Source organism: Neoarius graeffei, chromosome 8 (assembly GCF_027579695.1).
Source record: "Neoarius graeffei isolate fNeoGra1 chromosome 8, fNeoGra1.pri, whole genome shotgun sequence".
In the NCBI taxonomy this organism is placed as follows: Eukaryota; Metazoa; Chordata; class Actinopteri; order Siluriformes; family Ariidae; genus Neoarius; species Neoarius graeffei.
The window spans coordinates 31,482,122-31,554,210 of record NC_083576.1 but is presented as its reverse complement, the minus strand read 5'-3'; the positions used below and the strand labels follow the sequence as shown (position 1 = coordinate 31,554,210).

At 42.9% G+C, this 72,089-nt stretch overlaps 2 protein-coding genes across 3 annotated transcripts in view; both read left to right on the top strand.

Moving 5' to 3' along the window:
• Positions 1-8,298, top strand: part of p2ry10 (P2Y receptor family member 10) — a 20,009-nt gene extending 11,711 nt beyond the window's left edge. Inside the window, exons 2-3 of the mRNA XM_060927576.1 lie at positions 5,341-5,540; positions 5,777-8,298. Coding sequence (XP_060783559.1) covers positions 5,371-5,540; positions 5,777-6,620 — 1,014 coding nt within the window. The 5' untranslated portion in view covers positions 5,341-5,370 and the 3' untranslated portion in view covers positions 6,621-8,298. The remainder of the gene's footprint in view (positions 1-5,340; positions 5,541-5,776) is intronic.
• A 40,179-nt stretch (positions 8,299-48,477) lies between these two features.
• gpr174 (G protein-coupled receptor 174) lies at positions 48,478-71,453 on the top strand. 2 transcript variants are annotated; one of them, XM_060927575.1, is made up of 3 exons: positions 48,478-48,810; positions 55,367-55,536; positions 70,060-71,453. In XM_060927575.1, exon 3 carries the CDS (start codon positions 70,292-70,294, stop codon positions 71,306-71,308), a length of 1,017 nt encoding a protein of 338 aa, XP_060783558.1. In that variant the 5' UTR covers positions 48,478-48,810; positions 55,367-55,536; positions 70,060-70,291; the 3' UTR covers positions 71,309-71,453. The 2 variants fall into 2 exon arrangements, with proteins under 2 accessions (XP_060783558.1, XP_060783557.1); XM_060927574.1 differs by lacking the exon at positions 55,367-55,536.
• The last annotated feature ends 636 nt before the right edge of the window (positions 71,454-72,089 follow it).

Below are 72,089 nucleotides of genomic sequence, written 5' to 3'. Positions count from 1 at the left end.
GCAATTCTGCCTTCTTCCATAAGGTGTATTTGCTAAGGTTTGGCTTGTTTGGCGCCATGTTTTCATCTCCGATGAGGCCTCGACCTTTGACCCCTGCGCATGCGCGGCGATATGTGTGAACTGGTTTATATGAGGCTTCCAAGAAAGCCTGTCATCGATTATTAAACGCAAATATTTGACATACTTTTTACGTTCAAGTGAAACAAGTTTGTTTAGAGACACTGTTTTGAGAGTAATTGACAGGTTTGTCAACCTCAATTACAATTTCCTATCTCTGTTTTTTTGGCCTAATTTAATGTTTTAAAGTAATTATTTTTTCGACTAAAATGAATGACTAAAACTGGACTAAAACCCTTTTAGTTTTCGTTGACTAAAACTAGACCAAAACTATCAAGGATGGAATTGACTAAAATGTGACTAAAACTAATAAGCATTTCGTCCAAAAGACTAAGACTAAAACTAAATCAAAAATGGCTGCCAAAAGCAACACTGTTCCCGATTCAAAGACTGCACAGGTAAGCATTTGTGGTTTTTTTTTTTTTTTTTAGTTTTTACTGTTTGCATGTAGGAAAGCTTCCTCCATTATCATGATAATTTAGGGAGGCGATACTGGGAGTCGTTGTTTATACAACGACAACTGTAGTTACTCAGCGATTTCTGGTTTCGCTTCTCTAAACATTTTAATTGCTGATAGACATTATATGTAGACACAGATGAGCAACACCCATTACTACCATCAGTTGTCAGTAAACTGGAAAAGTATTGAATGAAGAGTAATGGTGGTAATGACCGTTGGTAACCTGTCTCTAAAATGTGTAGTAGGGGATGGAAGCAATTTAACACCATCTACATGTTTGCCGTGCTCTGATTTTCTTTTATTGACCAGGAAAATAATAGATGTATATTGGGGAAAGGTCTTCGATGTAAAAACTGCTCTGGGTATTGCCAGGTTTCCAATGCTGAAACAACTTTTTACTGCTTTGCTGTGCCTCCCACATAGCAATGCAGATAGTGAGAGGGCTTTTTCATTGGTTACGAAAATTCATACTGAGTACAGAAAAAATATGGCTGCAGACACATTAACTGCATATTTGCAAATTAAAATGAACTGTGATGAGGAGTGCTACAACTGCTACCCAAGCAGTGATATTATAGTGCCAAATCTGCAACATCTTTGTACAGCAAAGAACACTCCAAAAAGGAATAAGATTTAAATTCTTGTTATAAATTACTGGGAAGATTTTCAATTTAACTTCATAATTTATTAATATTTTCACTTATCTTTGTTTACATAATATACTTGATGTGGTTCAGTCATCTTTAGTTGGATCTAACACTGCTTGTGGTGTCAACCCTTTTTTTCTCAAATGGATCTTTTACTAACCTTCATTTACTGTTTGATATGATTATATATAATTTATTATATGTAACCTACTATTTTAATTAACATACCTACTTAGTACTGCTGTTATATTTCAAGTAATTTTCTTTGGTGGAATGTAATATTGCAGGTGATGTCAACACTTGTCAAATAGAACTTTGTGTAATTTTTATGAACTATTTAATATTAATACATTTTATTTTCAAAATTGACATCAATAATTCTGGTATTACTGATACAATGTATATTAAATAATTAAGTTTATAGTTCAGTCATTCTCTTTAGTAGATAATTGTTTACTTGACTGTACATATAGTCCTTTTTAATTCAGTTGTTTTCTCTGGGATCTAAAATTTCTTTTTATTCAGTACATGCTTATTTGATCCCTTTAACTTGATGCAGTGTGATAAATATGCCTATTACAATAGGAGTGTATAATGTGGAATAAAACAATCAGTGCTTTGGATTATATATTCGAATTTTTTCTCGTGTATAAGGGCTCATGGGTGTATGTAAGGGAAAAGTACAGATTTTGTAAGGGCATGGGTAACTAAAGGTCGATGTATGTTTTGAAGCCACACTGTTGTAGCCCGAGCAGAATGAGGTCTGGTATTGTACTGCTGAAATGAGCATGGACTTTCCAGGAAGAGATGTTTCTTTGATGCATATGTCTCTCGAAAATCCCAATATATCAATACTACCTTCACACACATGCATCTCACCCATGCCATGGGCACTGATGCACCCCCATACCATCACAGGTGCTGGTTTTTGTACCTTTCTCTGATAACAAACTGGATGGTTGTGTTCACCTTTGGCATGGAGAACTTGACATCCAGTTCAAACAACCTGCCAAGTGGACTCATCTGACCACAGCACATGTTTCTGCTGTCTTTTGGTCCATCTGAGATGAGTTCTGGCCCAGAGAAATTGGCAGCATTTTTGAATAGAATTGATGAATGGCTTCCTCCTTGCATATTACAGTTAAAGGTTGCATTTCTGGATGCAGTGGTGGACTGTGTTAAGTGACAACAGTTTAAATGACTCCCAAGCCCATGTGGCTATCTTCGTCATGTTAACAGGACAATTTCTCAAGCAGTGCTGCCTGAGGGCTCGAAGGTCACAAACATTCAACAGTGGTTTTTGACCTTGCCCTTTACACACTGAGATGTCTCAGAATTCCCTGAATCTTTTTACAATATTATGTACTGTAGATTTTGAAAGACCTAATTTCTTGCATTGAGAAATATTCTTTATGAATTTACTATCAATTCTCAGGTGAATTTTGGCACAATGGAGTGAGCCATAACCCATCCTTGCTTCCAAAGACTGAGCCTTTGGTGCTGCTCCTTTTAAATCCAATCGTGTTACCAATTAACCTGCTTATTCTAGAATCTTCCAAAATCGTGTTACTTGAATATCCTATAAAATTTTCAGTCTTATTTTGCCTCTGTCTCAACTTTGTGTGTGTGTGTGTGTGTGTGTGTTTTGCAGACCCTACATTCTAACTTTGTTTATATTTGCAAAATACAATTAAGTTGGCCAGTAAAACTATTGAAAATCTTTTCTTTGTATTTTTATCAGTTAAATAAAGGTTCATGTGAATTAACACATCATACATTATAGTTTTTATTACATTTTGGAAAATATCCAAACTTTTCTGGAAATGGGGTTTGTAATTTTTAATAATTCAAAAATGACTTTGTTTTTGCAATGCACTTTGCATTGCTCACCAAACTGCAGTTCTGTTCTTTCGGAATGGATGGTTCCAGGCTTATATGGGACTATAAGTCATGAATTGTCATAAAAGTTCCCATAATACTGAAATTTGTCATCATTAAATTTTCATCTCATCCCCTACCCCCCACCAAAGTCTCCTGTGCAGTAAAAGGGTTAAACTAATACTTTTATGACATACAGTAAATACACCTGTTCCTGGAAAGTCCCATAGTTAGAGAACATACACAGTAAAAAATGGAGTGTCAATATTGCAGTGTAAACCTATTTTCCTCTGGATAGAGTAGTTATAACACTATGCAGAGTAAAATCGTCTAAATGGTAGTGTCAAAAGTGAGAGTTAATTCCCACTTGCACACAACGACAAAATCTACTCTGCAGGGTGATGATTCCCCGCGAAAATACAATATAGAGTCAGATTAACTCTGAAAATCTTACACTATCTATAGTGTTAAATATTTTTACACACCTCATTGTTAATTTTGACACAAAATAGAGTAAAATTAACTCTAAAAATCTTACACTGGCTATAGAGTAAATTTTACACTGATTTTGAGTGGGACCAAATGTTATATGACAGAGAGTTAAATTCAACTCTTAAAGAGTAAAATTGACACTATGATTTTTACTGTGTACCTAAACAAACAGACTCATGAGGACCAAGACCAAGACCAATTTTGTGCTTGATGCTGAGCCAGGACAAATATTTATCTTCCATCTTCATTCTACATTTTTTTTTAGTTCATGTTAATTTTTTTATTAATTAATAATTTTTTTAATATCAGTTATTATTAACCAATTTATTATTAAATACCTCTATTTCACTGTAGGTAAGATCAATTCTGAAAATGTCACAAGAGCACTGGTAAAAGTGGTTTTACTGGTTTTACTGAGTAAAAGTAATAAAGCAAAACACCAGCAGCAGGTAATTGGTGTTGTGTCCTAAATATAAATGTTTCAAACCTATACGTTTTTAATAAACCTGAAATTGGCTGTATATTGATGCATGTACCATCTTTTTATACAAGCAACATATCCACACCAAACATTTAAGCTATAGAGAAGAAAGCCATTAAACATCAACAACAGTTCCTGCATGCTGATGAAAGCCAGCACACCCACGTCTTCTCCGCTGCATGCAGAAACCACACTTAAAGACGTTGTGTCTTATAATCAATTTGTATTAACTGTAGAACAAATATAACATTATATTAAAAAAGTTTCAATTTTTGTCTTTTTGAACTGGCAAAGAAATATTTGTTTTCAAAATGTGACTCTTTGACTTTTCTCATAGGTTTTCTCATCTCATATTTAGCACATAATTTAAGAGATATGAACTCTCGGGTGTAATAGTAAATAAGCTGATAGTATTATATTTTAGATGCTTCTGTAGAATTTCTTTTACTTAATACAATCCATTTAAGTTGAATGCTGTTATACCAATATTATACACTATATTATAAGTCATCATTTTTTTTCATAATCACTTCGGGAGATTATGTCTTCCTGTTATCATAAAACCTTGATACTACCTTGACCTTGATACTACAGCCTTGAGAGCTTTTGCAGCCCTTTTGTGCTTGATGCTGATGAGATTTTAACCCTTAAAAGTGGTCTAAATCATCATAAAATTAAAAAAAAAAATATATATATATATATAATCTCATTATCTCTAGTCACTTTATCCTGGGGCAGCACGGTGGTGTAGTGGTTAGCGCTGTCGCCTCACAGCAAGAAGGTCCTGGGTTCGAGCCCCGGGGCCGGCAAGGGCCTTTCTGTGTGGAGTTTGCATGTTCTCCCCGTGTCCGCGTGGGTTTCCTCCGGGTGCTCCGGTTTCCCCCACAGTCCAAAGACATGCAGGTTAGGTTAACTGGTGACTCTAAATTGACCGTAGGTGTGAATGTGAGTGTGAATGGTTGTCTGTGTCTATGTGTCAGCCCTGTGATGACCTGGCGACTTGTCCAGGGTGTACCCCGCCTTTCGCCCGTAGTCAGCTGGGATAGGCTCCAGCTTGCCTGCGACCCTGTAGAAGGATAAAGCGGCTAGAGATAATGAGATGAGATGAGACTTTATCCTGTTCTACAGGGTCGCAGGCAAGCTGGAGCCTATCCCAGCTGACTATGGGCAAAAGGCGGGGTACACCCTGGACAAATATATATATATATATATAAAAAGGTGTAAATTGTGTCTATTTATTTATAAATAATTTCCTTTTCTTACAGAAGAGCTCTGATAAATGACTCTACAGCTTCATGATGTCTTTTATGAATGGCTCATGTGGTGGGGTCAGCAACAGCACATCAAATCATTCTCAGTGGGAAAAAAGCATGGATAAGCTCTACACCTACTTCTACCTGTTCATCTTCATCCCAGGCTTGCTCGGGAACAGCCTTGCTCTCTGGGTGCTGTGTCGCTTTATAAGGTTAGTTTTAATTAAATTGGTTCAGAAATCTTCTCCAACATATTAAAGATCTGCCGTGTCAACTACTTCATGCACCCACAATTTACTTAATGACTGTAAGCCTGAGTAAGTCTCCTAAGAACATTTTGACTCATGATGTTTAATACACTGCAGTCACTTTATGCTGGTTTGCAAGTGAGGACAGTGTTACACTATCATATATGAGAAGGTCACTTGGTTGTTTCTATGATTTACAGCAAGAAGACCAAAGCCATTATCTTCATGATGAACCTGGCCATTGCTGACCTGGCCCATGTCCTGTCCCTGCCATTGCGTATCTACTATTACATCAATCACACCTGGCCTTTTGGAAAGGGAATGTGCTTGCTCTGCTTCTACCTGAAATATCTTAACATGTACGCAGGCATTGCCTTCCTGGTCTGCATCAGTATCCAACGTTGTGCCTTCCTCATGCGCCCCTTTTGTGCCAGAGAGTGGAAGCGGCGCTATGATGTTCGCATTAGCATAGCTGTGTGGTTGGTAGTTGGTTTATGCTGCTCTCCTTTCATCTTGATGAGAAGCACCACATCAAACACACAGTCCAATCAAACCTGCTTTAAGGACTTGCCCATGCGAAAGCTGAACCTGGGAACAGCAGTGCTCATAATGTCCTTTGGTGAGCTCCTGGGCTTTGTGGCCCCACTGACCATCATCATCTTTTGCTCTTATTTCATCATTTATTCTTTGAAACAGAGCTTAAGGCCTGGTGTCTCAGTCAATGACAAGAGAAGGGCCTTGCGCCTGGTATTAGTGTGTACCGGTGTGTTCCTCTTCTGTTTTGCTCCGTACCACATCAACTTCCTTCTGTATATGATGGTTTCACAGTGCATCATTACGCAGGATTCTTTGCAGCAGGTGATTAGACAGTTCCATCCAATCTCACTGTGCATAGCCAGCCTCAACTGCTGCCTGAATCCACTCATATACTACTTCCTTACCACAGAGTTCAGGCAGCAGCTCAGTCGCCAGGGAAGCTCTATATTAAGAGGGAGGCTAATGAGTATGGAGAGCACCTCCTCATACAGAGAACCACTTTCCTGATGGCCATGGACAGCACTTCCTCCTACAGAAAAGCACTTCTGTGATGAACATGGCGAGCACCTCTTTATATCGAGAAGAACTTCCTGATTTGGAGGGGGAAACACCTCCTCCTATAGAAAATAAGCACGCTTAGATATTAAGATTAGATTAAGATATTTAATGATATCTTCAAGTTTGCATTAATATCCTGAGCTGTGAATTACTGAAGCTCTATTTCTGCTCCAGTTAGTGAAAGCTGCATCATGACCATGGATATGTAGAATGTAGCTTAGTTTTAACTGTGATAATCAGGTTTTGGGCCACTGTTTAACAGTCTTTCAATCATGTGGTATACTTTTTACATTAATAGTCTTTGAGGACCACTAAATGTAATCCCTGTTTCTTCCTTTCAATATTAATGGCAATTAGACCTGCAACTACAGTAATTAGCCAAAGAAATATCACCTGCCAGGTGTAATTTACGATTTAGATGTTGAGGTCACAAAATGTAACTTATATGCCTAAAACAATCATTGTGATTAAAGTACAACACAAAAGGAATTAAGAGAAAACATTTTTTGCAATAGGCAATAAAACCCATCACTTCAGTGGCAGCAAAAACCTTTCAGAAGAAAATCTGAAGAAATACTGTGTTCAGATTAAGCTCAGATATTGACTAGTTAGTTGCTGAAAAACGGGCACACAAATCTGCCTCAAAGCATAAAAAAAAAAGCTTGTGCAAGTACTTTGCAATGTACCTTACAATATGCCTCACCATATGATAGTGGTAGCTGAAGACATAGGAAACCATGAGACCAAAGCCAGGCATAGTCAGATTAATTTGATTTATCATTTTGCACTGAATTCAGTTCTGTACTAAAATGCATGGCTTTAAAGAAATGTTTCATATTTCAATACATGGCCTCCTTTAAAAGGATTGAAAGACACGTGACATTGTTTGCAACTCTGATAAAATGGGCTCTGAATATTGCACTAATACAATGATGATGTAAATAAGGGTGTGTAGAAAGAAAGAATGCTTCAAATAATACAAACAATGCAAGCTGAGTATAGTAATATGTTGTGTCATAGAATCACTGACAGTAGTATACTGGAACAGATATATTTCACCTGGAGTCATTATGTTACATTTCGGGTTTTTCTTGTGTTCAAATAAAATTTCAAATGTACAGATATTTTTTCTTTATTCAAAATTATGAACCAAAACAGAAACATCTTCGAAATATAAGTGTTATGAGAAGCCATAAATAAACTCAAGCAGTGCATGGCTATCCATTTCCTGTTTAGGATTGTTTGTCATGTAATATGCGATTTATCATCAAATGTAATGTACATTTTGTTAAATACACTATTTGTCTGTGTTCTATATTTAGACTCAAGCATAAGTTTCGAATGTTGTTCAGATTTCCTGAGTGTATTTTCCACCAGCCTATTTCAGGCAATTACCCCGAAGTTCAACAGAAAGTGAGATATTACTAATCTTTGTGACTCATTTATCTTCTTATTTTCGCTTCATGTACATGTGCAGTGTAACAGGTACAAGTGGAGGAAATGTGTGGGCAAACTGTGCGCATTGCTGAAATGTGCCATATTTTACTTTGAACTGTATAGAGGCCTCAGGCACAAGGTCTGTCTACATAAAATAAATGCTGTAGCAGTCTGTGACAGCTGAACATGAGCCAAGGCTTGAGGTTTACAGTTAAACTGTCATTTCTTAAGCACACACACACACACACACACACACACACACACACACACACACACACACACCAGTGTTGGGCAAGTTACTTCAAAACTGTTTTGCATTATTTATTACTTGTTACTGTCATTTTAAAGTAATTAGTTACATTACAATATTACTGTATTTAAAATGTAAGGCATTACACTACTATTGCATTACTTTTAAGTTACTCTCACCAAAATAACTGGAAGTATGGATTTGGCAATCTAAATGTAGCTCAAGACGCTCAATTAGTTCATCACACATCCAGTGGAAGGTGATGTGGTATCTGACTGAGCTAGGCTTATGGTTAAAAACACTAGAATATAATAGCCACAGTGATGGCTCATGGCACAATACAAGGAACAATCATCGCAAGAACAGACAAAAGGTGAAAGTCTGGCAAATTGTGATAGAAATACTGTAACTTTAGGCCTATTCATATTAACATTAATTGAACTGTATTATATTGTAATGTCTAAAGATATGACAGGATACAAAATTAGCATTTTTATGCCTTTATTGTTTTCAAGTTTACAGCATTAAGCATAGTTTATGCTTCATAAAAAAAAAAAAAAGATTAGCCCTAAGGGATATGACTCCATTTCAGAAATTTAACAAAAATGAACATATTATGGCAAATCGTAGCCTACAATAAAACTGGCCTGAAAAAACCCACAAGCCTTTTAAATCACAGCTAGACAATGACTATTAGCTATATGAGGCTACCCAGTCACATTTCGAAAAACAGAATTAGAAATAACAAAATCAAAGTGCTTTTAATAATATTGAAGTGCTTAGGCATATTAGCCCTCGAAGGAAAGGCAGCTCAATCACTTTAGTCTGACTTCCAACCAGAAAAAAAACTCAGTTATACAGGACAAAAATGTAAACAAACTGTCAGCATATCTTCAACAACATACTCCGCCACAAGTATCCTAACCTCCTGAGGCTGAAGGAGCATCTCAGGGCGGCAGAATGTTAATTTTGGCTGCTTTGTGATTTTATCGCCACTCTCATCCTCCGCTTGCTTCCTTACTAACTTCATGTTACTATGGCACCTCTGTAAATGCTTAGTTAAATTACTGGTGCTATTTCGGGACGTGGACAGTTCTTTAGGTTTAGCACACAAAGTGCATTTGACTACGAGGTTCTTCACATCCTTATTTTTCACAAACTTAAAGTAATGAGCGTGTGCCCATCTGGAGAATGTGCTATCCGCCATTAGATCAGCTGCAGGTTCACTCATCTCTCTCTCCTGTGTGACTAGCCTAAAGGAAAAGGAAGTGAAACATTTTGCGCGGACACAGGGCCGTTGACAGCTTTGGCTGGGCCCAGGACAAAATAATCTGAGTGCCCCCCCCCCCCCAAATAATCTGAGTGCCCCCCCACACACACACACATACATGCGCACGCACATCGCCACACAGCAACCACCCACATCCAACCCCTCTTTTCACAGTCTCCATTCACTCCAACCCTTAAATAACAGGTATTCCAAGCCCATTATAACAGTCAACCATTTTATTTCAACATTTCAACATATTTACAGTTTGAACATTTCCTTAGTCTGCAACTATTCAGGTGCGAAATGCAATGCGCCGGACTTTTGCTGTGGCAAAGTCGTCAATAAGGTCATTGAGGTCCAGCTTCTTTGCAAGTTCGCGCTCTATAGAGAGCATAGCCAGCCCATTGAGCCTCTCCTGTGACATGTTTGAGCGCAGGTAGTTGATAAACCAAAATGATTGTTTACGGGATGGAACTGGGCCTCAATGAGAACGGAGTTATGGCTTTCCCAAAATCTGAACATAGAAGCATCACCACTAGTGATGTGTACAGTGAGTTTTTCAGTGTATTTTTTGGTCTTGTTTTTCATAAACGTCCTTTCCGTACTCGATTTAGAATGTTACAAAAAAAATTGACACCCTCCCAACCACGTAACATTAGCCTATCTGACCTGGGGGCTGACATGTTTATTACGGATAAACCAAAAGGATTACAACGTTCCCTGGATATAGAACTGGACTGAGAAGATTTCAAAATCTTAACGTGTAAGCAGCAACAATAAAACAGAGGTTGTTTTATTCATTTAGGGCTTATTAGGCTACTTTCATTAATTGCGCTTTTCATACAGGCCTATCATTTTTCACTTGAGCAAGGGAATTGTTTGAAGAGTATCCAGTCTAAGCGAAAGTTTAATGTTTTGCAACAGACTAACCTCAAAACACCCCATTTATAGCCCATTCGTTACATTAAACTCTATCTAGCTGGCAATTTCACATGCCGTCGTATCTACACGGGATGATTTCCAACAAAATAAGGTTTAATTAACAAGAGGCAGCGTTCCATGGGCTTTCAGCTAACCGGAGTCCAGCTCAGCGCAGCTCAGCAAGCGTGCCTAAAACATTTGGATATGATTGCGGGCCAATGTGCTATTCTTTGCTTCATTGAGATATATGCAACACAGTGTTATTAAACCGAAATGTTTATGAAATAATTCAATGCCCTGTGCATTTCAGTGTTCACTCAGTGTACCCTGCTATCCCCTACTTTATAATTATGAATGGCACGTCGCGCGTGCTGGGGTTACATTACGGGGCTGGAAAAAAGTTATCTGTGTCTTACCTGGCTCAGCTGCCCCACTGCATCATCTGAATCTTTTCTGAAATATCTATGCAGTGAGCCCCTGAGGCTCTTGGCTTCTTCATCTCTTTTTCTCTTTTCTTTTCTTTGCTCCTGACTTGTGCATGTTGGCAAACAGGCTCGCACGCTTATTGTCAAAGCGTTATGATGGAATAGTGCCGTGTTATTTGGCGCCTTAATCAAGGACCAAACCATTTCTGCATTAGGGGTGGTAGGTGGGTTCTTGAATCTATTTTCGAAGACAATAAAGGCAAAAGAACCAGAAATCATTCATTGAATGCAAATATAGCACATTTTTCTCCCCCAAATCAACACATTTTGAAATGAAACAGAATGATTAATGGCATCTTCATGAGGGACCAGTTCTGGGCCCCCCCTCATGCCTGGGCCCGGGACAAAATACCCGGTTGTCCCCCCCTGTCGACGGCCCTGCGCAGACGTTTCACCTCTGCTGATCTCGCGTGATTTTGGCGAATTTGTATGAAGGAAAAAAACCCCACCACTTCATTCCAGGTTAAAAATGCATTGTAATGCGCGTTACTGACATTTGTACTGAGTAAAATATTAATTTTTTTTCTGTAATGCCTTACATTACCGCGTTACTGCAAAAAGCAATGCATTACAGTAATTCTTTACTTTTGTAACGTGTTACTCCCAACACTGACACACACACACACACACACACACACACACACACACACACACACACACACACACACACACACGTCTCATTTGGCATGTGATCACCATAGCAAATAGTGTTGACACTTATGGTCCCAGTTTATGTAAAAGATCATGCAACAAACAGTAATATGTTGGTTTTTTGTTTGTTTGTTTGTTTGTTTGTTTGTTTGTTTGTTTGTTTGTTTGTTTGTTTGTTTGTTTGTTTGTTTGTATGTTTCCCCCCTCACATCCATGTTTCTATATCGAATCCTTGAAGGTTCCCCTTTTGGAGAGGATTCCAAGTAGGAAACTAAGAACTCTTAATGATCAAAATAAAACTTGAGAAACAACATTCATACAACCCCAAATCAGAAAAAGTTAGGACAGTATGTTGAAATTGAAATTAAACCTGAAAACAATGATTTGTAAATCTTTTACCTAAATCTTTGAACAATATAACAGCACATTATTTGATGTTTTACCCCATAAATTTTATCCCCCCCAGTACATTTCAATTTTACAACAAATTAAAAAAAAAAGTTGGGATGTAAAGCATTTACCACTTTATAATGTTACCATTCCTTTTCACAACACTTAAAAGATATTTAGGGAATGAAGACACCAAGTGATGAAGCATTTCAGGTGTTATTTTGTCCCATTTTTACTGCAATCAGGCCTTAGGGTGTGGAACAGTATGGGGCCATTGTTGTCATATTTTTCATTTTAAATTTCACCACACATTCTCTATTGGGGCCAGAGAGGACAGGCACCCTTTGCTTCTGCAGCCATACCTTTGTAATGTGTGCAAAATGTGGTTTTATGTAATGCAGCTGTGGCAAACCAGACGCTCGCAGATTGTGAATGAACTCAAGGTTTTAATAAGCACAATGAAAAAAAGACAATGTACCTGGCCTGTGCCAGGCCAGGTCAACACCAAGAGATCCAAAACAGTAACGAGGGCTAGACAAATCATGGTCAGGAAACAGGCAGGTGTCCAAGAACCGGGAATCAGTAGACATGGGCAATCTAAACACAAGGGCTAGGCAAATCATAATCGGGAAACAGGTGAGGGCCGAAAAACCGGGAAGCAAGAGAAATGGGCTAGGTGAAACGGGAAAAAAAAAGGAAGGCAAAAAGAGTCATACACTGATAAACAATCAGAATAATAACACTCAGTAGGCTCATGAAATGTAGAAGCAATACTATGCAAGGAACAAAAACAAAAACAAAGGTTTTTTTTTTACAACAAAAAGGTACAGGTGATGGTGATTAGAACTCGGGGGAACCACTCCGAGGAAGTAGTTCCAGGTTGGCTGATGGAGTGCACGTGGTAGTGACTGGTGTGTGAGGGGGATTGTGGGAAGTGGAGTCCTGAGTGTTGGATGAGCCCGGGAGCATGACAGTACCCCCCCAAGGAATCCAAGGAGGCCGAGGACGACCATGACGACCGCCACCCATGCTGCCGGGAACACTCCTGAGCGAGCCATCAGAACTGCCACAGTGCTGGACAGAGGGCCATTGCCGCAGACAACCTCTGGAACCACTGCTGCGCAGACTGTCATGAGGGCTGGACACATGCCTCCTGGGATGGCCCCTAGAAGCCCTAGCACGGGCTTCTCTGGATGATGCTGATGGAACTCCTCCACCAACCCCGGATCCAGGATATCTCATGCGGGAACCCAGCTACGCTCCTCGGACCCATAGCCCTTCCAGTCCACAAGGTACTGCAAAGTCCCTTCTTTCCTTCTGGAGTCCAGCAACTGGCAGACAGTACACACTAGGGTGCCTTCTATGTACACCAGATGTGGGGGTACAAAATTGGGTGTGGCCTCGTCCAATGGACCTGAGGCAACAGGTTTCAAGAGGGATACATGAAATGAGTTAGAAACACAGTAATGCACAGGCAGATCTAATTTGTAAGTAACCTCATTAATTCGCTGGAGAATTTTAAACTGACCAATGTATTTGGGCAATAATTTTCTACCTCCCTTAGGAAACCTGAAGTCCCGGGTCGACAGCCACACTCAGTCCCCAGGGAGGTAGGTAGGTGTGTCACCTCCATGACGATCTGCCAGCCTCTTGTGTCGGCAGAGGACATTCTCAATCCTCTGGTAGGTCTGTTCCCAGACCTGCTCGCTCAGTTGTATCCAACTGTCAATGGCTGGGTTGTCAGAGGGCATGGCAGACCATGGCATTAAGGGGGGTTGGTAACCCAGCATACATTGAAAGGGTGTGAGCCCCGTAGCAGAGCTGATTAATGAATTTTGAGCTATTTCTGCCCAGGGCAAATAGTTTGACCAAGCGGCTTGATTATCGTGACAGTGCATTCTCAAAAACTTTCCCAGTTCTTGGGTTGACCCTTTCACATTGACCATTAGACTGGGGATGGTACCTGGAGCTGAGACTGACATTAATCCCCAGTCTCTCAAAGAATGCTGACCATACATGAGAGGTAAATTGAGGCCGTCAATCAGATACTATATCTTCTGGAATACCAAATATACAGAACACATAGTTGAAAGGGCTTTCAGCTGTCTGAAAGGCGGTAGGTAGGCTGACAAAGGGGATAAATCTAACTCCTCATGAGAACCTATCAACAATGGTCAGAATAACCATGTAGTTCTGTGAGGGGGGCCGGTCAGTAACAAAGTCTACTGCTATATGTGACCATGGACGAGAAGGGACAGGCAAGGACATGAGTTTACCGGCAGGAAGAGTTTTGGATGTTTTGCACTTTGAACAGGTGGTGCACGAGGAGACAAATCTATGGCTATCTGTCAACATTTTCCCACCAATATCTGCCAGACAATAGCTGGTGTGTACGTGTCTCTCCCAGATGGCCAGAAGTCAAAGAGGAGTAGGCCCACATAATTAATTTGCCCCTGCATTGAGTGGGTACATACTTCCTTCCTATGGGGCAAGATTCAGGGGCAGGAGTGACAGATAGTTCTTGGTTAATCTCTTCATCTATTTCCCATCTAATAGGGGCAACCACAACTGACAGGGGTAGTATATTAACCTCAGGGAAGGATTCGGGACTGGGATATATATGAGACAGGGCATCTGCTTTAATATTACAGGAACCGGAAATGAATGAAATGGAAAAATTAAACTGAGAAAAGAATAGGGACCACCGAGCCTGACGGGGGTTGAGCTGTTTAGCTGACCATAAATATTCAAGATTTTTATGATCTGTTAACATGAGGAAGGGATGCATAGCTCCCTCTAGCCAATGGCGCCATTCTTCGAAAGCTAGTTTCATGGTCAGCAATTCTCTATCTCCCATACCGTAATTACATTGGGCAGGGGTCAGTTTATGGGACTAGAAGGCTACCGGATGTAATTTACAGGGATCACCTACACGCTGGGACAGCACAGCTCCAGTGCCTACCTCAGAGGTGTCCACCTCCACCACGAAAGGCTGAGTGGGATCAGGATGCTTCAGAATGGGGGCAGAGGTGAAGGCTACCTTGAGGGATTCGAACACTTCCTGTGCCCAGGGATTCCATGAGAGTTTTTTGGCATTTCCCTTCAATAAGGTGGTAAGAGGAGCTGCTAGACTACTGAAATTGCGAATGAAATGATGGTAGAAATTAACAAACCCAAGAAATCGCTGGAGTTCCTTTATGGAAGTAGGGATGGACCAATTAGTTATGGCTTCTACCTTTTTATCGTCCATAACGACACCCTCTGGACTGATGACGTAGCCTAGGAAAGAAGTAGAAGGGAGATGAAATTCACACTTCTCCCCTTTAACATACAGCTGGTTTTCAAGCAGACATTTAAGGACAGAACGAACATGACGAATATGAGTTTCGAGATTAGGGGAATAAATCAAGATGTCATTGATGTAAACAATAACATATTGGCCAAGCATATCCCTGAGGACATCATTTATAAATGCTTGGAATATGGACGGGGCATTATGCAACCCGCAGGGCATTACTAAGTACTCATAGTGCCCCCAGTGGTAAGAAATGCAGTTTTCCATTCATCACCTTCCTTTATGCAGACTAGATTGTATGCACTTCTGAAGTCAAGCTTTGTGAATATAGTTGCTCCACAAAGTTGTTCTAGCACTACGGGGATTAAAGGCAGTGTGTAAGAATAGGGTTTAGTGATCTGATTTAGCCCATGATAATCAATGCAGGGCCTAAGTCCCCCATCTTTCTTGTTGACGAAAAAGAACCCTGCAGCTGCGGGAGATGTAGAAGGACGGATAAAACCCTGTTCTAAAGCCTCCTGAACATACTCCTCCATCGCTCTCTCCTCCACCTGAGTGAGTGGATAAATCCTAGACTTAGGTGGGATAGCATCAGCTATTAATTCAATGGAACAGTCATATTCTCTGTGAGGGGTAAGTTTGGTAGCACTTTTCTTGCTAAATACTTCTAACAGGTCACTGTATTCGGGGGGAACGGAAACTACGAAATTGGCATTGGGGCTTTCTATAGTCATTGACGATACCATAACTGTGGGAAGTGCTAGACAGTGGTCATAACAGTAACTGGACCACAAGAGTATTTCTTTATCGGACCAAGATATGACGGGGTTACTGTATGTTTTCTAAGCCAGGGCAAACCTAAAATGATAGCATACTCACAAGAATTCAATACAAAAAACAAATCTCTTCTGAATGTAAAGCACTGGCAGTCATATTAATGAGTTTCGTGACCTGGTTAACAAGTCCTTCTCTCATGGGATCCCCATCGACAGCAGTCAATCTCATTGGCGTTTCCAGTGGCTCCACAGGAATCTGGAGTTGCTCCACCAGCTCGGCGTGAATAAAGTCCCCTTCAGCTCTGGAATCAATTAGTGCTGAGAACACAAAGACAGACTGAGGGCAGTTAACTGTCACAGGTAGGAGAAAGGACTTGGAGACCAACCCCTTAGTGGGTGTACTCACCACATTAGCGTGTGGAGTAGGCTCCACGTGCTTTCCTGGGGTTGGCACTGAAGTTCTGTGTCGACAGATCTGACAGTCATGTAGAATGTGACTGGCAGTTCCGCAATAGAGACAGAGCCCATTATGGAGACATCACTGCTTTTCCTCCACAGACAAATGAAATGAGTCACACTGCATAGGTTCTAGGGCAGGGGTGTCCAAACTGATCCAGAAAGGGCCGTGTGGCTGCAGGTTTTCATTCCAGCCATGCAGCAGCACACCTGATTTGGCTTATTCAATCAACTGACACACCCACCCTTTAATCAAGGGTGGGTGTGGCTGCAAGTATTTGACTGTGTGAAGACAGTTCAGTTGATTGAATGAGCCAAGTCAGGTGTGCTGCTGCATGGCTGGAATGAAAACCTGCAGCCACACGGCCCTTTATGGATCAGTTTGGACACCCCTGTTCTAGGGATTCTGGATCCTCACAAGTCTGGGTCGTTGGTGGATATGAGCAGCGAGAAGTCAGTGCAGCAGCAGAAACCATAGGTGATTTATGAAGACCTCTCCCGTGCTTCAGTTGGTCTAGGCAAATGGCCAATGAAATCAGTTTTCTAGTGAAAGACCGTCATCCTTACAAGCCATTTCCGCAAGGATGCCGGAGTTCAGTCCATTGCGGAATGTCACTAGTAATGCAGGCTCATTCCAACCACTCCCAGGCGCAAAAGTGCGAAATTCCAAAGCGTAATCCGAAACTGAGTGATTACCCTGACAGTCGGGTGAGTAATTCCCCTTGAGAGCGGCCCTCATTGGCGTGATCGAAAACTGCTTTAAGTTCTTTTACGAAGTGATCACCGGTAACAGCCGTGGGGGGAGCAGCTTGGTTGGTAACCATAGGCAAGCTGGAGGAGCTGAGTTGTTGGAGTTGAGTGGTGATTTCTCTCATGCTTTCAACAATTTGCACCAACTGTTTTTGCACTCACCTTGCTGCTGTGTAAGAGTCTGGATGGACTGAGTCACGGAGTCGAAACACTGGTGATGTTGTCCAAGCATCTGTCCTTGGCTGCTAAGTGCTACCTGTAGCTCTGTGTAATCTGCCGTCTGCATGATGGCACAGTATTCTGTAACACAGCTGTGACAAACCAGATGCTTGCGGATTGTGAATGAACTCAAGGTTTTAATGAGCACAATGAAAAAAGACAATGTACAAAAGCCAGGCCAGGTCAATACCAAGAGATCCAAAACAGTAATGAGGGCTAGACAAATTGTGGTCAGGAAACAGGCAAGAGTCCAAGAACCGGGAATCAGTAGACATGGGCAATCTAAACACAAGGGCTAGGTAAATCGTAATCGGGAAACAGGTGAGTGTTGAAAAACCGGGAAGCAAGAGAAATGGGCAAACAAACACGGGCTAGGCGAAACGGGAAAAAATGGAAGGCAAAAAGGGTCATACACTGGTAAACAATCAGAATAATAATGCTCAGTAGGCTCACAAAACGTAGAGGCAATACTGTGCAAGGAACAAAATAAACAAAGGGGTATAAATACAGACATAAACAAAAATGTACAGGTGATGGTGATTAGAACTCGGAGGAACCACTCTTAGGAAGTGGTTCCGGGTTGGCTGACGGAGTGCATGTGGTAGTGACTGGTGTGTGAGGGGGATTGTGGGAAGTGGAGTCCTGAGTGTTGGATGAGCCCGGGAGCGTGACATTTTGCATTGTCTTGTTGGAATATCCCTGGAAAAGATGTCATCATGAAGGCAGCATATGTTGCTCCAAAATCTCAGTGAACTTTTCTGCATTAATGCTGCCATCACAGAAGTGTAAGTTACCAAGGGCACTGACACAACCCCATACCATGATAGACCCTGGCTTTTGGACTTGTTGCTGGTAAAAGTCTGAATGGTCCTTTTCATCTTTGGTCTGGAGCACACAGTGTCCATTTCTTAGAAAATAGACCTGGAATATTGATTTGTTTGACCACAATTCATGTTTCCACTGTGTGGTGGTCCATCCCAGATGCCTCCGAGCCCAGAAAAGTCGATGGTGCTTCTGGATACAGTTAACATAATCTTTCCTTTTTGTACAGTCAAGTTTTAACTGCCATTTGTGGATGTAACCCCATATTGTAGTGCTTGACAAAGGTTTGCCAAAGTAATCCTGAGCCCATATGGTTATATCAGCTCTAGATGAATGATGGTTCTTGATGCAGTGCTGTCTGAGGGATTGGAGCTTAGGCTTGTGCCCTTGCACTTTATGCACCAAAATTCTTCCATATTCCTTGAATCATTTAATGATATTATGCACCATAGAGGGTGAAATATTCAAATCCTGTCCTATCTTTCTTTGTTTTGTTTTCTTTGTTTTGTTTTTGAATTGTTTTTAAACATTTCAATAATTTTCCTTATTTGCAGCCACAGCCACCGTCTGTTGCTCTGAAATGGGTGTGATCCTTTAGGAATCCTATAAAACTTTAGTCCGCCGGTGGAATAGCGATTCCTACAATCATATACGCAACAACCAGACATGTTGATGCTGAGAACAGTATATATCCACATTTAAATGATTGATAAGTAGGCTAGTCTGTCCCAGAATCAATTGGGAAGCTTACTGCTTCCGTTGCCAGGCTGCGTGCGCAACTGTTTGATCACGTGACGCTGAAAAAGGGTCTATATGAACTGCTCTGTAGTCAACAGGGAAAATTTACACCTGCCACCATTATCACTTACTTATAAATTGGTAAATTCTTAAAGCTCCTTAAGGCCCCTCCAAACAGAAGACATGAGATTTTATGTTATGAGTTCTACCCTATTATTCAAGTGTCAAACCACAGTCAATATAAACTTAGCTACAGAGCTAACCAGTGAAACAGAAATGTTCCTGACCGAATTCTAAAAGTGTCTTACAGCTTAAAAATCTCTTTCACTTTCACGTTTGCCTACCTCCTGTAAGTAAATAAGCTATGATAGACTGGAAAAGTATAATGAGATATTTGTCACATTGAGAATGGTAATGAATGTAAATTATGAAATCAGTGAATTTTAGTACAGACACATGCTTTAAGTGCTCAGTTATTTGACAGTGGAAACACTCAAAAACTGAACATTTGCCCAATGAGGATAATGAAGATGAAGAAAGAGCTGATTTCTTTGAGTAGGTACCTATGATATATGACCAACCTGACTATCATAGCTATAAGTGGTTCTTCCCTATCCCAGCTGACTATGGGCGAAAGGCAGGGTACACCCTGGACAAGTCGCCAGGTCATCACAGGGCTGACACATAGACACAGACAACCATTCACACCTACGGTCAATTTAGAGCCACCAATTAACCTAACCTGCATGTCTTTGGACTGTGGGGGAAACTGGAGCACCCGGAGGAAACCCACATGGACAGAACATGCAAACTCCGCACAGAAAGGCCCTCGTCGGCCACGGGGCTCGAACCCGGACCTTCTTGCTGTGAGGCGACAGCACTAACCACTACACCACCGTGCCACCGTCTTGAAAGTTATTTATTATAATTTTATAATTATAATTTCCCTTCATTGGAACTCAGAAGCCCAAACCTGTTCTAGCATGACAGTGCCCCTGTGCACAAAGTGAGCTCCATGAAGACATTTGCTAAGGTTGGTATAGAAGAACTCGAGTGTCCTGCATAGAGATCTGACCTCAACCCCACTGAACACCTTTGGGATGAACTGGAACACTGACTGCATGGTGTACAGTACCAGTCAAAACTTTGGACACCCCTACTCATTCGTAGGTTTTTCTGTATTTTGACTATTTTCTACATACTGAAAACATCAACATTATGAAACAACATATTGAACATATATGGAATTATGGGGTAAAGAAAAAGTGTTTAAAAAACAAAATGTGTTTCATATTTTAGATTCTTCAAAGTAGCCACCGTTTACCTTGATGACGCTTTTTGCACACTACTGGCATTATCTTAACCAGCTTCAAAAGGTAGTCACCTGGAATGCTTTTCAATTAACAGGTGTGCCTCGTTAAAAGTTAATTAGTGCAATTTCTTGCCTTCTAATGCATTTGAGATCAAACAGTAAATAGTAAATAATAAATATACAGTAAATAGCCCTATTCCACAACTGTAGTAATCCATATTATATCAAGAACCGCTCAACTAAGTAAAGACAAACGCCATCCATGATGTGTCTTTTAATTAAGAAAAATAAAGAAAAAACATTGAATTAGAAGGTGGGTCCAAACTTTTGACTGGTACTGTATGTAGGGGTGGGTATTGCCAAGGACCTCACGATACGATACGCATCACGATACTTGAGTCACGATACGATACACATCACGATACTTGAGTCACGATACGATACTGCGATATATTGCGATAGTCTACATAGTTCACTGAAAAATGTAAACGCATTATGCATCTTAAAATCCGAGTTGTATGTACATCAGATGATAGTGATAATTCATGGGACAAACTGAGTCAAAACAATGTAATTCTAATTATCCATGCCATTTTATTGTAACTATACAAGCGCAAGTTACAACATATTTGCAGGAACAACACACTGTCTGGAACACACTGAAAAGTGCAGTGTGCATCTTAGTCTCCCTGAGCACAATTATGAAACAAAGTGCAGTGTGGGTCAGTGTCCACACACTGAAACTGAATTGAAACCTCAGTGAATCACGTTTCTTCTGAACTTTGAGTAAATACTCAAAATAAAATGCAGTGTCTCACACACAGTAAAATTGAAAATGCAAAATAAAGTGCAGCTTCTTGCCTTTGGTCTTGAATGACAAAATTAAGTTCACAGTTACAGTAAGTCACACATCACTGAAGTAGACGGGAGGACTTTGGCGCTGTCCAGTGTAGTTTGCTTCGGGTCGGGTTTCAGCGGCTCCGGCTGAGCTAATATGTCGGGGTGGTGTCGTGCTAAGTAAGTTCGCAAGTTTGTTGTGTTACCTGAATATCTAATTGGAACGAAACAGGTTTTGCAAAGTGAGTACTCTTTGTCCAGCTCACTGTTTTTTTCTCTCCTTTCCTTTGGAATCCAAAGTGCCTCCAAACATCTGCCTTAAAGTTCGGCGGCGTCTCTAGGTTTACATTAACAGCCATGCTTGCTTTTTTTTTTTCCTCACTGCAACCACCGGGAAAAAAAGAGAAGACGAAGAGTGCCTTGCAGTGAGGTAGTGGCACAGCGACACCTTGTGGAGCGGAGGTGCGGAAGTCGTACTGGATTTACAACCCGTCTGAAACATGATTTATTATTAGAAAAAATATCGATATTCAAATTTTGAGTATCGATATTGAATCGGAAGACAAAGTATCGCGATATATCGCCATATCGATAATTTTGCCCACCCCTAACTGTATGTATGTAAATATGAAACATCTCCTTTGAAAGATGCTGTTTTTAAATTGTTGCATTCCATTTTTCAGCATTGCATGTGAAATACATAAATGTTATTTACCAGCTGGGAGGTCCATATCATGAAATACCGTGACCGAGGTCTTGAAAGTACTGACTGAGGCCCTCTGGGCCGAGGTCAGTATTCAAGGCCGAGGTAAATAAGCTGGTAAATAATATATTTATTTTTTTCTTTACCAAAAATTCTAACAGAAAACGAGAGCGCCCGAAAGGGAAAACCGAGCCGAGCCGCCATTTTGAATCCTCATTCACGGCTGTAATGCAAATTGCTTCCTCTTCGGTATACAAGTGCACTTCCATGGCAGGAAAAAAAAACTACATTTTGCTGCCTATGTAGTCCCCTATTTATACAAATAGAAGTCATTCAGGATTCAGCCATGTTTTTGCTTGGTTTTAGCAAATTACAGGTTTTAGCTTTCTCCTGAAATCTCATCTCATCTCGTTAGGGCCCGAGCACTGTTCGGTGCGAAGACCCTATTGTTTTTCGAAGGATTATTATTCTTATTATCATTTTTCTGTCGCGCTTGGCTGTTTTTGAGGCATTTCCCATGCACGAAAACTCATGAAATTTGATACGCACATCAGTCATTGTAACCGCTTCTCAGCCACAGACGTTTGGCCCCAGGCATGGCCCAGGGACTTCATAGCGCCCCCTAATTGAAACAAAACTCTTCAGAACATATGGCTAGAACCTTACTCAGAACCCTTAGATCAGTACAAAAATGACATGAATCATGATAGTTGTCCTAGCAACCTCATAAGATCTTACTAGATGAGATGCCTGTCAAGCAAAACCTTCAAAACCAGATGTGGCAGTGGGGGCGTGGTCAAGCGCCAGTCTGTGACAGGAGGGCGGAGTTGGGGAAGGTAAGTGGCAGAATCGATACACCTGAGTGTAATTAACCTGTGTTTTGTGTGTGTTCTCCCCAGTAAACCACGCCCTATTTAAGGAGGGAGAGTGAGAGCGGAGGAGAGCTTGCAGAGAGGAGACTACGGAGTGTGTGTGTGTGTGTGTGTGTGTGTGTGTGTGTGTGTGTGTGTGTGTGTGTGTGTGTGTAAATCTCCGAGTGTTGCTTATTTGAATGCCCGACTGAAAAGTGCAGCAATAAAAACACGATATTCATCCTGATCTCTGTCCTGCCGTCTTCTGTGCTCCACCCACACGTTAAACCCGCTACAGTGGTGCCGAAACCCGGGAAGGTGGAGCACCTGTCCTGCAGCCCCATGGAATCCTCCCCGTTCGCGGACTTGCTCCACGCCCTTGCCACAGCTCATCAGAGCCAGCACCAGGCACTCGTCACGATCCAGAAGGAGCAGGAGCGCTGCTTCGAAGCCCTGGTGCTGGCACAACAGGAAGACCGAGAGGCGTTCCGGCGCCTCCTCGCGTCGGCGGGGTCCACCAGCGCCCCGGCCGCGGGCCCATCTCCCCTCACCTTGACCAAGATGGGCCCGCAGGATGACCCCGAGGCTTTCATCGCGTTGTTCGAGCAGGTCACCGAAGCCTCGTGGTGGCCGATGGAGCAGCGCGTGGCGCGCCTCCTCCCCCTCCTGACGGGAGAGGCACAGTTAGCCGCACTACAGCTCCCCGCTGACCGCCGGCTGGCCTACGCCGACCTTCGCCGGGCTGTCCTCCAGCGTGTGGGGCGCACGCCGGAGCAGCAGCGCCAGCGCTTCCGCGCGCTGCGGATGGAGGAAGTCGGCAGCCCGTTCGCGTTCGGCCAGCAGCTCCGGGACGCCTGCTGGCGGTGGCTGAGGGCTGAAGATCGTGACGCCGAGGGAATCATCAACCAGGTGGCGCTGGAACAGTTCATCGCCCGCCTACCTGCTGGAACCGCGGAGTGGGTCCAGTGCCACCGCCCGGCGTCGCTGGATCAGGCCGTAGGACTGGCGGAGGATCATCTGGCGGCTGTCCCGGCGGCAGGACAACGGATGACGTCGTCTTCTCTCTCTTCTTCTCTCTCCCCCCTCCTCCCGTGTCCCGTCCTCGCCCCATTCCCCCACCATGGAGGCGGGGGCCGGCTCCACCCCAGCCGGCCCGCCGCACCCATGGTGCCCTCCCGTTTCTCCCTTCTGTGTCTGTCTCTCCCCCCCCTCAGGTGAGTGACCCTCAAAACACAGCTGCAGAGGGGAGGCCCGGGCCAGTTTGCTGGCGCTGTGGGGAACCGGGCCACCTGCAGCAACAGTGTGCAGCGATGGAGGTGGGGGCGGTGGTGCGGATCCTCGACGCACCAGAGGCTGCCCTCGATCAGGCCGGAGCGTATCACATACCGGTAAGTGTACAAGGGGCGACATATCAGGCGTTGGTGGATTCGGGTTGCAATCAGACCTCGATCCGCCAAAGCCTGGTGCAAGACGAGGCATTGGGGGGAGCACAAGGGGTGAAGGTGTTGTGTGTGCACGGGGATATTCACAGCTACCCGTTGGTGTCGGTCCACATACATTTCAGAGGGGAAAAATCCATAGTGAAGGCGGCGGTTAATCCTCGCCTTACCCACTCTTTGATCTTGGGGACTGATTGGCCGGGATTTCGGGGGTTGATGGCACGCCTAGTAAAGAGTGGGTCCTGCCGGTTGTCAGGGGAGGGTCCTGGTGTCGCTTTGGCTGGAGCTGCGGTCACAGAGCTGTCTACGTCATCTCCGCGACAGAGTGAGGAGCCCCCGGCCCCTCCTCTTTCTATTGGGGAATCCCTCGCGGATTTCCCACTGGAACAATCGCGAGACGAGACTCTGCGACACGCGTTTGACCAAGTGAGAGTAATCAATGGTCAAACGCTCCAGCTGAACGCCACCCCATCCTTCCCCTATTTTTCCATTTTGAAGGATAGGTTATATCGAGTGACGCAGGACACTCAGACGAAGGAGCGAGTCACCCAGTTGTTAATTCCAAAGAGCCGCCGGGAATTGGTATTCCAGGCGGCTCACTTTAATCCCATGGCGGGACACCTCGGGCAGGATAAGACACTCGCCCGGATAATGGCCCGGTTCTATTGGCCGGGGATTCGCGGCGACGTCCGTAAGTGGTGTACGGCGTGCCGCGAATGCCAATTAGTAAATCCAGTGGCCATTCCAAAAGCGCCCTTGCGCCCCCTACCATTAATCGAGACCCCGTTTGAAAGAATTGGGATGGATCTCATCGGGCCATTAGATCGGTCAACACAAGGGTACCGCTTTATATTGGTTCTGGTGGACTATGCAACGCGATACCCGGAAGCGGTGCCTCTTCGCAATATCTCCGCACATAGTATTGCAGAGGCCCTCTTCCACGTCATCTCCCGGGTTGGAATCCCGAAAGAGATTCTGACTGACCAAGGCACCTCGTTTATGTCACGAACACTGAGCGAACTGTATGGGCTACTGGGTATTAAGCCGATCCGCACCAGCGTGTATCACCCACAGACGGACGGTTTAGTTGAACGGTTCAATCGCACCCTCAAGAATATTATCAAAAAATTCGTAAGTGAGGAGGCATGTAACTGGGATAAGTGGCTCGAACCCTTGTTGTTTGCAGTGCGAGAGGTCCCCCAAGCCTCCACGGGGTTCTCCCCATTTGAATTATTGTATGGGCGTAAGCCGCGCGGCATCTTAGATGTACTGCGGGAAAATTGGGAGGAGGGACCTTCACAGAGCAAAAACGAAATTCAGTACGTTATGGATCTGTGCGCAAAACTCCACACGCTCACCCACCTAACTCAGGAGAATTTGCGGCAGGCCCAGGAACGGCAAACCCACCTGTACAACAAGGGCACGCGCCTTAGAGAGTTCACTCCGGCAGATAAGGTACTTGTCCTGTTGCCCACGTTGAGCTCCAAATTAATCGCCAAGTGGCAAGGGCCCTTTGAGGTCACACGGCGAGTCGGGGACGTCGACTATGAGGTTAGGCGAACGGACAGGGAGGGGGCGCTACAGATCTACCACCTCAATCTACTGAAACTCTGGAACGAGGAGGTCCCCGTGGCGTTGGTGTCAGTAGTTCCGGAGAAGGCGGAGCTGGGGCCGGAGGTCCAAAAAGGGTCATTGGCATCTCGCACCTCTCCGGTCCCCTGTGGAGACCACCTCTCCCCGACCCAACTCACGGAGGTTGCCCAGTTGCAGGCCGAGTTTTCAGATGTGTTCTCGCCCCTGCCCGGTCGCACCAACCTCATAGAACACCACATAGAGATGCCCCCGGGGGTGGTAGTGCGTAGCCGTCCTTATAGATTACCCGAACACAAAAAAAAGGTGGTTTGGGAAGAACTTCAGGCCATGCTCGAAATGGGCATCGTCGAGGAGTCCCACAGTGACTGGAGCAGCCCGGTGGTCTTGGTTCCCAAGGCCGACGGCTCGGTCCGGTTCTGTGTAGACTATAGAAAAGTCAACGCGGTGTCTAAATTCGACGCATACCCAATGCCTCGTATTGATGAGCTGCTCGATCGACTAGGCACGGCTCGCTTTTACTCGACACTGGATTTGACGAAGGGATATTGGCAGATCCCCTTGACTCCATTATCCCGGGAAAAAACGGCCTTTTCCACACCGTTCGGCTTACACCAGTTCGTCACACTTCCGTTTGGGCTGTTTGGGGCACCCGCTACGTTTCAGCGGCTGATGGACCGGGTCCTCCGGCTTCACGCCACCTATGCGGCCGCTTACTTAGACGACATCATCATTTATAGTAATGACTGGCAGCGGCACCTGCAACACCTGAGGGCCGTCCTTAGGTCGCTGAGGCAGGCGCGGCTCACTGCCAACCCGAAGAAGTGTGTGATTGGGCGGGTGGAAGTACGGTATCTGGGCTTCCACTTGGGTAACGGGCAGGTGCGTCCCCAAATTAATAAGACAGCAGCGATTGCGGCCTGCCCGAGGCCCAAGACCAAAAAGGGGGTGAGACAGTTCCTGGGGCTGGCTGGCTATTATCGTAGGTTTATACCTAATTATTCGGACGTCACCAGCCCGCTGACTGACCTCACTAAAAAGGGGGCGCCAGATCCGGTCCAGTGGACAGAGCAGTGCCAGCGGGCTTTCTCTGAGGTAAAGGCTGCACTGTGTGGGGGGCCACTTTTGCACTCCCCTGACTTCTCTCTCCCTTTTTTGTTACAGACGGATGCGTCGGACAGAGGGCTGGGGGCCGTTTTGTCCCAGCAGGTGGGGGGAGAGGATCGCCCAGTGTTATACATCAGCCGAAAGCTGTCAGTGCGTGAGGGGCGCTACAGCACAATCGAGAAAGAGTGCCTGGCGATCAAGTGGGCGGTCCTCGCCCTCCGTTACTACCTGCTGGAGCGCTCTTTCACCCTCTGTTCGGACCACGTGCCCCTCCAGTGGCTCCACCGCATGAAGGATGCCAACGCGTGGATCACCCGTTGGTATCTGGTGCTCCAACCTTTCAACTTCAAGGTGGTCCACAGGCCGGGGGCGCAGATGGTCGTGGCAGACTTCCTCTCCCGTCAAGGGGGGGGGGAGTCGGCTGCGGGCCGGACGGGCGCCCGGCCTGAGTCGGGCGGTGGGGGTATGTGGCAGGGGTGTGTGGTCAAGCGCCGGTCTGTGACAGGAGGGCGGAGTTGGGGAAGGTAAGTGGCAGAATCGCTACACCTGAGTGTAATTAACCTGTGTTTTGTGTGTGTTCTCCCCAGTAAACCGCGCCCTATTTAAGGAGGGAGAGTGAGAGCGGAGGAGAGCTTGCCGAGAGGAGACTACGGAGTGTGTGTGTGTGTAAATCTCCGAGTGTTGCTTATTTGAATGCCCGACTGAAAAGTGCGGCAATAAAAACACGATATTCATCCTGATCTCTGTCCTGCCGTCTTCTGTGCTCCACCCACACGTTAAACCCGCTACACCAGAGTTTTCATATGTCTGCATTTTGTTGCAGACATATGAAAACTCTGCATGTACACACGCACACACACACACACACACTGCAGACACAAGAAAGCTAAGATGACTTATAGTGTGAGATAGAGATAAGGAGGAGACACATGTATAGTTTTGTACATATATAAATGTACATTTTCACACCACAGAAATACACACACACACACACACACACACACACACAGTCTTTGTCTATCTCTCATCCGTCAAGCAGTCATGGCATTTGCAACATGCACATCACCTTTGAACATTTGATGAATATGACGTGACTGTTTTGTTGGGTGGCGGAATGTCCTGGGTTGCAGAACCACATGTGCAAGGGCCCGTCAAGGCCGCTAGCGGCTTTAATTATCTCTTTTATTTCTTCTTCCTCAGGGTAGTAAAACTCGCTTTCGCTGTGAACACTGTCGTTATCGCTATCCATGCTGTAAAATTAATGCTATTTTCCTGAGAAATGCTGGCAAAAATGTATAAGATTTTTGATAATCTTATCAATAAATCTTATAAAAAAAAGATAAATGTTGACAAAAAATGCTGCTATGTTTGTTGTTGTGAACGACCGAGTTGCCAGAGGTCCGTGACCGGGGTCCATACCGTAGGATACGGACCCGGTCGCCAGCCAATCAGAGCGCAGGATTTGGACCGCAAAAAAAAAATAATGAATTTTATTTTATATCAAAATCAATCAATCAATTCACATCACTGGAACATAACTCAGGTCTGTAGAATTTTAGGTAATAAACTGCGTGGTATTTAGATTGTGATGGCCTACAGTGGCATCTTGTGGTTGAAATGAAGTGATCCAAAATTAGTGCTGAGTTGTTCTGTGTGTCTGTAGGGCTGGAATATTTATACAGTACTATTCACTTTCTAATTATAATGCATATTTAAGTCATATACTTACCCTTACATTAATTCTTCAGTAACTGCCTTTTCCTGGTCAGGTTTATGGTAATATTTTTGTAATAAATAATACAATTAATTTAATAAAATTGTTAATTTTCAATAACAACACATCCTGAAGTGTTTTATTTCTCTTCTACCATAAGCAATTTGCTAACAATTACATTTTTATTAATTGAAGAATGATACCTTCTTTTTTACCTCTGCCAACTATAATGGAGAAAGTTATGTTTTCGCCTCCATTTGTTTGTTTTTGTTTGTCTTCTCTCACTCAAAAAGTAGTGTATGGATTTTGATGAAATTTTGAGGAAAAGTGGGCCATGGGCCAAGAAACAATTGATTAGATTTTGATGCAAATCCGAATATGTGGCTTGGCGGAGGTATGCACTCCACTGAGTGCCCTTCTAATTTTGAAATGTGTTGCAAGAATCAAAATTGAAATAAGTATTTATTTTGAAAAAAAAAAATGCAGTAAAACATCAAATAATGTGCTGCTGTTTAGTGTTTAGTCACACACTAATGTAACACAGGTCAAAGGTTATTTACAAATGACTGTTTTCAGCTTTAATTTCTACATATCATCCCAACTTTTTCTGATTTGAGGTTGGACAAATTTTCATATTATTTTAGCATTAACATTTAGCACGTTTTCAGTCCATGTTTAACAGCTCATGCTTGAAACATGTTGGTCCACAACAAGTCATCCAAATGCAAATTCAAATTTCATTTGTGTCAGTCCTGCGCGCTGTGGCGCGTGCACCGGAAGGCGTGTCCCGGGTTGCGCGCGCGTCCAGCGGACTCCAGCACGCGCGCCGTTAACGATGCGCACCTGAACTTAATTAAGGAGACAGATGTGCACCTATTTAAGGACTGTTCAGATGCAGTAGCACTGCTAAGTATTACGCTACGTCAGTATGCATTACCAAGCCTTACTACTCGTGTTTCTGATTTCCTGATCGCTGTTCCTCTTCCTTGTTCACGTTTTCGCTCTGCTTCTGATATCCCGTTTGCGCCTCGCCTGACCCTTTGCATGTTCAACGTTTTGGATTTAGCCTGCCTATTTGGACAGTTTGCCTGTGTGTCTGTTTTCACCCTTGTATATATTCACCTTTGTAAATAAATCACTAAAGCACATACATCCGCCTACCGAGTCTGACAGAATACTTTGCCTAACAATGAATGTAGTGGAAGTGATCTAATTTGCCATACCCCACATCTGCCGGGTTCCTGCATCTCGGCCCCTCGCTTTGTATTTCCAGCAGCGTTTTATAATGGGTCTCCTGGCAATGTATTATGGAATATATATTCAGCCTGCAGTGTAATCTGTTCTGCAAGGCCTTTGAAGAACCCAAGACACCAGAACCAATCTGGGTGAGCCTCTTGCTCACTTGGACAGCTGGACGAGCTCGCCGATGGGTGGAGTACCTCATCCGAGTAGAGCACCTGTGCCTGTGGAGTCCACAGACTTTCGTAGCCATGGTCCAGTTCATCTTTGAATCTTTGGAAAAGGAGGAATTATATATGTTTGTGATCACGCCTATGGCCTATGCAGCAGAGGAGGAGGCCGTTGCTCCAGAGCTCCCTCCAGTGGCTGATGCAGCAGCAGTGGAGGAGGCCATTGTTCCAGAGCTTCCTCCAGTGGCCGATGCAGAGACAGCAAAGGAGATTGTTTGTTTGTTCCTGAGCCCCTCCTAGAGGCTGTCTTTCCAAAGCTGGTTTCACAGCCAGAGCCAGCACCTGAACCAATGCCTGAACCAGAGTCTGCATCAGAACCCATGCCTGAACCAGAGCCAGCTCCAGCGTTAGAGCTAAAGTCTGAGCCAGAGCCAGTGCTAGTGTTGCTGCCAGCTCCAGTGTCAGAGCCAGAGTCTGAGTCAGTGCCAGAGCCAGCTCCAGTGCTAGTGTTGGAGCCAGTGCCAGCAGCAGTGTCTGTTCCAGCATCAGTGTCTATTCCAGAGCCAATGCCAGCATCATAGCCAGCACCAGCTCCAGAACCAGTGCCAGAGTTGGAGTCAGTGCTAGTGTCCACTCCAGAACCTGTGCCAGCATCAGTGTCGGAGTCAGTTCCACAGCCAGTGTCAGAGCCTGTGCCAGTGTTGACACCAGAGCCAGTGCCCATGTCAGCTAGAGCATCAGAGCCAATGCCAGTTGGAAACTGCGCCAGCTCCAGTGCCTATGCCAGAGTCAAGGCCAGTGCCAGAACCTGAGCCTGTTCCAGAACCTGTGCTAGAGGACAATGGAGCAACCTCTACCTCAGCTAGCTTTGAAGGCATCATCATTCCTCCGCCACCTGGCCATGAAGACGTCATCGTCCCGCCACAGCTTGGCCATGAAGAGTTCATCATCGTTGTCCCGCTGCCAGGTCCTAACCAGGACTGAAGCAATGAGCTGACAGAGCTCGAGCCCATGCCTGAGTCCAGTTCCGAGTCCAAGTCAAGTCCAGAGCTTGAGTCCTCTACTGAGCCTGAATACAGCCTGAAGCCCAAGTCAAAGCTTGCTTCCTGCCTTGTGCCCAAGTCATCCCCAGAGCTCGAGTCCAGTCCAAAGCCCAAGTCAAGTCCAGAGCTCGAGCACACTTCCAGCCCTGAGTCCAAGCCAGATCCAGAGCTCAAGCCTGAGTCATCTCCTGAGCTACAGCCAGAGTCCAGCCCAAAGCTCAAGTCATCTCCAGAGCTTGAATCCAGCCCGGAGCTCAAGTCCACTGTAAGTCCTGGATCCAAGCCAAGTCCAGGGTCCAAGTCAAGTCCCGAGTCTGAGCATGCTTCCTGCAGAGCCTAAGTCATTTCCAGAGCCCGTGTCCAATCTAGCATTTGAGCCATCTCCACAGCTCAAGCCCAAGTCCTGTCCAGAACCCAAGTCCTCTCCAGAGCTCAAGCCTGAACCATCTTCAGTCTTTTATTTCAATCTGTTATGTAGGACTAGGTGTTGTTTTACATTTTAAACAAATGTAAAAATAAAACTATACGAGTCTGCAAATAGTGCACAAGGCAGACTCATGTTTGCTTTTATATATATATATATATCTCATCTCATTATCTCTAGCCGCTTTATCCTTCTACAGGGTCGCAGGCAAGCTGGAGCCTATCCCAGCTGACTACGGGCGAAAGGCGGGGTACACCCTGGACAAGTTGCCAGGTCATCACAGGGCTGACACATAGACACAGACAACCATTCACACTCACATTCACACCTACGGTCAATTTAGAGTCACCAGTTAACCTAACCTGCATGTCTTTGGACTGTGGGGGAAAACCGGAGCACCCAGAGGAAACCCACGCAGACACAGGGAGAACATGCAAACTCTGCACAGAAAGGCCCTCACCGGCCACAGGGCTCAAACCCGGACCTTCTTGCTGTGAGGCGACAGCGCTAACCACTACACCACCGTGTCTCATATATATATATATATATATATATATATATATATATATATATATATATATATATATATAATCTCCTTCTCACCCCCAGCGGGGGGGTGGTATCCATGTCATCCTCAAGCTCGGGTCCTCTACCAGAGGCCTGGGAGTTTGAGGGTTTTGCGCAGTATCTTCGATGTTCCTAGGACTGCGCTCTTCTGGACTGAGGCTTCAGATGTTGTTCCTGGGATTTGCTGGAGCCACTCTCCCAGTTTGGGGGTTACTGCCCCAAGTGCCCCTACTACCACGGGGACCATGCAACCCTTGACCTTCCACATCCGTTCCAGCTGCTCTTTCAACCCTTGATGCTTCTCAAGTTTCTCATGTTCCTTCTTCCTGATGTTGGCGTCAGCTGGGATCGCCACATCTATCACCACCACCCTCTTCTGCTCTTTCTCCACCACCACTATGTCCGGTTGGTTAGCCAGGATCTGTTTGTCAGTCTGGAAGCTGAAGTCCCACAGAACCTTGGCCCTGTTGTTCTCAGCCACCTTCTGTGGTATGGCCCATTGGGACTTGGGTACTTCTATTCCATACTGGTTGCAGATGTTCCTGTATACTATCCCAGCCACTTGGTTGTGCCTCTCCATGTACGCTGATCCAGCTAGCATCTTACACCCTGCTACTATGTGCTGGACTGTTTCAGGGGCTTCTTTGCACAGTTTGCATCTTGGGTCTGATCTACTCTGGTAGATCCTGGCCTCTATGGCTCTTGTGCTTATGGCCTGTTCTTGTGCTACCATGATTAGTGCCTCTGTGCTGTCTGTCAGTCCTGCATTATCCAGCCACTGGTAGGATTTCTTGATATCAGCCACTTCTTCTATCTGACGGTGGTACATGCCATGTAGGGGTTTGTCCCTCCAGGTTGTCTGTTCCTCCTCCTCTGCACTCTCATCAGGGTTCTGCTGCCTGAGACATTCACTTAGCAGTTCATCCTTTGGGGCCATCTTTCTGATGTATTCTCGGATTTTTGATGTTTCATCCTGGACCGTGTTTCATCCTCCCTCTTTCCGCTTAGTGTATAGTCTCAGGGTGCTGGACTTGGGGTGGAACCCTCCATGCATGGTGAGGAGCTTTCTAGTCTTGATATCTGTGGCTTCTAGCTCCTCCTTTGGCCAGTTTATGATACCAGCAGGGTATCTGATGACTGGTAGTGCGTACATGTTGATGGCTCGGACCTTGTTCTTACCATTCAGCTGACTTTTCAGGACCTGCCTTACTCTCTGGAGGTATTTGGCTGTGGTTGACTTCCTTGTGGCCTCTTCATGGTTTCCATTAGCCTGTGGGATGCCAAGGTATTTGTAGCTGTCTTGGATATCACCTATGTTGCCCTCTGGTAGGTCAATCCCCTCAGTCCGGATCATCTTGCCTCTCTTTGAGACCATCCGGCCACACTTGTCCAATCCAAATGACATCCCTATGTCATCGCTGTAGATCCGGGTGGTGTGGATCAGTGAGTCTATTTCTCGCTCGTTCCTGGCATACAGCTTGATGTCATCCATGTAGAGCAGGTGGCTGATTGTTGCCCCACTATGGAATCGGTACCCGTAGCCGCTCTTCGTGATGATCCGACTGAGGGGGTTCAGGCCTATCCTTGGTATATGCCGCACTTGATGTTGACTTGGGCAATGGGTTTTGAGTTGGCCTCTAGGGTTCTCATCTCATCTCCTCTAGCCACTTTATCCTTCTACAGGGTCGCAGGCAAGCTGGAGCCTATCCCAACTGACTATGGGTGAAAGGCGGGGTACACCCTGGACAAGTCGCCAGGTCATCACAGGGCTGACACATAGACACAGACAACCATTCACACTCACACCTATGGTCAATTTAGAGTCACCAGTTAACCTAACCTGCATGTCTTTGGACTGTGGGGGAAACCGGAGCACCCGGAGGAAACCCACGTGGACAACATGCAAACTCCGCACAGAAAGGCCCTCGCCGGCCCCAGGGCTCAAACCCAGGACCTTCTTGCTGTGAGGTGACAGCGCTAACCACTACACCACCATGCCGCCCCACCTCTAGGGTTGTCTTCCACATTTCCATTGAGTTCTGGATGAAGGTCCTTAGGTTCCTGTGGTGTATATCAGTTCCAGACATTCCAGTATCCATGTGTATGGCATTGAGTCGTAGGCTTTCTTGTAGTCAATCCAGGCAGTGCACAGGTTGGTCTGTCTCTCCTTACAGTCTCAGGCAATTGTTCTATCGACCAGTAGCTGGTGCTTGGTTCCTCTGGTGTTACTGCCAATTCCTTTCTGTGCCTCACTCATGTATTGAGCCACATGCTTACTCATTTTTGCTGCAATGATGCCATTGATGTCTTGTTCCAGTAGCCCATTTCTCATCAGTTTGCCCTGGTTCCCTAGCAACTGACACAGACCTTGTTGACCCCAGAGACATCTGAGCCGGTATGACTCTATCAGTTATGTCTTCACTCATTCCTGAGGTAGGCTGATATACAGTATCATGAGGGGTCTTGCCTAAGGACCCTTACTGGATGACGTTTTGCCCCAACCGGGATTCAAACCCTGATCTCCCGCGTCGTAGTCAGTGAGCATTACCACTGTGCTATATATATATATAGCCCAAAACCAGTGCAAGTCAGGAGTCCAAGTTTTGGCCTGAGCCTGAACCCGAGCCCCCACCGGAGCCAAGTAGGATGGATTTTTGCTCCCGGAGGGAGCTCTTTGGGGGGGCGTTCTGTCAGTCCTGCATGTTGTGGTGCATGCACCTGAAGGCACGCCCTGGGCTGTGCACATGTCGAGCAGACTCCAGCATGTGCGCCATTAACGACATGCACCTGAACTTAATTAGGGAAACAGATGTGCACCTATTTAAGGACTATTTGCAGTGATACTGCATCTGAAGTATTACGCTACGCCAGTATGCATTACTGAGCCTTACTACCTGTCTTTCCTTTTTCCTCATTCACGTTTTCGCTCTGCCTCTGATATCCCATTTACGCCTCGCCCAACCCTATGCATGTTCAACATTTTGGGTTTAGCCTGCCGATTTGGACTGTTTGCCTGTGTGTCTGTTTTCACCCTTGTATATATTCACCTTTGTAAATAATTCACTTCTGCACATACATCCACCTACTGCGTATGACAATTTGCCACATACACAATCATGCATAGTACTACATGCAGTAAAATGCTTATTGCAATGCTCCATAGGTAGTAAAGATAGGGAGTAAAATGGAATGTAATAAATAGAATAAAAAAATAAAACTAAAATGTGATAGAATGTTCTGCAGAATATACACAGAATATGTGTAAATATATATTGCACTAAAAAATGCGCTTGCAATTGCTATATGTATGACACTGTAATGAATTAAATTGCTTGAAGAAGTACAATTGTAATAATGTACTGTATATATTGTACTTTGGTGAGATGGAATTGCATGAAAAAGTGTCAGAGATGGGGGCAAATGAGAGTGAAGAGATTATGAGACCTACTTTTTGTCTATTTTCCTGATTAAGAGCCCAAATGGCCTGAGGGAAGAAGCTCCTCCTCATTCTCTCTGTGTTAGCTTCAAGGGAGTGAAGGCGCTTCCCTGACCTCAACAGAGAGAAGAGTCCATAGCTGGGATGGCTGAGGTCCTTCATTATCTTTCTGACTTTGGTATGGCACCACTTGGTGTAGAAAGATTGCAGGTCAGGGAGCTCGGTGTGGATGATGCACTCGGCTGATCACATCACTCTCTGGAGCAAGGACGTGTTATCCTAATGGGCTTCATGGGCAGCTGCCCAGGGCCTCGGCCACTAGGGGGCCTCGGAGGTAGCGAGATCGGAAAATATGAAACGATATTTTCAGAAGTTTTGATCATATTGATAACATTTTTGATGCATTTCACCACCTGTAAGGAAGCCCACCTTGTCCTGTTGCATAAATCACCCATCATTCTCAATATGATCACTGTCCACCATGTCTTCACATGCCATGCCAGCTTGAGTTCAATGATTTAATTAATTACTTCACTTTCCAGAAAAGTAGGAAAGTGCCCTTGTAAGTTGACCCATGGCTGTCAAACTGAATGCGCAAAGCTGTGTGCCACTGCTGTTTGGGACATTACAGTAGCAGCAATTGAATTTTTCCCGTTCCAACCGCACGCCATGCGACTGCCATGCGACTGCCGTGCAGTTCCCAGCTGAACGCCAGGGGGCTGCCATGAATGGCTCAGACCCCCCTTCCTCCCCTATTTTAATTCTAAACACGCCCATTCATTCGATTCCACGGTGTCGCCATTAGATGGCGCTTCTCTCATTAAAAAAAAAATCTTGAAATGTTGTGTGAAGCTTGTTGTCCTGCACTTCCCGATTTCAATGAGAAAGTAGCTGTAGAATAGATACATAAATGTGAGGTAAATTTTACCCAATTTAAGTATTTCATAGCTTTTTATTTGTTATTTTATACTCAATATATGGAATTAAATCTACCCCAAACAAGTCAATGCAAATTGTTACCTCAGATTTATTGGGTAAATTCTATATGGTAGGTTACTTTTTCAGTGCAGGAGCAGACGAAACTGTGGGTCTTGGTAGTCTGGTGGTTACTGCACATGTCCTGTACCGGTAACTCCTGAAATATGGTTTGATTCTTGCCTTGGGTTTACTCGCTCAAAAATAAATATTTTTAAAAAATGACTCTTGCAATGAAGCACTGTGCACTTTTTAGTGTTACATGTAGGTCCTTGTATCATCCGATCATTCAAGTATTCCATTCAATCTGAAAAACAAAAAAACACTCAATGTTTCGTTTTCCTGTTTTTCTGTATGACCAAAAAATGAGGGATTGGTGTTTGTTTTCCTTTTTCCAACTCAAAACAGAACAAATAATAAACAGGGAAACCAAAACGAAATAATAACTCTAATTTACGATTATTGATTTTCTCTATTCCCCACGCTACATTAGCCTTCCCATAATCCTCAGCGACAGTCCATCATCATCTCTGCGTCTATGAAACAGAAAAATTGCATGTGCATGTATATATCAAGTAATTTATTCATACATCCTATTCATTTAATATATTAAGCTGTTAATGTTAAGCTGATGATCTCTTAATTATTATTATCTCAATATAATAGTAATCTGTACTCGAGTTGAGGGGGGATGCCATCCCCCCTGGAATAAAAAATGGTCAAAATCATCCCCCCTCTAAAATGGGCATCCCCCCTCCCTTCCCTTGAGCAATTTTATCAATAAATATGGACATTACTTCTATTTAACATTGGAATTAGAAATGCCATTCCATGTAGCTTTGCTGAAACTGAGCATACAGTAAGCTACCGCAAGAGAGGGCACGCGCAAGCGAAGCGTTTGAGGAGGTGACATTCAGTTGGAGTTACGTTATTTTTTATTTCATTCGGCGTCAGTGACAGCAGCGGATTGCAGCATCATGGCCAAGCGGAGTGGACAGCAAGACCTAAGCAAGTTCGGATTTAAGATCGCAAGAAAAAAACATTTCAGGAGGTAAGTCAAGAGTAACAAATATCAGTCACTCTTTCTGTGAGCCCACTATCATGCTGTAAAGTTACTGATATGGAGCCTAATTTGTGGGCGGCGGATAACAACACAGCTATCATAATGAATGTTAGTTTGGAGTCTATCCAGCTATTGATAGCTTACTCAGGTTCATGTTAGCTTTGATTTCTTGTATAAGGCCATTAATTTAATCAGCCTGGACGTTCGTTTGTTATTCTTCAGGCAACAAAAAGTGTTATTCAAGACAGGAAGGCTAAAATAAATGGTTTAAATGAGGTTTTGAAGGCTTCATTGCCTCATTAGAGAGCCGGTCACAACATATAAGGCAGAGCAGGATTGGTGTAGGACTTGGCAAAGTGTCTGCTAAAATGCAGCTTTCTTTTTCTTCGTCATAGGCTCTTCTTCTGTCTCCTCAGTGGGCCTTTTCCCCTTTCCAAAGAAACTTTCCAAAGATGCCTGCTTTTAACTCATTTTGCTAGCTTGTATCCAGTATGTATCAAAGTGCTGGTATGTATCGAAGCAAAGTATCAAAGTATCCAAGGCAGCTCCTTGGTAACCGTCAACGTTAAGGTGTCACGTGACCTAGATAACAGCGGGAATCAACGTTACAGAAAGAATCCAGTCATTTTTCAAAGCTCAAATCCTCGTTCAGATAATAAATAAATCAGAAATAACATTATAATTATATTTAATTAAATTATCTTATCCACTGCTCTTTATTCCAGATGACAGTCAGTAGCAACTGCAACACAGTGCGACAGGAGCTGGAGGACCCGGAGTGTGAGACAATACAGGAGCAGGAGCAAGCAGGAGAACCAACAGCTGAAGAGCTGAAGATTTACAATTTACTGTTGCTTGTTTTAGCTTATTGGTTACCTACCTACCTCTGTATTTAATTCAATGTTCCCAATGTTCAGCTTTGAATAAAAATTCTATTGACTTAATATGAAAAGATTCAGTTGTTCATTTACATTGCCTGCTGAGGTTTTAATAAATTATTTACCAAATGATTTAAAAGGAGCCTACCATGACTATGAAGTTGCACTTCAAATTTGTCATCTGCATTTCACCCTAATATGGAGAATGTGGCAGGTATGTCAGCCAGGAGACTGACTAAATATGACACGACATCCACACTGTGCATGTTTTACAGTAAAATACCAGTGTATTATGTTTTTTTACAACAATAAAAAGGGTACACAGTGTGTACTACACACTTTATCAGCACAAAATACTATATGTCTGGTAAATGAACAAGGTCCACAGACCTACATTGTATGCAAACCCTCCTAAAAGCAAACCAGTTTCCCACCGACGGACCGACCGATGGGTCGACACACGACTAAAAATTTCACCATCCCCCCTGGTTTGATTTTACAACTCGACCACTGATAGTAATAATAAAAATAATGATAACAATAACAACATGGCATTCATTTTGTCGCTTTCAACATATTGTGTCAGACCAACTTTGCTTTTTATTAGAGGACATGAATCAGTGTATCATTCGTTCTTTCTATTTTCAAATGGCAATCAAAAATCAAAAAATGAAAAAGTGACTGGTTATTTTGTTATTTGTTTTTATTTTAACACAAAAAAATTAAAAAATGACTGGTTTTTCATTTTTTTTATATGAGCCTAAAATTGAAATGAAAAACAATTTTTTTTCCATTTTTTGATTGCCAATTAAAAATGGAAAGAACGAATGATACACAATCCGTGTATCATTCGTTCTTTCTTTTTTTCAGTAATACGCAATGACTCGGCCAGGCCCTTTCTTTAGTGTAATAAGAGACAGTAGAGAGGTTCATGCCATTTGTCTATTTTTATTAACCGGTACAGTGTAATCACAAAACAGTATCTTATTTGAACCGACAAGAGACAGTTACCGTATCATTTCCCACTATGCCCTCCTTTGTTCCTAATAACCAGATTTATCACGTTTAATTATTAACAATTATAATAATAATAAATCAATATAAAACCCTGACATCTACAGAAGATTTTCAACAAATAGGGGGCAGGGAAGCTCGCACACAGCAGCGAGTGATCTGTGATGAGATGATTTTGAGAAGCAAAAAAAAAAAAAAACGCTCAACACCAGCAAATGTGGATTAAAGCAGAAAATTGCGTTAGGTAAAATCATTTTAGAAATTTTAGAAATCATTACATTCTTGTTTTTTCAATAAAAATAATATTTTTTAACTTTATAATGCTTAGTTATGTGCCGGGGCTCTGTCAGTCATTGATAGCCCAACTAATCACAGCGCTGTGGTTCTTTCCCTGATCCTTGGCATTGTGTTTTTTCTTTCTTTGTTGATAATGTGTTACCGTATGTGATAAGCATGGTTCATTAAAAGGCCCACTTCTGCTGCATGCCCCCTCCTCTCTGCAAAAATTGTGTATTCCTCTCAAGGTGCTAACTGTCTCCATTGTATTTTGAACAGCCACTCCACCTCCCACTGAGGTTGCTATTCATGAATGGTAATTTGGTTTTAGGTTACACTCTAATTTCAGTGACAATTTACTCTGCCAAGCTTACAATGTCAGAGGACAGAGGACTGGAATTAGTGGCCCAAAAAACACAATTTCAGCTTGGAAAAACTACAGATGGTATAACTTCAGGAAGAAAATAAACATTTATTTCACACTAAGAAAAGCAGACTCACTACACATGGAGGCTATACAAAGCACAGAAATGTAGCATAGAGTTGTCCCATCTAGTAGTTTCCACATTCCCATGGTGAGTCTTTCCTACGGTACATTTGCCACAGGTGTATTTGTGGCAGCGTACACAAAGGTCAGTGCTTCTGTTATTATTGCAGGGTGCACTGTCCTTCCCAAGCCCCATCCTCAATGCTCCACAAGTGCCTGGTCAGCACCCCCATGTTATATTTGGGTTATTATTCCATTATTATTTGAGGCTAGGTTTTGGGCTAGGGGCAAAGGCTAGGGGTTGGGTTAGGGGTGAGCTCAGGTTGGGGTTAGAGCCAGGATTTGGGGTTAGGGTTAGAACTGATCCTTCTTGGTTGCCTTGGTTGTGATGAAGTCTGGTTAGGGTTAGAAACAAAGAGGCTATTTCTCAGGTAACACAATAATTAGGCTTCTTTACACAACAATGGGAGGCAGGTAATGGTACGTTAGACTTATTCACAAATTTGGGGGGGATTTCATTGCAGACTAAAGTCTGCATTTTGGGCCTTCTAGTGTTAAAAATATGCTGTTAACTCAAAACACTTCTTATTCATTGCAAAACGTTTATTTCAGCACTGTATACAGGTATTGAGCACACAATGTGATCGCTTTTATGCGGTAGCCTAATAATAATAGAACAACCTGAAAATTGCAGGGTAATCCCAGACCTGCGCAAGTGATGCACTACTGGCAAAAGAGCCAGCAACGTATGAAAAAAACCCACACCTTGGACCAAATACATATTATTTTCGGCACGTTGCTCCACCAGTCTGTAATGGTATTTTTCATATGATTACATTATGGTGTAAATGTGGTCTTGAGAAAAAAAAAACATGTTTGCAGACCTTTTGTTAAAATTGCTAAAAGTGATGTTGTAATATTAATATGTAATAAAAAAATAATAATATTATCAGACATGGCGGCACAGTGGTGTAGTGGTTAGAACTGTCGCCTCACAGCAAGAAGGTCCTGGGTTCGAGCCCAGCGGCCGACGAGGGCCTTTCTATGTGGAGTTTGCCTGTTCTCTCTGTGTCCACGTGGGTTTCCTCCGGGTGCTCCAGTTTCCCCCACACTCCAAAGACATGCAGGTTAGGTTAACTGGTGACTCTAAAGTGAGTGTGAATGATTGTCTGTGTCTATGTGTCAGCCCTGTGATGACCTGGCGACTTGTCCAGGGTGTACCCCGCCTTTCGCCCGTAGTCAGCTGGGATAGGCTCCAGCTTGCCTGCGACCCTGTAGGACAGGATAAAAGCGGCTAGAGATAATGAGATATCAGACATTATGATCTTAGAAAACGCTTTAGTGATGAACAGTTACAGACAGTAATATGTCGTGATATTATATTATAAAATATTATTTTTCATTAGGCTATATATTAAATTATATATTAAATTTATCTTCTAAAATAACAGACTGTACTCATATCACAACCGGTTTATTTCACCATTGGAGATCAGATCACACAAGACATGCATTACATGACTCATTTTAAGGATTTAAGTAGGCTATTTAAAAGCAATGCCAGCAGGACTTTGTGGCTCAGGTGGATAAGGCGCCACACCATAAATCCGGGGATCTGGGTTTGATTCTGGCCTGCAGTCATTTTCCGAGCCCTCCCTGTTTTTCTCCTGCTCATTTCTACACTGTTCTAAATGAGTTTGGATGTCTGTAAACCAATCAGGATGGTTTTTGTCGAGCATGCGCTACATGAACAGGCACACACACAGGCTCCCTCACGCACTCCCTCATATGCGCGATGCAGACATTAATGTTTCGCGTGCACGCTCTTGCTCACTTGCTCTAGATTCCGGGAGATATTCTCCAATTTGCGGGCATCAGGGAGCCACTATCAATATGCGGGAGACTCCCGGAACTTCCGGGAGACTTGAGATGTCTGCACTCATGGATTAAAGCAAAAAAAAAAAAATCATCTGACTGAAAAAAAAGCTCCATGTCGTTGGCCCCTACCACATCAGCGATGCGTCAAATTTTAAACGCCGTGTTGTCCATTATCCCCTCGGCCCCTACTTATAGTACATTTACATAATTTTAACAATGACTAAAGCTAAGGCAAGACTTTACCATTGTCATTACTGGTTATAAATGATGAAACATCAAGTTTTCAGCGCAAAGTGCAAATTTATTTCAACAATACTTTAGTAATGCACAACAGTGGTTAAGAGAAAAGTGCAAGTGCAGTCGAACTTGAACCATGCTTTCAAAAGAGTGGAACAGAAAGAACTTGCAAGAAAAGTAAAGTGAAAGTTCACTTTTTCTGCTTCTTCGCAGTGAAGCCAAAGGCATCTAGTTTTTTGCCATTGCTTCCATAGACTTTTTTTATGGCAAACTACACAAAAGCACACACCTGCCATTTTCACCTTTTTGCACCATGAACTAAATGGCTTGCCATTATCGCCCATCGCCAATATTTCATTTAGCCAAGCCCATCTCCACTTATTCTTTACCGTTTTGTCGATGTCTGACACATCTGTGCTTTCATTTAAAAGAAGCGCGTCCATGCTGGCAAAACCGAAAGTAATTTGACGCGCTCTAGTGATGGAAATCGAAGGGCCTGTGTCCGGTGGCCTTATACGCAGTATTCGAGTTGGGGGGGGGTGTAGGGGGAGGCATCCCCCTTCTGAAATAAAAATCTCAAATCATTCCCCTTATAAAACGGCCATCCCCCCATCACATCCCTTGTGCCATTTTACCGATTAATGTGGAAATTAGCCTACTATTATTTTAACAAATATTACTACCATTTCAACATTAGAGGCTTTGCGCAGTGATAGCCTACATGTAGCCGGATAAAAAAAGATGCATATTTATTTATTCGGTTGCACCTCTCATTCACACCTATACGGAGGTTTCAGTCACTGAAAACAGCTACTTTTGCAAACTCTGGGCAGAGTGGAGATTTCTGAAAACTCCATCTTCAGACACTCGTGTAAATCGGGAAAACGAAGCAACAGTGGGCGAGAGGGCGCGCGCGAATATAATGAGTCATAGGTGTGAATCTTTCACCGAATGCCAATTGTCCTGGTTCTTCATGAAATCGCACGCGCACGCACAAATTCATTAGGTTAACTTTCAAATAACTGTTCTTGTGCACTTGCGACACCAGAGCCACTTTCCTGAATTTTGAGCTTCAGAGTATTGGCTTCTTTATCTATTTAATCAATTAACTTATTTGTCACATACTGTACGTGCGTGAAAGGATGAAATGTTTCACATAGCCTAACATTTTGAGATTTATTTCTGAGAAGCAAGATATTTTTCTTTCTTTGTTATCGCTCTTTGTTTTCACAAGTTAAAAGTCGCCTGGATTCCAAAATGAAAACGAACGGTTATATACCAAATGAATGTTCTTGTTCTGAATACTAAAGAAACTGTTGTAGGCCTAGGTTATGTTCTTGACATGTTGTTCATTGACTCACTCATTCAGAGGCTTCTTGAGGCTAAACTTTAGTTAACCAGACTTGTTAACCGTGATGTCTGATGGATTTTTTCACCATGCAATTGCCTATTTCACCATTGCTTTTTCTCAATTAAATAGGTGTTGATGGATATAAAGTTTTATCGTTCAATAGTATTTCTAATTGTGCCACTGTCATTATTTAAGTTTCTGTGTCTAGTTAGACAGGCACGTCTGAGGGGGTGAATCTGCTGAGCGCAGTTGACAACAGGTGGGGGTGGGGCCTCGGGGGGGTGTCTGCCCAGGGCCTCAGCAAGGGTTAACACAGCCCTGCTCTGGAGAGCCTGTCTGTCCTGCTTGGTGCCGTTCCCAAACCAGGTGGAGATATTTCATGTCAGCATGTTGTCAATGGTGCAGGAGTAAAAGTTCCTCAGCACCTTCGGTGGAAGCTGGGAGTCCCTGAGATGTCTTAGATGGAACAGATGCTAGTGGGCCTTCTTCACCAGGATGTTGATGTGGCAAGACCATGACAGGTCTTGTGTGATGTGAACACCCAGGTACCGAAAACTATCCATTCTCTCCACTGGGGTCCCATTAATATAGAGGGGCTTGTAGTCCATCCCCTGCATCCATTACACATTTGAAAAAAAGTACATTTTAGTTAATTCACTGTGTTCCCTCCACCAACTTTGTTGGAGGTTATGTTTTCACCTCCATTTGTTTGACTGTCTGTTCCCAACATAACTCAGAAAGTAGTGAATGGATTCTGATGAAATTTTGAGGAAAGGTGGGCCATGGGCCAAAGAACAATTACTAGGTGAAAATATGAATTTAATTGCATTTAATCTAAACCTGAAAGGACCCTTAAATTTAGTAGTGTATTTAAGTTACCTTTAAGGTCACCCTTAATTTAGTAGTAAATTTAAGAACATTTACTCAACTTTTAAAATTCATTAAATATACTAGTTACTAAGACCCTTTATTGGTATTCTTAAAAGTAGTAGTGACTTTAAATACATTTAAATGTTAAACTTAGTAGTGTTAAGTGACAAATATTCTTTTTAGCAGTATTTTGTTAGCTTTATAAAGTCATGGAAAGTCACTTTAAGATATACTATAAGAATTCTTAAAGTTATAAGTAAATACACCGTCCATCCATCCATTATCTGTAGCCACTTATCTTGTTCTACAGGGTCGCAGGCAAGCTGAAGCCTATCCCAGCTGACTATGGGCGAGAGGCGGGGTACACCCTGGACAAGTCGCCAGGTCATTGCAGGGCTGACAGAGACAACCAACCATTCACACTCACATTCACACCTACGGGTATGGTCAATTTAGAGCCATCACTTAGCCTAACCTGCATGTCTTTGGACTGTGGGGGAAACTGGAGCACCTGGAGGAAACCCATGCAGACAGGGGGAGAACATGCAAACTCCACACAGAAAGGTCCTCACTGGCTGCTGGGCTCGAACCCAGGACCTTCTTGCTGTGAGGCAACAGTGCTAACCACTACATCACCGTGCCGCCTGTAAATGCACTGGAATTTAGCATTTCGTAAACTTTTAGGATACTTTTAAGAATATCTTAAAGTTGTTCATTTGTCAACTGAATTGATTAGATTTTGATGCAAATCTAGATATGTGGCTTGGCAGAGGTTATGCACTCTATTGTTTTATTCTAGTTTTCAGGTTGTAGTGTGGAAGGTTTGTAAAACAAATTAGTTCCTGTTGTTACTTATGTTACAGAATCTATAAACAATTGTTCCCTCACTAGGCTCCCTTTTCCTATCTCTTGAAGTTAACAAGGTAAAAAAAAAAGAAAAGAAAAAGGATAGCTTGTCATGTAACTGGGAAACCGTTAAGTGTAAAGTGCTCTGTTCTGAACATTTTCCCATAGTCCAAAACATCCTGAATGTTACAAAGCATTGGAAGGAGACTCCTTCCATAAATTACACTACCGTTCAAAAGTTTGGGGTCACCCAGACAATTTTGTGTTTTCCATGAAAAGTTACACTTTTATTTACCACCAGAAGTTGTAAAATGAATAGAAAAGATAGTCAAGACATTTTTCTGGCCATTTTGAGCATTTAATCGACCCCACAAATGTGATGCTCCAGAAACTCAATCTGCTCAAAGGAAGGTCAGTTTTATAGCTTCTCTAAAGAGCTAAACTGTTTTCAGCTGTGCTAACATGATCGTACAAGGGTTTTCTAATCATCCATTAGCCTTCTGAGGCAATGAGCAAACACATTGTACCATTAGAACATTGGAGTGATAGTTGCTGGAAATGGACCTCTATACACCTATGTAGATATTGCACCAAAAAACAGACATTTGCAGCTAGAATAGTCATTTACCACATTAGTAATGTATAGAGTGTATTTCTGATTAGTTTAAAGTGATCTTCATTGAAAAGAACAGTGCTTTTCTTTCAAAAATAAGGAAATTGCAAAGTGACCCCAAACTTTTGAACGGTAGTGTACAAATAATAATAATAATAATTATTATTATTATTATTATTAGTAGTAGTAGTAGTGGTGGTGGTGGTAGTACAACCCCAATTTCAAAAAAGTTGGGACAAAGTCTCGTCTCGTCTCTTCTTCTTCCGCTTATCTGGGGCAGGGTCGCGGAGGCAGCAGTCTGAGCATGGAAGCCCAAACTTCCCTTTCCCCAGACACCTCGGCCAGCTCCTCAGGAAGAGGTTCTTGGGACAAAGTACAAATTGTAAATAAAAACGGAATGCAATGATGTGGAAGTTTCAAAATTCCATATTTTATTCAGAATAGAACATGGATGACATATCAAATGTTTAAACTGAGAAAATGTATCATTTAAAGAGAAAAATTAGGTGATTTTAAATTTCATGACAACAACACATTTCAAAAAAGTTGGGACAAGGCTATGTTTACCACTGTGAGACATCCCCTTTTCTCTTTACAACAGTCTGTAAACGTCTGGGGACTGAGGGAGACAAGTTGCTCAAGTTTAGGGATAGGAATGTTAACCCATTCTTGTCTAATGTAGGATTCTAGTTGCTCAACTGTCTTAGGTCTTTTTTGTCGTATCTTCCATTTTATGATGTGCCAAATGTTTTCTATGGGTGAAAGATCTGGACTGCAGGCTGGCCAGTTCAGTATCCGGACCCTTCTTCTATGCAGCTATGATGCTGTAATTGATGCAGTATGTGGTTTGGCATTGTCATGTTGGAAAATGCAAGGTCTTCCCTGAAAGAGACGTCGTCTGGATATGTTGCTCTAGAACCTGGATATACCTTTCAGCATTGATGGTGTCTTTCCAGATGTGTAAGCTGCCCATGCCACACGCACTAATGCAACCCCATACCATCAGAGATGCAGGCTTCTGAACTGAGCGCTGATAACAACTTGGGTCGTCCTTCTCCTCTTTAGTCCGAATGACACGGCGTCCCTGATTTCCATAAAGAACTTCAAATTTTGATTCATCTGACCACAGAACAGTTTTCCACTTTGCCACAGTCCATTTTAAATGAGCCTTGGCCCAGAGAAGACATCTGCGCTTCTGGATCATGTTTAGATACGGCTTCTTCTTTGAACTATAGAGTTAGCTGGCAACGGTGGATGGCATGGTGAATTGTATTCACAGATAATGTTCTCTGGAAATATTCCTGAGCCCATTTTGTGATTTCCAATACAGAAACATGCCTGTATGTGATGCAGTACCATCTAAGGGCCCGAAGATCATGGGCACCCAGTATGGTTTTCCGGCCTTGACCCTTACGCACAGAGATTCTTCCAGATTCTCTGAATCTTTTGATGATATTATGCACTGTAGATGATGATATGTTCAAACTCTTTGCAATTTTACACTGTCGAACTCCTTTCTGATATTGCTCCACTATTTGTCGGCGCAGAATTAGGGGGATTGGTGATCCTCTTCCCATCTTTACTTCTGAGAGCCGCTGCCACTCCAAGATGCTCTTTTTATACCCAGTCATGTTAATGACCTATTGCCAATTGACCTAATGAGTTGCAATTTGGTCCTCCAGCTGTTCCTTTTTTGTACCTTTAACTTTTCCAGCCTCTTATTGCCCCTGTCCCAACTTTTTTGAGATGTGTTGCTGTCATGAAATTTCAAATGAGCCAATATTTGGCATGAAATTTCAAAATGTCTCACTTTCGACATTTGATCTGTTGTCTATGTTCTATTGTGAATACAATATCAGCTTTTGAGATTTGTAAATTATTGCATTCTGTTTTTATTTACAATTTGTACTTTGTCCCAACTTTTTTGGAATCGGGGTTGTATTACCTATCAACAGTTAGGCATTTTAATTAACTTACAAAGAATTTTTAAAGGGGTTTTTTTTTTTTTGGGGGGGGGGGGGGGGTCCCCGTAGATTATGTGTAATGTCTATAGAAAGAAGAATGTCTTACATATAAGATTTAATCTCTCTCTCTCTCTGCCAACGGATGCTTTCACTTTTTGAGTGGGTTCCAAGTAAATCCCCTATATGAATTTAAGCACCTGTTCATTATCAAAGGAACATTTGAGGAAGCCGTCTTTTATTTCAAGTAGATTGCTCTCATAATTTAAATGACTTTAACTAAAGCATCAAATTAATTCTTATGATTAATGGAGCTGGACTGGAGATATTTCTTTCACTAAGTGACAAACACGCACAACATCTCTCAAACATGGAAGAAATGGGTATCAAGAAATAGCAGAAGTAGGAGAGTTTTAGCAAGCGTCACATCCCTCAGTGAACGCCCCCACAGTGGGGCAGGAAATTCTATCAGAAGTGATAAACGAAAGAGTGTGAGGCAACAAACAGTACCAGAAACCACAGGGTTGAGAATGAAAAGAAACAGAGTCAATTGTAAGTTAAAAAGATTAAATACATTATAGAAAAGCAAATATCAAAAACAAACAAAAAACAGAAAAGCAAATATCAACTGAAAGAGGAAGTGTGAGTGAGAAAAAAAACAACTAAAGGACTTGGCTAGCTCAGTCATCTTGCATTTAGAGTTTTGGTTCGAGATCACGTGGATGGATGTCACTTTGAACTGCGTTTTCTCTCCAACTGTTCGATAAGAAGTGAAACATCTGCTCCACTCGCAACAAGGTAAGACATCAAGTTTTGAAAACAGTTATTGTTGTAACATCAATAGAACAGAGCTGGTTGTGTGAGGACAGTCTAAAGAGGAGAGCCACAGCCTGTTCATAGGTTTTGCTCCAAAATAACCCCCTGAAGAATCCTAAACATTTCAGTGTCCAGCAGTTGAGTATTAAGGGGATGGGGGAAGCAGGGAGTGGGGGAGATAGGGATAGGCTCTGACACTGGCCAAGAAACAGCCAAGATATGGATACACCAACCACCCCACTGAGAATATGAGCTTAGGCAGCTTTTCTTTTTTTTTCCTTTTTTTAAGTGAATTCATCTTTAGGTGAAGTATTTATCCTACCTTACTAACCATAATAACAAATAGAAAATAAATAATGGTATTACATTTTCTTTAAGGATATAACATTGTATCCTATCAGATGTTAGAAATTTAAATTGTATATGAAAATGATTTTAGCCCCCTACCTGTTGCTGGCTAAACATTTGAGAGAAGACTCAGTCCTCACAATGTTAAACAGAATTTACAATCTTAAATTTAAAGCTTATCAGACAATGATGGAAAGTATGGTTACCCAAATGAATGGTTACTCAAATCTATAGCAAAAAAAAAAAAACCCAACACATTATCATATCATGTTCCATGGCAAAAAAAAAAGTACTGCTCAATAAATCACAAATGGAAAGAAAGGTGAATCATTTGATGAGTGCATGTGTCAGACTCTCACAACAAAAGTGACACAGTTCAGAAGGGATTTCCCACAGACATCTTCAGATCAATAAGGTCTCAAACTCATGCCAAAGGGGTGTGTGTGAATTCACCAATGAATGTAGCTCTTTGCTGTTTTGACATGTAGGGGAGAGAGCACTTTGCTTCTCAGAGTGATCTTATTGCCTTAAGCTTTTGGGTCAGAGAGGAAAAGGCCAAACAGAAGGATTCATTTTTGGCAGCCTTCAGCAGCTCAGATCCACGGAGTCTGCTTAAAACATCCTTTCTGGCTCCTCTTTCCCCCACATACTATCTGCTCAGCTGTCTGAATTCTCCAGAGTATCCTTCATTATCGAGAGGCCTTCTGTTCCCCAGGACAATCAAGAGCTCATCTCTGTTGCCTAAACTAAATAATGCCTCTGGATTGAAGGGCAGTGGAGGTTGATGAAGTATTCCACACACAGTTTGATATCAAGAAAAAACATGCACAGTGCCCCCCATGATTATTGGCACCCCTTGTAAAGATTAGTAAAAAGGGTTTGAAAAAAAAATCCACCTTTTGGTGAAGTAGCTCCATCTCAAACTGAAAAAAAAATGAGAAGAAATCCAAACTTTAATTGAAATAAAATTATTCAGAAAAAAAACAAATCCCTCATCAAGAAATAATTATTTTCAACAAAAACACACGTGCTACTGTTACTGGAACCCCTGGAAATTATAGTGAACACAATGTAAATGAACCATGTTTCTCATTTAAATTGTACATTTGAGCTGATTGGCTCAAATCCATGACTTCCTGATTAACTGGACACAGAGGCCAGATTCCCTAAGTAATCCATCAACATGGGAAGGATAAGAGAACACACAAACCAAATGAGGGAGAAGTGGGTTGACCTTCATAAGTCAGGGAATGGTTATTTTAAAAAACAAACAGCTCCCCGCCTGAAAATGTCCATTTCTACTGTTAGGACAATAATAAAAATAAGTGGATACCAACTGAAACTGTTACAAGCTTTCCTGGAAGAGGACCTAAGTTTATTTTGCCCCCACATACAGTGAGGAGGAGGGTAAGAGAGGCAAAAAATTTTTTAAAACTCCCCAAGGATCATTATGGGTGAATTACAGGAAAGAGTTAAATCTCAGGGTCTCCAATGCCGCTTTTCCACTACAAACGCGGCTGAGCCGTGCCGTGCTGAGTCGAGCTGAGCGGGGCTGTTGGAGTTGCATTTCGACTACAACCGCGCTGAACCGTGCTGGCTGGAAGTGGGTGGACACATTGGGTGGAGTTAGCGAAAGTGGGTGGACGTCACGTGATGTCGTTAAGCAGCGCAAACTGTGACATCAGTGACAGTGGCGGAACAAGTCAGAGCCGGGCCGGGGGCGGGGCAAATGACCGGGCCCTTTATTAAAGCTTATCATAACATTATTTTAGGCTACAAAATGTCCGCAACTGCGGTGTTTACCAATTTCAACACTACCGGGTGCAACTATGTTATTTAGTACATCAAGTCCTTCAAACGAACATGTAACTCAGAAACAAAAAACATTAGGATACTGTACATGGCTCATATAAAACATCAATAGCCTATACTGCGCACATTATTTGAAGGGCATACGAATGAGCGCTCAGAGGTTGCAACGGTGACAGGAAGAGTCAGAAATAAAAGGAGGGCGGTGCAAACCTCACTGAATGCACTGTGTTTACCAATTTCAACACTACGGGGTGCAACTATGTTATTTTGTACATTAAGTCCTTCAAACGAACATGTAACTCAGAAACAAAAAACATTAGGTGACATACTGTACATGGCTCATAATAAAACATCAATAGCCTACTGCGCGCATTATTTGAAGGGCATACGACGAGCCTTGCGCTCCGCGAACTCGTCCACGATGCTCTGTATGTCACTGATTCAGTGATCTTTTAAGCGGTAGTCTCACGACCCGAATAGTAAACAATAAACATGGAGGACATGGAGTCGTTAGTGTTGCTGGTCTTGGTGCTGTGGCTTGTTGTCACCGACAATGCCAACAGATACTGGCAAGAGCGTATAGATGAGGCGAGGCACATAAGGCTTCAGAAATTCTCGTAATTCGTAATTCTCCTTCTTCCGGGTTTGCGGTGTTTACAGATCCCAGCGTGCTCGCGGGGCGTGTGTGGGCATGTGAGGACACTCCTCCTCACCAATCAGTGCACAGGGGAGTGTCTGCTCACGCCCCCAACCTCACTCGGCATGGCTTGGCTCGCTTCAGCCCCACTCCAAAACGGTGCGAGTTTTAGGGGCTAAGCAGGGCTGAAACGAGCTGAGTCGTGCTGGTTTTTGGTAGTCGAAACGCGAGCCGTGTCGGGCTGAAGTGAGCTGAAGCGAGCTGAAGTGAGCTGAAAAAGGGTAGTGGAAAAGGGCCACAAGTCTCCAAAACTACCTCCAATGCCGCTTTTCCACTACAAACGCGGCTGAGCCGTGCCGTGCTGAGTCGAGCTGAGTCGAGCTGAGCGGGGCTGTTGGAGTTGCATTTCGACTACAACCGCGCTGAACCGTGCTGGCTGGAAGTGGGTGGACACATTGGGTGGAGTTAGCGAAAGTGGGTGGACGTCACGTGATGTCGTTAAGCAGCGCAAACTGTGACATCAGTGACAGTGGCGGAACAAGTCAGAGCCGGGCCAGGGGCGGGGCAAATGACCGGGCCCTTTATTAAAGCTTATCATAACATCATTTTAGGCTACAAAATGTCCGCAACTGCGGTGTTTACCAATTTCAACACTACCGGGTGCAACTATGTTATTTAGTACATCAAGTCCTTCAAACGAACATGTAACTCAGAAACAAAAAACATTAGGATACTGTACATGGCTCATAATAAAACATCAATAGCCTATACTGCGCACATTATTTGAAGGGCATACGAATGAGCGCTCAGAGGTTGCAACGGTGACAGGAAGAGTCAGAAATAAAAGGAGGGCGGTGCAAACCTCACTGAATGCACTGTGTTTACCAATTTCAACACTACGGGGTGCAACTATGTTATTTTGTACATTAAGTCCTTCAAACGAACATGTAACTCAGAAACAAAAAACATTAGGTGACATACTGTACATGGCTCATAATAAAACATCAATAGCCTACCGCGCGCATTATTTGAAGGGCATACGACGAGCCTTGCGCTCCGCGAACTCGTCCACGATGCTCTGTATGTCACTGATTCAGTGATCTTTTAAGCGGTAGTCTCACGACCCGAATAGTAAACAATAAACATGGAGGACATGGAGTCGTTAGTGTTGCTGGTCTTGGTGCTGTGGCTTGTTGTCACCGACAATGCCAACAGATACTGGCAAGAGCGTATAGATGAGGCGAGGCACATAAGGCTTCAGAAATTCTCGTAATTCGTAATTCTCCTTCTTCCGGGTTTGCGGTGTTTACAGATCCCAGCGCGCTCGCGGGGTGTGTGTGGGCATGTGAGGACACTCCTCCTCACCAATCAGTGCACAGGGGAGTGTCTGCTCACGCCCCCAACCTCACTCGGCACGGCTTGGTTCGCTTCAGCCCCACTCCAAAACGGTGCGAGTTTTAGGGGCTAAGCAGGGCTGAAACGAGCTGAGTCGTGCTGGTTTTTGGTAGTCGAAACGCGAGCCGTGTCGGGCTGAAGTGAGCTGAAGCGAGCTGAAGTGAGCTGAAAAAGGGTAGTGGAAAAGGGCCACAAGTCTCCAAAATCTTGGGGTCTCCAGAAATAATTATTTTTGTTGAAAATAATTATTTCTCAACTTCACTTCCATGATTATTTGGAAGGCATGTCAGGAAAAAAGCCTTTTCTGTCAGTTAACCACAAACATAAGCACCTGAAGTTTGCAAAACACTACTACAACTTTTGCCGCTTTTCCACTACAAACGCGGCTGAGCCGTGCCGTGCCGAGTCGAGCTGAGTCGAGCTGAGCGGGGCTGTTGGAGTTGCATTTCGACTACAACCGCGCTGAACCGTGCTGGCTGGAAGTGGGTGGACACATTGGGTGGAGTTAGCGAAAGTGGGTGGACGTCATGTGATGCCGTTAAGCAGCGCAAACAGTGACATCAGTGACAGTGGCGGAACAAGTCAGAGCCGGGCCGGAGGCGGGGCAAATGACCGGGCCCTTTATTAAAGCTTATCATAACATCATTTTAGGCTACAAAATGTCCGCAACTGCGGTGTTTACCAATTTCAACACTACCGGGTGCAACTATGTTATTTAGTACATCAAGTCCTTCAAACGAACATGTAACTCAGAAACAAAAAACATTAGGATACTGTACATGGCTCATAATAAAACATCAATAGCCTATACTGCGCACATTATTTGAAGGGCATACGAATGAGCGCTCAGAGGTTGCAACGCTGACAGGAAGAGTCAGAAATAAAAGGAGGGCGGTGCAAACCTCACTGAATGCACTGTGTTTACCAATTTCAACACTCCGGGGTGCAACTATGTTAGTTTGTACATTAAGTCCTTCAAACGAACATGTAACTCAGAAACAAAAAAACATTAGGCGACATACTGTACATGGCTCATAATAAAACATCAATAGCCTACTGCGCGCATTATTTGAAGGGCATACGGCGAGCCTTGCGCTCCGCGAACTCGTGCACGATGCTCTGTATGTCACTGACTCAGTGAGCTTTTCAGCGGTAGTCTCACGACCCGAATAGTAAACAATAAACATGGAGGACATGGAGTCGTTAGTGTTGCTGGTCTCGGTGCTGTGGCTTGTTGTCACCGACAACGCCAACAGATACTGGCAAGAGCGTATAGATGAGGCGAGGTGCATAAGGCTTCAGAAATTCTCGTAATTCATAATTATTCTTCTTCCGGGTTTGCGGTGTTTACAGATCCCAGCGCGCTCGCGGGGCGTGTGTGGGCATGTGAGGACACTCCTCCTCACCAATCAGTGCACAGGGGAGTGTCTGCTCACGCCCCCAACCTCACTCGGCACGGTTTGGCTCGCTTCAGCCCTACTCCAAAACGGTGCGAGTTTTAGGGGCTAAGCAGGGCTGAAACGAGCTGAGTCGTGCTGGTTTTTGGTAGTCGAAACGCGAGCCGTGTCGGGCTGAAGTGAGCTGAAGCGAGCTGAAGTGAGCTGAAAAAGGGTAGTGGAAAAGGGCCATTTGAATGGAACCGTGTTCTATGGTCTGATATAACAAAAATAGAGCGTTTGTCAATAAACAGTCAAGGTGGCTTTGATGTAAAAAGAAGGATAGCTATAATGAAAAGAACCTGATACTAAATGTAAAATATGGTGGTAGTTCTGTGATATTAGGGGGCTGTTTTCACTCCAAAGGCCCTAGAAACCTTGTTAGGGTACATGGCATCATGGACTCCATGAAATACCAGGACATTTTAAATCAAAATCAGACTGCCTCTAATGGGAAAGTAAAACTGGGTTGTCATCAGATCTTCCAGCAAGACAATGATCTGAAGCATATGTCCAAATCAACACAAAAATGGTTAGGTGAGCATAGAATCAAGCTTCTGCCATGGCTATCTCAGTCCCCTGACTTGAACCCCACTGAAAACCTATGGGGTGAGCTGAAGAGGAGAGAGCACAAGAGAGGGCCAAGGACCCTGCATGATCTGGAGAGATTGTGTAAAGAGGAATGGTCTCAGATGCTCTGCTCTGTATCTCTCACCTTATAAAATGTTATAGGAGAGACTCAGTGCTATTTTACTGGCAAAGGGAGGTTGTACAAAGTATTACATGCAGGGGTGATGATAATAGTGGCACGTGTTTTTTGTTAAAAAAAAAACTATTTCTTGATGAGGGATTTGTTTTTCTCTGAATAAATTTGTTTCAATTAAAGTTTGGCTTTTTCTCTTTTTTTCAGTGTGAAATGAAGCTACTTCACCAAACGGTGGATTTTTTCTAACCCTTTTTGCTAATCTTTACAAGAGGTGCCAATAATTGTGGAGAGCAATGTAGGTTTTGCTGTAGGAAGAAGATGTGCTTCTACAATGACATACTGGTCAGACTGTGAGCATACCGAGGAGTTGTGAGGTGCCAAAATTGTACTCAATTTATAGTCTGAGTAGTTAGTCAAAATGATACTTTTTCAATTTTAAATTTGAGACAATTAAACCAAATTTCCATACTGAAATATACTTAAGTATATAAAGTATTTTAAAATTAATTATTTGAACTAAAAATTATGACTGAATTTGTATGAAAATTCATTGTTACAGTTAGCATTATAGATGGGGTTAGATTTTGTACCACTTCTTAGGACTTCATTCATTTGAAATGAAACAAATTCTAACCACACCTTTCTTGTTTGTTTCAGTCCTTGTTAATCTGCAATAAGATCAAGTTGTTTTTGTTTTTTGTTTTTTTTAAACAAATTTGAATGCATGCAAATAGGACTAATGGCTAATTCTTAGATTAGATTAGATAAAACTTTATTGATCCCTTTGGGAGGGTTCCCTCAGGGAAATTAAGATTCCAGCAGCATCATTACAGATAAACAGAGAAAAGAAATAGAGAAAAACTTCTAGATAAATTAAAATAAATTAAGTATTTACATATGAGTGATTCCATGCTTATGGGTACTGAAATGGGGACATGAACTTATTTTTAAAAATTCACCTAAAACCATTTCTTTTTTTTACCATCAGGTCACAAAACATGTAATCTTTAATGAATGATATGTTAAAAGATAACTTTAATTTTCTGAGATGTAATAAAAACATATTTATATGCCAAAGTCAGAACGTAACAGAAGTGTTGTGGACATATATATTCTCAATTTTAACAATGTAGAATTACTTTTTGAAACATAGGAAGGTGATGTTTTAGCAAATATAATTAACAAACATGTGTAGTAGAATAAACATACACATTCTTTCAATAAGATTAACATGGTATATAGCTAGATTGTAATTAATTTGTAACAGACGCGAGATGGACAATCGTAACAGAAGTAATGTAACAGACATCATTTTGGAACTCATAGGCTTGACTTTGGCATATAAATATGTTTTTATTACATCTCAGAAAATTAAAGTTATCTTTTAACATATCATTCATTAAAGATTACATGTTTTGTGACCTGATGGTAAAAAAAGAAATGGTTTTAGGTGAATAAGTTCATGTCCCCATTTCAGTACCCATAAGCGTGGAATCACTCATATACAAATATAAAAGAATAAGATATGGGGAAGAGAGGGAGGGGCGAAGGGGGAGAAGTGGGGTTAGGGTAAGTGTGTGTGTGTGTGTGGGGGGGGGGGGGGGGCAGGAAAGATATTGCACTTTATATTGCACACTGTCCGGTATTGCTTATTGTTAGGCTAGGCTAGGCTAGGCTAGGCTAGGCTATTGTTCCTTCCTGTCCTCTGTCCTTTGTTACCCCTCCTCCCCCCCAGAGAGGAGTTGTACAGTCTGATGGCGTGAGGGACAAAGGAGTCTTTGAGTCTGTTCGTCCTGCACTTGGGAAGGAGCATTCTGTCACTGAACAGGCTCCTCTGGTTGCTGATGACGGTGTGCAGAGGGTGACTGGCATCGTCCATGATGTTCAATAGTTTGTCCATAGACCTCTTCTCTGCCACCGTCACCAGAGAGTCCAGCTTCATGCCGACCACAGAGCCGGCCCGCCTGATCAGTTTGTCCAGCCTGGATGTGTCCTTCTTGGATGTGCTGCCCCCCCAGCACACCACGGTGTAAAACAGGACACTGGCGACCACAGACAGATAGAACATCCACAGGAGTTTCCTGCAGATGTTAAAGGACTGCAGCCTCCTAAGGAAGTATAGCCTGCTCTGTCCCTTCCTGTATAAGTGATTGGTGTTGCAAGTCCAGTCCAGCTTGCTGTCCAGCCACAGCCCGAGGTACTTGTAGGAATCCACAGCCTCCACCTCGACTCCCTCAATCAGAACTGGTCATGACCTTGGTCTGGACCTCCCAAAGTCAATGACCAGCTCCTTGGTCTTCGAGGTGTTGAGCTGCAGATGGTTCCTGTTGCACCACACAGCAAAGTCCCTCACCAGGCTCCTATACTCCTCCTCTCTGTCATCACTGATACACCCAATGATGGCTGTGTCATCGGCAAACTTCTGAATGTGACACAGCTCTGAGTTGTAGCAGAAGTCCGCAGTGTACAGGGTGAAGAGAAGAGGGGCCAGCACCGTGCCCTGGGGTGCTCCAGTGCTGTTAATTATAGTGTCAGATGTGATGTCCTTTAGCCTGACGTACTGCGGCCTGTCAGTGAGGTAGCTGGAGATCCAGGTGACCAGGCAGGGGTCCACTCGCATCCTGTTCAGTTTGTCCTGAAGCAGTAGGGGCTGGATGGTGTTGAAGGCACTTGAGAAGTCCAAGAAGAGAATCCTCACTGTGCCATTTCCCTTATCCAGATGTGAGTGGGCTTGGTGTAGCAGGTAGAGGATGGCGTCTTCCACACCAACACCTGCCCGGTACGCAAACTGCAGACAGTCCTGGGCATGTTGTACCTGGGGTCTGAGGAGGCTGAGGAAGAGCCACTCCAACGTCTTCATCAGATGTGAAGTGAGCACCACCGGTCGGAAGTTGTTCAGCTCACTGGGCCGATTCTTTTTGGGAACTGGAACGATACATGATGTCTTCCAGAGGGTTGGCACTCTCCCCAGCTGCAGGCTGAGGTTGAAGATGCGTTGGAGTGGTTCACCCAGTTCAGCAGAGCAGGTCTTCAGTAGTTGTGGACACACCTTGTCCGGGCCTGCTGCTTTCCTGGGGTGAAGCTTCCTCAGTTGACCTCTGACCTGGTCTGCAGTAATGCATAGAGGAGTCTGTGTTGAGGTGGGGGAGGAGGGGGATGCTGTGATGACTGGGGGGAGGTGTGCTGAGAGAAGAAGGAGAGATGGCTGCAGTGAGGGAGAGGGTGGGGGGGACGTGGGCTGGTTGTACTGATTGAAGAAGTCATTCAACTCGTTCGCCTTCTCCACTGTCCCCTCAACGACTCTGGTCTTTGTATTGTGGCCTGTGATAGTTTTCACACCTTCCCAGACCTCCCTCATGCTGTTCTCCTTCAGCTTCTGCTCCACCTTTCTCCTGTAGCTGTTAGCTTTCCTCATGCAGCGTCTCACCTCCTGCTGTGCTGCTTTCATCGCCTCCCTATCCCTGCTCCTGAAGGTGGCCTTCTTCCTGTTGAGGACAGCTTTGATTTCCTGTGCTACCCATGACTTGTTATTAGGGTAACACCGTACAGTCTTAGCGGGGGAGACCACGTCTGCATAGAAGTTGAGGTAATCTGTCAGACAGTGTGTCAGCCCCTCTATGTCCTCACAGTGTGGGCTAAGCAGCACATCCCAGTCCATGATGTCATAGCAGTCTCTGAGGGCATCTTCCATTTCAGGGGACCACCTCCTGATGGAGCTAGTTGTTGCAGGCTGCCTTTGAACCAGGGGGGTGTACTTCGGCTGTAGAAGAACCAGGTTGTGGAAAGACTTCCCTAGTGGGGGGAGGGGTGTGGCTCTGTATGCATCCCTCACATTAGCATACAGCAAGTCAATTGTCCTGTTGTTCCTTGTTGGACAATCCACAGCCTGATAAAAAGCAGCCAAAGTAGAGTCCAAAGTAGCGTGATTAAAGTCCCCAGAAATGATGATAAATGCCTCAGGGTGCTGTGTCTGCAGTCTTGCTGTGACAGAGTGAATCCTCTCACATGCAGCGGCTGCGTCTGCCCTCAGAGGGATGTAAACACAGATGGTGATCACGTGACTGAACTCCCTCGGCAGATAATATGGCCGCAGGCTAACGGCTAGCAGCTCCAAGTCCAGGCAACATAAAATTGTCTTTACGGAGATATGTCCCTGGTTACACCAGCGATTGTTAACATAAATTATGAGTCCCCCACCTTTGCTTTTCCCGCATGTGTTAGTGTTTCTGTCGGCTCTCACAGCAGTGAATCCCCGCAGGTCCACGTTAGCATCCGGTACAAGGTGTGTTAGCCATGTCTCCGTAAAGATAAATAAGCTGCTCTCCCGGTAAATCCGCTGGTTGTTCAGAGCGGAAAGCTCATCAACTTTATTCGGCAGCGAATTCACATTCCCCATGATAACAGAGGGAATGGATGGTTTGTAGCACCGCCGGTTGTCCGCTAGCCTAGCCTTTAGCTTAGCTCCGGCTTTGCAGCCCCTGGGTTTCCTCCTCAGCTCAGCCGGGATGAGGTGTCGTATCCCGGCTCGGCCCATTGTTTTCAAGGCCAGCAACTCCTCTCTCGAATAAGAGAGAAAACTGGCTCCTGGTTGCATGTTAAAGTTAAATACAGTATATCCATGTTATATAGTTAAACACACTATATGTCTTCGTAAGAAGAGCAAAAAAGTTAAAAAAGGTGGAAAAAAAGAGGTTTAAAGAGCTAAAAACTACAGAGCTACTGGAGAGGCAGCCGTCTCACACAGCGCCCATATGTCATTTTGTGCAAAGATTATGCAATCCATACAAATTGGTATGGGGTTCACTGGGTATTTTAATGATAATTAATCAACAATTTAAAGTTATAGAATAGAATAGGTCTTTATTGTCATTGTCACAAGTACAACAAAATTTAAAGTGCTCTCCAGTCAGTGCCTCATTCATTGAGTCTCTAAAATATAATTTAAGTTAAAAAGAATACATTGAAAACATGTAGCAGCATACATGAACACACAGTCAAACACACACAGTCATTTCAAAAAAAGACAGTACAGACACACAGTTATCATATGAACATACATCTACAGACATGCATACTTCCTGTCATGCATGTGAGAATGATTGATTGGGCTGGTAGAAAAAAATTAATAATACTTACAATTTGTATGGAATATATGGACAGTCTAAATGAATATGTAAACAAAATACTTTTTTTTCTTTCCATGGAATTGTAATTTAGTAAAAGTGCAATTATTCAAAGGAAATGATACTTAAGTGTAGTAATGAAGTGTGTGTTGGTAATCAAATAGTCTTGAAACTCCTCCCAGAATTTTCAAGAACGGTTATGAAAGACAGTGTTTTAACTGTTTGCTCAGGTCAACAGAAATGATTAAGCAATTTCAGACTGCATTATCTAAAATCGACAATAATATCTTGTCGTGATGATGGCTTTATTTCCCCCCAAGCCTATACATAATAGATTCCCAATATATTGAATATGCCTCATTACACCATTTCTAATGATCAAATGTGCATGTTCCATATTAAATCTCATATCACATGACCTTTTCTGTTTGTTCTGTACAACAACCTTACTCAACATTATGGGCTGTCATTTTGCAATATCTTTTTTTTTCTTTGCAACTCAAGATCCTTGACCAAATAGTTGCATACAAACCCAACCTGCTCATCTTTGGACAAAAGTTACAGAGCTAAAATGTATCCCCAGTAAACTTAAAACCAGAATGAATGATAACTTTTTCTTTTTGACTCTGTCTTCTCTTACACTAAAAGTTTGGGGTCACTTTGAAATTTCCTTATTTTTGAAAGAAAAGCACTGTTCTTTTCAATGAAGATCACTTTAAACTAATCAGAAATACACTCTATACATTGCTAATGTGGTAAATGACTATTCTAGCTGCAAATGTCTGGTTTTTGGTGCAATATCTCCATAGGTGTATAGAGGCCCATTTCCAGCAACTATCACTCCAGTGTTCTAATGGTACAATGTGTTTGCTCATTGCCTCAGAAGGCTAATGGATGATTAGAAAACCCTTGTACAATCATGTTAGCACAGCTGAAAACAGCTGAGCTCTTTAGAGAAGCTATAAAACTGACCTTCCTTTGAGCAGATTGAGTTTCTGGAGCATCACATTTGTGGGGTCGATTAAATGCTCAAAATGGCCAGAAAAATGTCTTGACTATATTTTCTATTCATTTTACAACTTATGGTGGTAAATAAAAGTGTGACTTTTCTTGGAAAACACAAAATTGTCTGGGTGACCCCAAACTTTTGAACGGTAGTGTAATGTCATCACCAACCAGGTGCTTGTGTCACATCTGTTAGTAGTCATTAGTGGTCAGTTTCTTCTGTGCAATGAAATGTTTTCTCTCTGTTTAAGTACTTGTGTAGTAGTGCACTGTAAAAAATGATTTGTTGTTTTAACTTAAAAAAGTTAGTGTCCAGGCTGCCTTAAAATTTTGAACTCATTGAAATTAATATAGTAAGTTAACACAATGAGGCAAACAATTTAACTTACTATATGAATTTCAATGAACTCAAAATTTTAAGGCAGCCTGGACACTAAAATTTTTTAAGTTAAAACAACAAATAATTTGTTACAGTGTGCAGGCTCAAATGTTATTTTTAATATCTGACCTAAATGAGGCACAGACCCCAGTTCAAACTCACGACAACACTAGCCCTTTAGTCACATCCTACATTATCATTTATGAAAACAAACGAATGATCACGGGCGCAGATAGAGGGGGGGACGGGGGGGATTCGTCCCACCCAGATTTAAATTCACCTTGTTCGGTCCCCCCCACTTATAGGGAGGAAAAAACATCTATGCTGTCTTTCTTTGCATAAGGCAAACCTCACGGAAAAATCAAAAGACTAATTACCATTCGGTTTATTGAGGTACACAGCAGTACAGACGTAGTTGCAACTGCGCAGACTGCACAGGTTGCGAGCTCAAGCTTGGTTGCTATGGTTACCCACAACAAGTTTGACAGGCATATCGGGGACAGCGCCTCCTAGTTCAGGACCCCAACATGGCATGATGAAGGGTGCCAAAAGGCAGAAAACGATTGCATCGTTTAAAAAAAAAAAAAACACGACTGTAAGTAAACTGTGCCTTACTTTATCATATCACCTTGCAATTTTTTGATAGTCTGTTCAAAGTAATGTCGCACTGAAAGTAAAATCGTACGGAGTGATGCCTTTCTGGTAGCCTCCTTCTTTTGGTGGTAGCCTGTAGATACAGTGCTCAGAAGGCAGTTTTAATGTTTAATCTGGCGTTCCCTGACATAATTTCAGCTAGCATATTGTTTCATAAGGAAACTTTGCGAAGAGTTGTTGACTGACTGCCGCTCACGCAACACACAGGCATAGTTAGAAAGTCAGGATGCACTGGTTTACACTTTACACACAGACACGTAGCCCAGCCTCTCGCTATGTTTAACAGTTGGAACTTAGCGGTTTTAAAACTAGTTTTGCAGTTTTGCAATTTCTGTGCGTGATGATAATGTGTAAACTTTGGATTTCCATAGGCTATGTTAAAATGTTATCATTGTCCTGGCCTGCAGGTAGTTCCTGGTGATGGCAGTGAGGGAGGTGAAATAACATGTATACACACTACCATTCAAAAGTTTGGGGTCACCCAGACAATTTTGTGTTTTCCAAGAAAAGTCACACTTTTATTTACCACCATAAGTTGTAAAATGAATAGAAAATATAGTCAAGACATTTTCCTGGCCATTTTGAGCATTTAATCGACCCCACAAATGTGATGCTCCAGAAACTCAATCTGCTCAAAGGAAGGTCAGTTTTATAGCTTCTCTAAAGAGCTAAACTGTTTTCAGCTGTGCTAACATGATTGTACAAGGGTTTTCTAATCATCCATTAGCCTTCTGAGGCAATGAGCAAACACATTGTACCATTAGAACACTGGAGTGATAGTTGCTGGGCCTCTATACACCTATGGAGATATTGCACCAAAAACCAGACATTTGCAGCTAGAATAGTCATTTACCACATTAGCAATGTATAGAGTGTATTTCTGATTAGTTTAAAGTGATCTTCATTGAAAAGAACAGTGCTTTTCTTTCAAAAATAAGGACATTTCAAAGTGACCCCAAACTTTTGAACGGTAGTGTGTGTATATATATATATATATATATATATATATATATATATATATATATATATATATATATATATACACACACGCACACATACATGCATACACAAAATGGAATCATTTGCTGACAGCTCAGTCCCCCCCAGTTCAAAAATCCTATCTGCGCCCCTGCGAATGATCAAAATGTATGGATAGTTAAATAACAGCTTTTTTTTGTTGTTGTTTTGGAAAAGTCATTTAAAACAGGCAAAAGTAAAACTACCATTTTAAAACTATAGGTTTACTGTATAAATAGGAATTATTCTGGAATAATCTGAAGCATCTTTAAAATGGGGGCGGCACGGTGGTGTAGTGGTTAGCACTGTCGCCTCACAGCAAGAAGGTCCTGGGTTCGAGCCCCGGGTCCGGCGAGGGCCTTTCTGTGTGGAGTTTGCATGTTCTCCCCGTGTCCGCGTGGGTTTCCTCCGGGTGCTCCGGTTTCCCCCACAGTCCAAAGACATGCAGGTTAGGTTAACTGGTGACTCTAAATTGACCGTAGGTGTGAATGTGAGTGTGAATGGTTGTCTGTGTCTATGTGTCAGCCCTGTGATGACCTGGCGACTTGTCCAGGGTGTACCCCGCCTTTCGCCCGTAGTCAGCTGGGATAGGCTCCAGCTTGCCTGCGACCCTGTAGAAGGATAAAGCGGCTAGAGATAATGAGATGAGATGAGACATGAACATTATTTGATATGTATAAGCAGTGGTGACTGGTGGGGGGGGCAAAGTGAATATATATATATATAAAATTTAAATTTTTATATGTAACTTTGGGCGGCACGGTGGTGTAGTGGTTAGCGCTGTCGCCTCACAGCAAGAAGGTCCTGGGTTCGAGCCCCGGGGCCGGCGAGGGCCTTTCTGTGTGGAGTTTGCATGTTCTCCCCGTGTCCGCGTGGGTTTCCTCCGGGTGCTCCGGTTTCCCCCACAGTCCAAAGACATGCAGGTTAGGTTAACTGGTGACTCTAAATTGACCGTAGGTGTGAGTGTGAGTGTGAATGGTTGTCTGTATCTATGTGTCAGCCCTGTGATGACCTGGCGACTTGTCCAGGGTGTACCCCGCCTTTCGCCCATAGTCAGCTGGGATAGGCTCCAGCTTGCCTGCGACCCTGTAGAAGGATAAAGCGGCTAGAGATAATGAGATGAGATGTGTAACTTTTGGCATTTGAATATAAACTGCATGTTTTCTGAATAACAAACACAGTACACAGAAAAATTGTAACACTTTTGCTCAAAGCAACAAAAACCCACTAAGCTTAGAGTTTTGCCCTCTGTCCTTTTGTGTAATTAGTACTCTGTAATTTGTACAGTCTGTGCTCTGTCTCAGTCAACTTTCCGTTTCTCCTCCAAATATATTTTAGTGGAGAAATAATGATAAACAATCCATTTTGTTCCATTCATTACACCAGTGAATGAGTCTGTTACATGAGGTATTACAGAACAACATAAATGGAATGAAGTAGCTTCATCTCATACTGAAAAAATGAGAAAAATCCAACCTTTAACTGAAAAACAAATCCCTCGTCAAGAAATAATTATTTTTAACAAAAACATGTGCCTCTATTATTGGCACACCTGCATTTAATACTTTGTACAACCTCCCTTTGCCAGTAAAACAGCACTGAGTCTCTCCTATAACATTTTATAAGGTTAGAGATACAGAGCAGGGCATCTGAGACCATTTCTCTTTACACAATCTCTCCAGATCATGCAGGGTCCTCAGCCCTCTCTTGTGCTCTCTCCTCTTCAGCTCACCCCACAGGTTTTCAATGGGGTTCAGGTCAGGGGACTGAGATGACCATGGCAGAAACTTGATTCTGTGCTCAGCTAACCATTTTTGTGTTGATTTGGACATATGCTTCAGATCATTGTCCTGCTGGAAGATCCAATGATGACCCAGTTTTATTTTCCCGTCAGAGGCAGCCTAATTTTGATTTAAAATGTCCTGGTATGGGGCGGCACGGTGGTGTAGTGGTTAGCGCTGTCGCCTCACAGCAAGAAGGTCCGGGCTCAAGCCCCGTGGCCGACGAGGGCCTTTCTGTGTGGAGTTTGCATGTTCTTCCCATGTCCGCGTGGGTTTCCTCCGGGTGCTCCGGTTTCCCCCGCAGTCCAAAGACATGCAGGTTAGGTTAACTGGTGACTCTAAATTGACCGTAGGTGTGAATGTGAGTGTGAATGGTTGTCTGTGTCTATGTGTCAGCCCTGTGATGACCTGGCGACTTGTCCAGGGTGTACCCTGCCTTTCTCCCGTAGTCAGCTGGGATAGGCTCCAGCTTGCCTGTGACCCTGTAGAACAGGATAAAGCATCTAGAGATAATGAGATGAGATGAAATGTCCTGGTATTTCATGGAGTCCATGATGCTATGTACCCTAACAAGGTTTCTAGGGCCTTTGGAGTTAAAACAGCCCTATCACAGAACTGCCACCAGTTGGGATAGGGTTCTTTTCATTGTAGCCATCTTTCTTTGTACACAAAACCCACCTTGACTGTTTATTGCTAAAAAGTTCCATTTTGAGTCCATGTTACATTGCGTTCATTATACTTTCCAGGGGTGCTAATAATTGTGGCACATATGTTTGGTTGAAAATAATTATTTCTTGATGAGGGATCTGTTTTTCTGTTTCTCTGAATAAATTTATTTCAATAAAAGGTTGAATTTTACTGTTTTTTTTCCCAGTATGAGATGAAGCGACTTCACCATGAGGTTTTTTTTTTTCGGACCCTTTTTATTAATCTTTACAAGGGGGGACAATAATTGTGAAGGGCACTGTATTAGCCTAGTGGAGCTCAAAACTAGGCTGCTGTGTCATGCTGTGTAGTCATGTGACATGATTGTTGTTGACAGGTTGTATGCACCTACAGCAGAGAGTATCTCTGCTTACAGTACTGGGTTTGTTTCAGTTAGCCCAGAGCCTTGCCTTGCACCTCTTATCATTTTTTTTAAATGACTAATGGTGCTGTTACACTCAGTTGAAAAAAAAAAAAATCACAATCCTCTTTAAAATGTTTTTTAACCACAGATAAGATGATGTTACCTTACCTTTGAAAGACAGGGAGGATATAGCCCTGCCAGCCCACTGCCTCTGTAAACTGAATTATATAACATCACCTTGTTAACAAACTTCTAATCTGAGCATTTTTTTTTCTTTTTTTGCTTTGACCAAACAGACCTAAGTAAAATGCTTTTTTTTCATACTCCCCATAGTTAATTTTGATGGGTGACAAAAGCTTCAGGATGAAGCCTGACTATAAATGACTTCAATATGCTGTACTTCAGTGCATGTTGTGGAAGACACACTTGTGTCACATGTACAAGTGATAATAACCAAGAACCAAGGAATGCGTGGACATGAAAACATCAGGATATAACTGAAAGAGTGTAATGTGCAATGCAGGAGTTTTAAATCACTAGGCATAAGCCTAAATAATTTAGTTTGTCAGCAGATACCGCATGTCAAAATGGTCAAATGATCAAATCTTTAAATAAAATGTTCTTCCTTTTCAGTTTTGGGTGTCACCAGATTGTTAAATGCTCTATTTCTTTTTTTTTTTTTGGGGGGGGGGGGGGGGGGGGGTGTTCAAACTTTACATTTCAACAAAAAAAAAGAAAAAAAAAGCTACAGTGTACATTAATTAAAAAAAGGAACATATTACATAAAAGCTGCGGCACGGTGGTGTAGTGGTTAGCGCTGTCGCCTCACAGCAAGAAGGTCCGGGTTTGAGCCCCGTGGCTGGTGAGGGCCTTTCTGTGTGGAGTTTGCATTTTCTCCCCGTGTCCACGTGGGTTTCCTCCGGGTGCTCCGGTTTCCCCCACAGTCCAAAGACATGCAGGTTAGGTTAACTGGTGACTCTAAATTGAGTGTGAGTGTAAATGGTTGTCTGTGTCTATGTGTCAGCCCTGTGATGACCTGGCGACTTGTCCAGGGTGTACCCTGCCTTTCGCCCGTAGTCAGCTGGGATAGGCTCCAGCTTGCCTGCGACCCTGCAGAACAGGATAAAGCGGCTAGAGACAATGAGATGAGATGAGATTTCAGACTTCAGGTTCCTCCAGCAAATGAAATGCATTTCTCATTATTTACGAAAAGATGTAAAAAAAATCATTGGTGACTGACTGCACTGCTAATATAAATCGAACATAAATGACATAGTGCTTATGCATTTTTGTCAGCTTGTACAATCTAATTCGTTAACTATGAGGAAACATTGCTCTATTCACCACTTGTATTCAACACGCTATTCACTGCTGTGTGCAGAAGTTATAGTGCACAAACATGGCCCCAACATGGTATTACAATTTACAACTGATCATATGAGCTGTTGCATCTGTAGACATTGGAAACCATCATGTTTGCACTTTCCACCATCTTAAGGCTCAATCTCCAGTTTTGTCAGTGATATATTTAATGTAATTTGGTGTAAAGTATGACCATCAAGATTCCTGAGCTGTTAGTAAACAAGACAACAACATAATTCTTTATAATTCAGATTATTTTCGATGTAGAGCCAAAAATCCTCTAGTCAGAGCTGGCGACATGTGTTTAAGTCATACACCAATATTCACTTCTCACTGATGAGATAACCCCTTTTCACACATTTCTCACTCCTGTGTACAAATACTGTATAATTGTTGTTTTCTGGAGGCTACTGAGAAGTTCACACCTTGTGGTATAAACCATAAGTAATTTTGTAGATGGAGGGCTTGCTGGAGGGCAGCACGGTGGTGTAGTGGTTAGCACTGTCGCCTCACAGCAAGAAGGTCCTGGGTTCGAGCCCAGCAACCGGCGAGGGCCTTTCTGTGTGGAGTTTGCATGTTCTCCCCGTGTCTGCATGGGTTTTCTTCGGGTGCTCCGGTTTCCCCCACAGTCCAAAGACATAGGTTAATTGGTGGCTCTAAATTGACTGTAGGTGTGAATGGCTGTTTGTCTCTGTGTCAGCCCTGCAATGACCTGGCGACTTGTCCAGGGTGTCCTCTTGCCCATAGTCAGCTGGGATAGGCCCCAACTTGCCTGCGACCCTGTAGAACAGGATAAGTGGCTACAGATGATGGATGGGCTTGTTGGAAAATGGTTTCAGGATTATTCTTCAGGATTTTCACAATATTCCCATCTTAGTCCCACCTCATTGTTCTGGGTTGGGTTTCCAAAAACCAGACAACATAATTGTCAGAGCAAGCACGACATTAAACATTCTCTCTCAGTTCAACTTAACTTCATGACTATTTTTGGAAACAGGGCTCTGGTCATTGCTGATTTTTAAATACACCAATACTTTCTTTTACTTTCAAGTGTTTAAAATAGTGCTGTGATACTCAAAGAAAGCAGAAGCAATTCTTTCATTTCAGCATCCAAATTGCTCGATTTTCTTCAGCTCTTCCGTTAATGCTGGTTTATGCAAACAGTGGTTTTTGTGTTGTTGGTCATTGAGACTGAACCAATTTGTGTTGTTGGTCATCTAGACTGAACCAATATGTGCTTTACTTTATTCCTAACTTGTTCAGGAAACACCTCATCATCCCAATACCTTTTTGGTACACGCTTCAATGCAAAATTCTATAATGCAACCACAACCACCAAACATATTGTTAAGCACGTGCAGAGCAGGCGGGTGAAAAAAAGAAAAAGTACAGGCAGCTGTGAATATGGAAAGTCCCATTATGCTGAGGTGTGAAGTAAGGAGGTGGAGTGAACTTGTTTTAACATTCTAAGCTGACAAACAGTAAGATTCATTATGAGAAAAGCATTTCACTGCAAATGTAGCTCACAAGAGTGAGTAAATAAATAAATAAACAAAAGTATCTCCCATGCCAGGGCCTGATCTTCCCAAGCAGTCTCCTTTTCCAGTACTAACCAGGCACTTTGCACATTGGGCAGCGCCAATCTCCATTTCCATAGCCCTCAGCCTCTCACCTATTCCATAGCCAGAGTTACAGTGGGGGGCTACTCCTTTGGTAACTGTGAGAGTTTGACTCCCTACTCACATCTGTATTGCAGTGTGCCTTGTTAGATGACAGTAGGTACCATTTTGATAATGGCCTTTGGTATGACCCAACCGCGAGTAGAACTTCCGGTCTCCTGGTCAAGAGGTGGGCATGCTAACCACTAGGCCAGCTAGCTCACAAGAGTACAGCTTAATTATTTCTTATTTTTAACAGAGCATTGTGCATATAGTAGTTGTAACTCAAAAATGATGACTGTATTTGTTACTTATTTACATGATAGGCTTCAGTTAAAAACAGATTGACAAAGCATGACATTCTGCCTCTATTTGAGAAGTCTGAAAAAAAAGTCTAGATCTCTTTTTGTCTGCAGCTTGATGTGTTCAAGTAAATGTGTGATGGTTTTATCTAAAATGTGTAGAATGAGAATTGAATACAGTGTCACTATCTGTTCAGCTCAGCACTACCTAACTGAGTTCATAGTTTATAAAATCCTCAGTGTTTGCCATGACTGAAGCGTGATGTTATTAGTAACTGAGTAAACGTGAGACTGTGAGTCATGTGTGTGAATACAAGGTCAGCTTGTGTTATGCTTTTCCCCCTTGTGAAATATGAAAAGAAGATGCAAATAATGTATCAGCCATTCGTATCAGTACCTCAGTCCTGCTTCTGAAATTTATACCAGTTTATGCCCTCACCCATGCAAATCCTGCATTTAGAGCCTATGCAATTGGCCATACAAAGAATTTGGTACCTTTCCACCCAGTTGAACTGTTTCTAATCTGTCACCATATGTTGTCTTTCAGGACTGGATACACAAGTGAGACCATGACACTGCTAGGACATTAAGACGACTGCACTTTTCCCATTCCTAAGGAAAAGGTCAGCACTGGATGGCAACCTAATGGAACAGCATGACTTTTTTTGGATAATATATTTAGGACAACAGGTGTCTGAGGACCTCAGTGTAAACCAACAAAGACTGACATCCTTCTGTGCTTTAGAGCAGACCTTCAGATCTGGACTAATGACAGGAAAATGAAGGACAGCACTTTTGCATGTGGAAATGAAACAATATCTGAAGGTATTAAAGAATACCAGCATTACACTTATGCAGTTATCTACACAGTAATCCTGGTCCCAGGGTTGATCAGTAATGTTTTGGCACTTTGGGTTTTCCATGTGTATGTGAAAGAAACAAAGAAAGCTGTGATCTTCATGATCAACCTGGCCATTGCAGATCTGCTCCAAGTACTTTCATTACCTTTACGTATATATTATTACCTGAATAAATCCTGGCCCTTTGGCCATCCTCTCTGCAGCTTTTGCTTCTACCTGAAATATGTCAACATGTATGCCAGCATTTACTTTCTGGCATGCATAAGCGTAAGACGTTGCTTACTTATCATCTATCCACTTCGATACAAAGCAACAAAACGGCGACGAGACCGCACATGGTGTGCAATAGGCTGGTTCATCGTGTGTGTCGGATGCTTACCCTTTCCTTTGCTGAGAAAAAATTTCAACTCAGACAATTCTACCATCTGCTTCTCAGAGCTACCTATGGTGTCTCTATCCTTGGCAAGTGGAGTGACTCTTGTCACATTGGCAGAACTCATTGGTTTTCTATTACCTCTAGCAGTGATCTTCACTTGCACATGGTTAACTGCTGCAAGTCTACGTGAAAAAAACTGTGTCCTTCAAGATGCTGGAGAAAAGCGTAAAGCTCTCAAGATGGTGCTGAGCTGTGCAGGTGTCTTCCTGATCTGTTTCATGCCTTATCACATCACTTTTCCTTTGGACTTTTTAGCCAAATTGAATAAGCAAATGAGCTGTGCATTCAGGACTGCCATCCAACGCTCCCATCCTATAACCTTGTGCCTGGCCAGCTTTAACTCCTTCCTGGACCCGGTGATGTACTACTTCACCACTGATGAATTCAAGCGGCGTCTCTCAAGGCCAGAGTTGGTTGAAGGCTTTCATTTGCACCGCAGGACGTCCTGCTCAACAACTGAGGTGAAAACATTGCAGTCTGAGCAAGAATCAGGAATATGAAGACTTTAACTTCATTAACTATCAGAAAGTCACTAACATTGAGGGTAAGAGCCCACAATGACTGCTGACAAAGAAAGAGAAGAAATCCAAAAGCCACTTTAAGACCAAATTTATTCCCATATTTGTGGAAAAAAATGAGGGGGGGGGGGGGGGGGGGATATGAATAACCTGCACTGACTCCAGTAATGTAATATTGGATATAGCCAATACTGAGTATTTTTTTTTGAATGATTGTAGTCATGCCTGATAATTTGGTGTTGTGATGTGAGCTATGTATTATTGTTTAAAGCAGTTTGATTCATGCATACTTAGAGAATCATCTGATGACAAAATCACAGTCACAGTATGTAATGTGTCAAGACTAATATAAATCTTCCTTCTTGTAAATATGGGAAAATAATTATGTACTATGGAAAACTTGTAACTATTAAATTCAGTGAAAGATAATACAAATACACAAACTGGATTCTTTGAACAAGACGAAGCAAGCACAGTACAGCTGAACTACAATCACAACGTGGAGAATAGTGTTCTCTTACAATCTAATGAAATTACCTCAAAACATACTACTGTCTATTAGTTGTCGATGTTCACTAGATGTTTTATGATCAATGTTCCTCGATAGATTACATACTCAGATGAGGTACACGTTTGTTTACAAAATTATTGCTTGGCTCGAATGCATGAAAATGGATCTTTGAGGGGATGTGAAGTTAATGTCATTGTGCTGCAGTTTAGTGCTGGGACACATTTTATAGAAAACAAAATAACAGGGAAAAAT

Excerpts from the sequence above, each read along its gene's own strand:
- gpr174 (XM_060927574.1), top strand. The coding sequence starts at position 70,292 with ATGAAGGACAGCACTTTTGCATGTGGAAATGAAACAATATCTGAAGGT.